At 55.0% G+C, this 70953-nt stretch overlaps 1 protein-coding gene across 3 annotated transcripts; it reads left to right on the forward strand.

The window, feature by feature from the left end:
• Positions 1-15833: 15833 nt before the first annotated feature.
• LOC119112395 (hippocampus abundant transcript 1 protein) lies at positions 15834-40135 on the forward strand. Of its 3 annotated transcripts, none has more exons than XM_037236574.1 (13): positions 15834-15905; positions 17602-17822; positions 26414-26509; positions 27388-27450; positions 30140-30267; positions 30613-30727; positions 32346-32564; positions 35558-35671; positions 36347-36507; positions 37114-37235; positions 37479-37654; positions 38444-38573; positions 39870-40132. In XM_037236574.1, the coding sequence occupies exons 2-13, from the start codon at positions 17745-17747 to the stop codon at positions 39959-39961; spliced, it is 1494 nt and encodes a 497-aa protein (XP_037092469.1). In that variant the 5' UTR covers positions 15834-15905; positions 17602-17744; the 3' UTR covers positions 39962-40132. The 3 variants fall into 3 exon arrangements, with proteins under 3 accessions (XP_037092469.1, XP_037092470.1, XP_037092471.1); XM_037236575.1 differs by lacking the exon at positions 15834-15905 and adding an exon at positions 16436-16594; XM_037236576.1 differs by lacking the exons at positions 15834-15905; positions 17602-17822 and adding an exon at positions 22610-22692 and having other exon boundaries at positions 39870-40135.
• The last annotated feature ends 30818 nt before the right edge of the window (positions 40136-70953 follow it).

The following is a 70953-nucleotide window of genomic DNA, read 5'->3' on the forward strand; positions in this document are numbered from 1 at the left end:
TATTGGATTCATCGTTCGATTTTGTACAAATTTTATAGCATCATGCTTTATCATGTCGGATCTCATCGTACCGCATCTTATCGCATCGTATTTTACAGTATCATATATATAGCCTGGTTCGTAATACCATGTTTCAAGTAAATTTTGTAGCATCGTCATTTGAAGCATTTTGTGTAACGTGTTGAAACGAGTGAGTAATGTAACGAACCAAAGCTAACAAACGTTGTAACGGCTCGAAGACCTGAAAAGCCACCTCGTAGAAGATTTTCGAGAAAAAAAACAAACAAATACCAACCTTGTTTATTACTCACTCTATCTATGTAGATTTTTAAAAATTCATCTACGTAAATAAAGGCATGGGATTGTCCTGTAATATCACATCATCATCCAGTTGTCACCTTGCATGATCACTGTGATGACCTGCAGATGGCTGCGACGATGCACGCATTTGTTACCGTGGCTCAGCTATTCCACCCGTCCGAAGAAATGAACGGAAGACGAATAAAATATCGATGACCGTCGGCGATCACAGCACGTGTGCTTTCCCACGTTTTACTTGAGTTACTCGGCGGTGCGGACTGGGCGATCGGTCAGTGGCATTTTGACGTCGCGAAAAAGGTATTTGTGAACCTTTAGCTGAGCCTGCTGTGTGAACGGAAGAGTGTGCAGAACGATTAATACTCCCCACCCCACCCCCACCCCACCTCCGTGAGGCACAACCCTTCCGTGGTGGTGGGATTGTGTGCTTTAACGATCCTGCGGGCGGTTGGGAAGGCTTGTGAAGCACCTCTCCGGCCAAAGGGGGGGAACCAGACCAAACGTACCCCCTGTAAGGGCTGTGACTCGTTCAGAGTAGGGATTAGCAACCCCACGGCCCTAGCTTTCCGGCCCTACCCGTGTTTCGCCGCGCCCTGCTAGTTCCGCAGGTAGCGAGGAAGGGATCCTGGCCACTGAGGGGCTGCCCTGCAGCACAGTCGGGCAGCCTGCCATCACGCGGCTTTTGTCCTAATTTTTGATCCTGCGGATGCCTCCTGAAGACTCCACACGAGGAGCACAGCTGGTCAGGCGTCGTATTTCCGCGGCACTGGCTCGGAGCCGTGCGGGTCATGCGACGGTCGTTGAGGGGGGAGGGGGGGGAGCAGCCGGGTGCAGTGTCTGCCTCCGAACACCTGTAGAAACCGTACCTTGACTTGTCACTAGGGTACCTGATTAGACCCTGCGAGTGGACAGGGGCTGCAGACAGACAGATACATCCTCCTCGAAAAGTTATTTTGATAAGACTTAAGGACAGTATGGTCAAGCTGAAGCATCATGTGTTAAATTGTAATAAAAAGCAACCACGTCCCCAAGGTAGCACGTTTCGCTCAGGTCAGCACGTAGCTATCAAAACAAAACAAAATGACTTCTGAAACAAAATAACGCTACATATTCCTCTAATTGGCACTGGGATTCATAGTGAGAGGGAGGTTATGAAGGTTCTGCATAACAAATGCAGTTGTAATAGGTTTTGTGAAATTTTGCTGCCTTATTACTCTGCCCGATGCATGTCGGCAGCAATTTGCAAATCGTCAAACTCAAAAAATTATACATACAAATTAGGCCGATCCCACCTTGTTCGCCATTCTCATCTTGTTCGCCTTCAGGAATCTTTACCTATTCAAGCGCTTGCCCTGACAAACATGGAGACGCTCCTCTCCGCTCATCTTTCGCAGTTCACGCTTTTTTAAGCACATTGTGGTACTCGTACGCTGCAGTCTCAACGCAATCGTATTATGGCCTCGCTCTCTGGTGCCTCCGAGGTTTTGGACTACGCTCCACCTGGTTCAATAACCCGGAATAATTAATGTGCTCGACCACAAAACATCAGCCCGCAGCCGACCGGGGAGTTGACTTCCCCCCCCCCATGGTTTTTCGAGCACATGCTAAAAAACGAGCGCTCACAGCTACACGAAATATTTAGTACGTCTTAATCCACCAATTTGGCATCCTTCGCGCCGGCTTGAAGATTTGACCTGCTAAGACAAGTGGCGTAGATTAGGTCAAAGAAGCCAACCTTCTACAACCCTTGTCCACGCAATTTTCTGAGGGTCATCTGTCATTTTCAAACTTGTAATATAAAACGATAGCAGCTACAGTTTTTATTGCTTAGATCTTTGGATATGCCAGGTCAGTGACCTGAAGGCTGATGAAGTTTTCCTATTTTTCGTAAATAATGCAAATTGGCACGTATTTTGTGTGGTTTCGGTGTTTGTGTATGACAAAAAAGTGCTACCTTACATGCACAACCACCATATGACCACAGAGCACATGGCCTCGGCCCAGATCATGACCAATCTCTATGGGTGCCTTCTGGAAAACACATGTTGGGCTCAAAATAGGCAATTTCATCAGGAAATTTTGTACACAGACTTCGAATACTCCACAGCAGGCCTTGGCTCCTGGCGATCTTGAATATCTGTACACTGTTTCTGACCACAGAAAAGCGTTTTTGTGGTCACATGGACCCGATTTGCTGTTCAGTTTTTAAGCTGGATAAACTGTAAATTTGGCATAGCTTGACGTCAGATAACCTCTAGGTCAGCCTAAAATTGTATTTTTGTGTCTGGAATACTGTTGTCTCACAGCAGCGCCTGATAGAATAAACTTAATCAGAAGCACAATGTAAAAAAGTATCGGTCTTGAAGGTTTGTGGTATACCAGTTTTGAACGATGACCTGATCTGGCTTGACCGATGTGTGGGAGCAGAAAAGGTTGGAATGGACTACCCACAGTCTTAACGCTTATCGCCGTGCCCTCAATATCCGTCTTAACGTGTTAACAGAGATTCTAACTGCATCTATCTGAACGACTGCTTTTGATCTAATGTGATCTCTGGTGACTTCACATTTGACCTAAGACAAAAAAATTTGGGGCGCATTCTTTATCATTTGAAGAGACCTTTAAAACGATGCTTTTGTTTTTCTCATATGACGTGTTTTATTGCCCCGACCGTAAACAACTTATGAGGCTAAAATAGTGCTTACGTTGGCAAACCTACCGCGACAAAAACAAACACAGTATTTCGTCGTGTCTTTTTCACACATGTAAATTCCCTTGTTTATTTCTGAATGGCCACAAAGCGTCTTATGAGCCAACTGCACAGCGACGCAGTGCAGGTTGGCAGCACTCAAAGAGTTAATCAAATAGTTCGACAGCTATGGTGTTGAGTGTAAATACACTGTAGAATTCAACACGATCAACCGAGGTTTGCTCAGTGCATTTGCGAGGAACCTTGTTCGCATAGATCAGACAGTAGTAATAGCCTTATTCTTCGGATAAAACCAGGAGAATGGAGATTTAGATAGGTTGATATTTCGGCAACATGCCTTTATCAAAACAATAGAGGTGAATACAATATATTCACTTATGTATATATCTATACACTACTGCATATATATATATATATATATATATACAGAAGTGAATATAAGATATTCACTTCTGCTATTGTTTCGACAAAGGCATGTTGCCGAAATACCATTCCAACTATATCTTCATTCTCCTGGTTTTTATTTATGGAATAAGGCTTATCCTACTGTCTTATCTTTCGAATGCTAGCCTTCAAATGCCCACTGCGACTGGAGAGTTTTCACCATTCCAAAAGCTGAAAGGAAGCCGTGCTCGTTAAACTGGCGGTGTCATCCCCCTATTTTTGCAGCAACCACTTGTCAACGCTGTTGCGATCTGTATGGATTTTCAGCAGGGGGGGGGGGGATGTGAGCGCATCGGCTACTGAGGCCATTTCGCGCTATGAACGCTATGAATCCGGGGTTTCAGTGATGCGTTTGATCGTTGCGGTGTTTCACGTTTTGTGCGTGCGCACTCCCTTTTCGGCAACAACGTGTTTACCCTAGAAACGTAAAAGATAAGCTCATAACATTTAGCCTGAACATTTTGATCGGACGGATTTTTGGAATCAGCGCCCACGCTAAGCAGTGCTTGTTGCATGAACCCTGAAACCACCCTCCCATCATGAGATTCCGGGTCAACAGCAGAATTGTACGGCGAAAGCTTAACGTGCCGTGTTCCTCGGCAATCTCCGTCCTACCATCTGACATCATCTGACCTTAAGCGCGGTCGCTGCCACCAGCAGCAGGCTATCCATGTTTGGGACCTCTTTTGCGGGTTACAGACTGACATATGACGCCTGAGCTGCATGAGGGGGCCGGACTTTTATAAAGCGGGCACGCTCGCACCGGCTCATGTGGGAGACTGTGTAATCTGGGACCTCCGACAGCGTCCCCGCGCGGCTGGCAGGGGGCCAGCCAGCGTCGGAGTCGTTAAGGAATGCAGAGGCGACATCCGCACACAGGCACTCGTTTCCGTGGCGCGGTTCAGCAGACCAGAAGTGGCCACCGCAATATGGCGCAGCCGACAGGATCCCTCGTCTTAGAGGCGGACGCCCCCGCCTCCTCCCTCTCCTTCTCCCACCTAATGGTCACGCTATGGGGTCAGGTCAGGGGCTCAGCGGAAGTCAGAAGGAGCGGCTAATAGCATGACAGAGAAGAGGACGAGAAGGCTGTGCTGCACATGACATAGCCCCGGGGGAGGCACTATCTACACATTCTGGACGTCCGTGGTTCACAATGCGGCAGGAGCCCCTCGTGACGATGGTACGTCCATGAGACGGCCAGAGAGGATGCCTTCTTCGGGTTAAGAGGAGACCCTTTCATGGCCAGCAGCAGGCAGTCGTCGCGACAGTGCGACACAGAGCAGATCCTTTTTGCGATGGAGAGGAGTTTCCCCAGTCAAATGGTGATCAGTAATGCAGGCGCGCTAGATGGCTTCGTAAAGCTGTCCGAGCGTTGGGATTGTACTGGTATAATAGAAACTCGGAAGACAAGGCTGTATAATGCGTTGGGGAAGCCCTTCAGCCGGAGACGCCTCCTAGCGATTGAGACCCCACAAATACTGGGCTGCCCACCTTCCACCTTCCAAGGTGTTCAAAGTGTCGCCCTTGCATTTGTCGCCGTTTAAGACCCCTCGTGAGTTCCCAGCGTGTACGAAACTGCGAAGGCGGCGCGTCGCGTCGCCGCCCCGGCAGCAGACTCACCCCCACTGCGAGTCGGACGGCTTGCGCAGGTCATAGGTGAAGTTCCACTTGCGCGCCGTCATCTCCAGCGCGTTAATGTCGATCGACGGCCGCGACACGAGGCGGCCGTCCGGCAGCTCGCCGACGTCGACGAACGGCACGAACGGCAGCGTGACGCACGTCAGCCGGTGGCCGCTGAAGTCGGCGAACTGGTCGAAGAAGAGCGGCGAGCTCAGCCGGAGGCCCTCGGCCGGCGTCCAGCGCCCGGCCTCGTACAGACGTGCCCCGCCGCCGTCGCAGTACAGACAGCGTACGTGCAGGCTCACGTCCTGGCCGGCGTCGCTGAACACGGCCACGTGGGGCCGGTCGCCGAGCGGCGCGAAGAGCGCGGCCGGCGGCGCAACGGCCGTCGTGTCGTGCAACAGGAAGTACTCGCGTCGGATGACTACCGTCTTCTGGCGCTCGATGGCGCGCAGCGAGTCGCCCAGTAGCGAGGAGATGTTGCCCCAGAACACGTGCACGAGACAGGACAGCCGCAGCACCTCAGCATAGTAGCTGGTGTCGGGCGGCGACACCCTCGGCAGCTCGCCGGAGACCAGTTCTGACACGAACTTGAAGTTCATGGCGCTGACTCGGTGCCGGTTGAGCTCCCGGATCGTTGGCGCCATGTCCACGTTGGAGAAGGTGAGCACGGAGCACTCGCCCGTGTGCTGTTGGATGACGTCCACCAGCGCCTGATGAGCGGCAGCGGGGCAGCGCGTGGGCAGGGCCAGCAGACACAACATGACGAGCATGGCGGCCGTGGCGCGCACCGAGGAAAGCCGCCGGCTACGGTCGCTCAACTGCAGAGAGGCTCCTCAAAGCAGACGGTCGCAGCTGAGGGCAGGTCTGCGACAGCCGTCCAGTGGACATTTGTCGACTCTTGTTAACAGTACAGCTGCTTAGACTGTACAGGTCTTCAGTCAAGTCGCAATAAACATCAGACTGTCTTTACCTGGTCATCGTAAAAGCTACAGCTTCCCCACAGCTCTTTCGTCGGACGGCTTCATTAGCCCGCGCCAGGAAAACGCTGTAAAGCACCTGTGTAGCACCGTCTGACGAGTTTTCATTCACTTTACCGCGGCTCTTATGCCGCAAAAATTATCTTCTGCTCACATCAGCGCTACTGAACCAAGTTTACGTGCCAGTATTTTCCACCAACTGCGCCGCCCGTCCGTGAAGACGATCCTTCGCGAGGGTACGCCACGTAGTAAGTGTTCACCGTGAAGTCCTTCAGGACGGCATAACCCGGATGAAGGTCTTCGCCGCGATGACTGTACTGCGGTCCGCTCTCGTCACTTCAACCGGCGGTGGCTCCTGATTGTGATCACTGCCGTAAGTGCAGCAGCGACCCCACGTGCCGGCCAGCGCGACTCGGCGTCTCCAACCTTCGCCTCCGCTGGTCGTCAGCTAGGGGCTGCTGTGGCGCCTCGGCACGGCCGCCCCCCTGGCACGGACGCCCTTTGCGGCTGACGCCGGCCGCCGGACTGGCTGCGGCGGCTGCCGGCTCCCCGTCGGAGCCTCAGGGCTGGGGGCGGCGCGCACGCGCTCCCCCCCACGCCCGCTACGCTCCGCGCCGGGCCAGGCGTGTGACCGGCGACGACGGTCCACGCTGCCGCAGGAGCTTGTTAGAGCTGATATCGGCGATTGTAAGCTGACAGACTCAGAAAAAAACCTTCGAAAGGGGTATGAGCTCCTGGAGCCTTTTTTGTCAGTGACAAACATAGTTTTCTTCAGAATTTGTGCCCAAGATTAGGTGTGTAGTTTCCTATTCTATTTGGGAGCGGAGGGAGTGCTCCAGCACTCCCAACCCTAAGACGAAAGTGGGCCAAATCCGAAGAGATATCCGTTTGGAGGTGCATTTGGGGGAGCTTCGTCATTTTCCATTACTTAGCCCCCTTGCTTTGTAAAATTTCGCCCCTGTCCAAGATCAACTGTTCGTTTCTAGTCTCAGAATGTAAACGTGGCCGCCAAAAGCTAAAAAAAAAACGGCCGAGGGTCCGCTGAGCTGATAAAATATTCCTGGGAAGACGGCAAGGTCATATTCACGTAGTGGGAACCGAGGGCTCGTACCCCTTATCAAATGGATTAAACATAATATCATCAATATGTGCATCATGGGCGTAGGAACGGGGACTCCGTTCACGGAGTCACCCTCAATTTCCAAGAATACTGAGTATTAACCATATGGCGGCGCATGGTAAAAAGTCTTCTTCAAAGTTGGTGTTAGCATCCGCTCTTTCAGAAGCGCTGCTCCGCTTCCAATGTACATGAATGAATGTTGATATAACCAAGCACTTAACTTCGTCACACATAATGCGACAAATCAACAACGTGTGGTGTTAACTCACGCCACGCAAGACATGTTGTACTCGTGCGGTGCGCTAAACTGGCCTTTCGATGACAAATATTTATTTGCGCCTACCTCTCTGAAAAATCGCACAAATGGGTCTTCAATGCCCGATAACTCGAAATACACAATGCAAGGGGTACAGGGCGGCAGCAGGTGAGGCGCTTAGACGACTTTATTGTCGCTCTCCTAAATGCCAACACGTGTAAATTGCCAATGTTCTGTCACGCATCATTGACGCTCTCGTGTTCTCCTATGTTCGTTATTGTGTTTAAGTTATGGGAGCGCGAACAGCACGACTTTTGTGACATCGCAGAAAGCGCTTAACTTCGTAGCTGGGGTGATCCCCGGACGACGTAAATTTCGTCATGTGTTTTATATCCCACGACGGCTTAACCGACTCAGCGCCCAAAATCTCATTAACTTCTTCGATATTTGAATTTTGTACAGAGTATTGGCAAACGGGGAGCCAGAGACTTTACGCTTTAAGCTCTCCTACAACCTGAAAACACCGAGCGCAGAACGCGTCAGTCTAGTCATTTCATATATCACTCTCGCCCTAAGAACAACACGGAAATCGAGCATATACCTATCGAAGTGCGCTTATGTACGCGGGTTTTACCAGCAACGACATTGTGGACTTGCCTTTTCTACTTTTAAGACCGTCGTTAAGGGACATTATTCAAAGTACCTGACACTTTTAACCGCTTTCATATGTCTACTCGTGAGGTGCTATGTTTGTCGCCTTGCGACTGTCGATGTACCTTTTAGTGAGGGCCCAAGAATAGCCCAATAATGTGGAAGGACCTCATAAAGTGCAATGCAATACAATACAATGCAGGCTCCAAACAAGCAAGGTTTAAGGGCCACGGGATAATCAAAGGGCCTACAAAGGTAGGAAGTCAGCCAAGAGCATTCCTAAATGGTGAAGATGCCCAAAACAATCAAGGGCCACATAACGATCCAACGACCCTCAGATGTTGAAAAACCAGTTGGTCAAGGTGTGCCATCTCCGGGGTGACGCCGGCCTGTACTGTACCCCAGCGCGCCTTGTATCGCCTGAGGGCGCCGTGGTGACCACCGACGGGGCGCCCGCCGCCCGCCGCCAGGGCAGGCTGAGCAGAGCCCTGGGTGTGGGCGGACCGAGCGTGGCGCTTCGGCGGTGCTGGCCGTCCATACTGTCATGCTGGAACTGCGGTCGTGGCCAGTGACCAAGACATCATCTGACGATGAACCCTGAGTCTGCCGTGAAGTCGCGATGCACTCGCCCGACCTGTTGCCATCGTACTGCGTGCTTTGAGTTAACCTAAAGAACCACGTCCACGTGGACAAGCCAGCGAACCTTCGAAAGCTCAACACGGACTTCAGACTTGTGATGGGATGCATCATCGTCGACAGGATCGCCAAGAAAGCTGATCACCTGCGGCAGGTTTGGCTGTTGCGCATCCTGGACGGCCAGGTGGCCATCTGGAGGCCATGTTTTAACTTGTAGTAGCTACTTGACAGATGCGGAAGCTCTGACTACCGCCGTCGCTGCTTGTATTTTGCCATTGAATTGGCAGTCGAATGCCACCATAGTCACGACCGTGCGATGAATACCATTGCTATTGTTGAAGAAAACGCTAGCCAACTTTATCAGGTTCATCCTGTACTTTAAGGTGTTGCCGTATAGTGTTCTCCATATTCCTGATCCACTAATGTGATCTCATTATATCAATACCCGCCAGCGTTTGCAGACTGTCCTTACAAACGGGAAGTTGCCATGGAGATTACACAACGCACGCACAGGGTACTGTTTGGTTCAAGATAAGCATGGTATTAACGATGGTATGTTTAGATGCCCAACGTATCAGCAGCTCAGAGAAATTTACTGCATTTCATTGGTACAGCGTTCCTTTTTGCTAATTTGAATCGGGAGGCCCCGAAGAGCGTGAAGGGGGCTCATGTTAGCATTGTCGGGGCTCGAGACCCCCGAGAGCGCCAAAGTGACGCCCCGGTACATAACACGTCGTGTCATGGCGCCAGTGCATGATGTACTGGCGCCATGGATGTGGCTGTGATGATGTCTAGTGTTGTGGGATCATCAATCTGGCCTTGACCTGGTCACGCCGACTGTACGGGATCGCCATAGCTGCTAAGTCGGAAACGGGATGACATCCTTCCCGCAGCCTCACCTTCATCCGTTCCCCGGCCGTAGCGTAGTTTGGGTGCTGGTGGTGCAGTGGCTAACGCGTCTGTGTTTACCACTGCGCGTCTGGGAAACCGGAGGTACGGGATGTGATTCCCCGGGGTGCCCGCTCTTCCTGCCAGGTTGGGACACAGGTGACGCCATATAACCTCAGCAGCTGGGTTCATCTTAAAGCCCCAATGCCGATGACGACGCCCGCAACGCATCACGTTCGTTGAACACACGAGTGTATGCTCTCGCGTCAGTGCGGGGCGACCGTGACTGCGCGGGCCGCCGGCACGACCTCAGGTAGGTCGCTGTCACTCCCCCATATCGGAAGTCCCCAGCTGATGACGGTGGGCGGCGGCATTGGCTGCTGGCAGTCTTGTCTGCAGACGGCGGTGATCGCCAGCCTCTGGGGTGGTGTACCGATCCGGCCGTCGGATGGTAGCTGCGGCCCGGCCGACGGCTTCGGCCGGCCGCGAGATGGCGCGTCACTCCTATCTGCAGATGGCAGCAGCTCTGCCAGTGGAGCTCACTAGCCGCCCTTGAACTGGGCCTTGTTCGCGGTGCCTGCGGTCGCCGCGGTAACACCAGAGCATGGCGTGGTAGCATAGTTTTGACATGATGTCATGCATTACGTCTTACCTCTAAAGTGGCAACGGTCGCTGAGAAGCAGCCACCGTGGCGGACCCGACACAATGCGGCGAGCTCGAGGCGATTCGAAGTCGGCTCTCTTGATGCTGATGTAACGTGGCCCATTACCTAACGTAGCGCATCGTGGCTCACACGCCCAGTTTGCTTGATTGGTGGAGAGCATTTGATTGCAGAATCCTCCTGGATGACGCAGAACCCGGGGACCATATCATTCAAAGACAGCGGCGAACGTAGCGTCCGCGGACACCAAGAACGGGGTGTTGGAAAGTCTGGCGGTAGCAGTTTGTAGATCCCGGTGGAGTGGCCCTGAAGTGCCCCCTCCCCCCCCCCTCGAGTGTGTGTCACGCTAGCCCCGTGTGAGAGTCTCGGCACTTGAGGGCCCTGAAAAGTCTGGTGGTAGAAGCGGTAGAAAGTGAACAGCAGATGTTGGTGGCTTGTGGCACTAGCTGGTCCTCAGTCCGGGCGTTGGGCAGCACGTGACGTTAGCGGGCAACGCTCGTCTGTCGATGTAGCCGACTAGTTTTGCGGCCGCGCTGGTTGGAAAGGTTTCAAGATGGTATTGAAGCCAGGAGCTTGACTCTGGACACAGTGGAACGAGATGATGTGACATTTTGCACGGAGCTTTTGCTTAATGCCTCGTTGTCTTGTACTTTCAGCTAATCTTCTTTGTCGCACCATCATAATGATTAAGCGCGGCCTACCTAGAAATGGGACGCACTAATAAGTGCCCTGATGAGGACCGACCGCCGTGCACAACAGACTGGGCGGACTTTAAATCCCCCGCCCCCGTTTAGCTTACGCTCCCGTTTTGCTCACCGTTGGGGCCCTGCCAGATGATTTACCAAGCTCTAGCGATGACGAAGATGACGTTCTAGAAGTGTCATGCTCAGCTGGACCGAGCCATGCTTCCCAAGGTCAAAATGACACACCCGCAAGCCCTTATGTGTTTCCCCGCGAAATCCTACCTGTGCCAAAAGTACACTCAAGGGAGGAGAGAGGCAAAGGACGAAAGAAAGGTAAAACATGTGTCTTGACTGGCACACCATACAAGGAGGAACTCGAGAAGAGACTCGAAGGAAAGGCAGGTAGACAGGGAGGAGAGAAAAATGACGACTGAAGTCAGTCTAAAAAAAAGGAGGGATGTAGAAACTCAGAAGCCGCAGCGCAAACAAAAGAAGCGTACGCCGCAAAAGCTTACCTTTGAGGAGTCCTCGGACGAAGAAGATGTAGCTTGTCTGTACTGCGGGTCCTTCTTCTCCATGTCCAAATCGAGCGAGTCTTGGTCGCGATGTGCTCTCTGCGATAAATGGGCGCACGATGCCTGTGCAGGGATTGATGAAGAGGACGAGTGCGTGTTCGTGTGCGAACTGTGCCGGGATGACTAAGCAGGCTGATGTCTTGTCTAGTTTCGCCATTGGTCGTACCTGTTGATGGATCCACTAGGCTGTCCTCTTCCGTGTTTTGCGTTCACAATGACTGAGGAGTGGATTGATGAGAAGAACGAGTGAGTGTTCCTGAGCGAAATTTGCTCGATGACTTGTGTGTTTGAGACTCGATCGTTGTCGTCTCATTGTGTAACCACCAGGCTGTGTTCCTCTAGTTCTGTGTCTAAGCCATGCACCAATGGCCGTCGCTTCATACCAAGCTGTAATACACATTTTCTGGTAGTAACAACTTTTATTTGTGGGATCATACTGAGGAAACGAGCATGGAGTGAGATGGTTCGAACAAAATATGAGAGCCCAAACTTAAGAAATGTAGAAATTGAATGTCCAGATAAATACCTACTCACCGAGCAATGCATGTGTTGATGCCTTTTCATTAAAAAATGATAACTTTGAACATATTTATTTCGCTTCTTCAATCTCATCACTTGTCCGTTTTGCCCCAAATACTGCTTCGTTTTGCCCCAAGCCGGGGGCAAAATGAGGGAAAAACGTTGCCTGATATTTAGAAGAATCACACTTTAACAGGAAGAGATATCGAACCAGCGCTTTTAAAAGAGAGAGACAATTGATCAGCCTTCAATATCCATCTGCTAAATACTTTTTGGACAGACTTATGAATTTTCCATTTTAAAAAACCGCTAAGATGCCCGTCTTGTCCCGCTTTCCACTACTATTTAACTATTAATCTGGTACAGCTAGCGCTGGCCGCATTGGCAAGAGTTGACTTTCAAGCGTTCTGCCCCTGAGTTGTCGGGCTTTCTGTATCATTGTCAATAACACACGTTCGAAACATGTTCTTACCGGAAATTTCTTGCAACTGGCTGGTACTCTCTCAAAAACAGTCATCCCGTGACAACGGTGTGAAAAGTTGTTTCGAGTATTGGATCACGTGACCTAATCTAGGGCAATGAATTGACCGGCAGTTAGGCTTTGAAGGGCTGGAAATATGTTAAAATGATGAGGAAAATGTAAGAAGAAATTTTGCTGCATGCAGCTTTTCATATTTCAAGCTACGCTGGAAAAACCTGAAAGGATAAGAAATGTTTCTCTCCCAGTTGGGTAACGGTTAGCAGTGCGTGCCTAGCTGCATGGCGGCAACAAATTAACACGACTTTCGTTTCAATTCTCTTACGTTATAATATTTCGCTCGATTAATCTAAAGAGGATCCGTGTCATCCATGTCTTCCCTGTCTTCAAGCTCCTCGAGGATTATTGCCCCTGGTCGCGCAGAAGCTACTGACCGCAGGGAGGCACCCAAGAGCGACGCCACCGGGGGACAAGGGTGAAGCCACTTGCCTGTGGTTTGCCTGGGGAAACATATATTTTAGTTTCTCCTTGAAATTTAAGGAGGCTCTGTCATACCGACGGTGGGCCGCAACTGACCGGGATATACATTGCGCATTCGAATGGCGGCGTTAAAAAGCGTGGCTTTGAATGGCGCAATTGAGTAAATCGCTTCATTTTTACAATGGCTCATTGAACTGCTTCTAGACCTATAGAAGCTATAAATTTTTTGAGATGTTGAGGACCTCGTGAACGTAGATTGTGGATAGAAATGAGCCAGACATTTGTGTAAATATGGCCAACCCGTTTTTGCCTGTAAATTTTCAGCATTCAGTCAGTCAGTTACGTTGCATTATCATGAAAACAATGCAACGCAGTTTTGAACATACACACTGCAAATCTTAGCAACAATAATTTCGACGCCCGGCTTTGCAGACTCCATAGGCTGCTGGGTGCCGTCCTCACGGCTAACAATAAGCAGTGGCCAACAGGGGGCAAACAAAAATCTGGTGGTGGAACCTGAAGATTAAAGGTAGAATTTCTATTTTTCGCGTGGCTGTAACTGTTAATCCAGCCAGGGGACAGCCTCAGAGCTGTAAATAAAGATACGCCGCGGTTTAATTTTTAAACGGTACGATTTATTTGGAAGACTTTCGGAAACATTACTTTTTGATGGTCGTTCTCGCGCGCAAGGTGCCTGCCGTCTGGTTTAACTTACAGTGGCCAATGCAACTAGGTTTTACGGAAACTGCAATCCTGGCTATGGCTGCTCTTCCTCCTGAGATCGCGAGCACGCAAGCTCAAAACTTTTTATGTAAGTTGGCTTGTTGATTCTGGCACATAAAGAACGTTTTCAGCCAAACATGGGTTGGCTTGTATTTTTTCGGAACTTATTTCGACCCACTCTTTTTAATACTAAGGAGATACTTACAGCCAAGTGACCCCCTTAAGTAGCACACTGAGTGTGTGGGGGGGGGGGCACATCATCGTTCGCGTCCATTTTGTCTCATCGCGGGTTACCTGCCGGACTACATTTTGGCGACACGTGAGCGGGGTCCCCTGGCCGACCCGGAGGCCCTTTGAAGGACACAGCTAATCACAGTGGTCCCTTCTCTGACGCGTGAGGCCTCGTGACTCGCTCAGTTGACCCTGGATCGACGCAGGAACCCACGTCTACGCAACATCCGCGCAACCGACGCAGATGGTTCGATAATTGGCGCATACTCTGTTTGGCTCAACGGGTCCATAACTGGAATTGGATTGAAGGGCCCAACGTTCCGTACTGGGCCCTGGCTGGCACAGGGCCATCGCATTGTCTCAATGCAAACTCTCGTGATAAGTTCTCGGGTTTCCTTTCATTGTCAGAGGGCCCCGACCAACGCAAGTGGTCCTCTGGCATTTGGGGAACCGACCCCCTCCCTGTTTAGCAAGTAGTCCCCCGGCCGACTCGGGGTCTCTTGTTGACACGGGATACTTTGTTAGGACTGTAGGCCCCTGACCGACACAGGAGCTCAGCATTGTTGCGGGGGCCCCGGCCAATGCGCATCGCGGGCACATATATGGGAAGGCAGGCGACACGAATAAGGAAGAACGGCACGGAGCCGACTGTTCGGTGTTGGTGTGCTCTGGCCGGAATAGAGGCCCCGCACTGTCCCGCAGGTCCACTGTCGATATAGAAGGGCCTTTGACTGACATTTTAGGTCACGACCCTACAAACAGGGCCATCAGCATTGTGACCTACGGTCAATCATTTAGGTTCTTCGGTACTATCAGCCCTCCAATTGGACTCTTGATCTTTGATCCCGAGGGGCCCTTCGGCCCCTTCTCGGGCATTCTCCAACAAAGCCAGTGACGAATCGTGGCTGCTTGCCAACACACGACCCCCTATTAAGCACCTGAGCCCTGGCCGACACAGGGGGCCGACCATTGTTTCAGGGGTCCAGACCAATTCAAATCGTGGACCCCGGCTTGCTCCTGCTTGGGAAATGGAAGTTGGACCCCAAGGCTCAAACTGACATGAAGCCAATAGTTCGGTGCTGGTGATCTCTGTCTCACTGTCTCAGGCCACGCTCGCATCACCTCAGGCGGTCCTCAAACGGTACAGACAGCCCTCTGACTGATGTTTCAAGTCACGGCCCCACGGGACGGATTTTTTATGTGACCTGCAGCTAGCCTTTCGTTTCACGGTACAGAGCCCTTCGGTTCTTATGCTCTCTAATCGGGCTCCTGCCTGTCGGTTTCGGCGCCCCACCCCGAGATCTTCTTTGAATCTCATTAAACACTGCCCTGAGTTGAATCTGGCCGCTTGCGAACACAGGACCCCTTTAGGCACTGTGGACTCCAGGCATACAGACTTCCCGACCATTGTAAATCGCTGACCATGGCTTTGTTCCTGCCTGAGAACTGGGGCCTCACGTCCATGCCGACACCTAGCTGGTTGTGCGGTACGGGTGTTGCTGCCCTACATGGAGGCGGCCCTTATCGACTCAGGGGCTTCCCATCGGCGCAAAAGGTCCTCAGGCTAGCATTAGGCCTGCCCTGCTGGCGGGGGCCCCCGAATACGACCCCGTCGGACCTTTTGGGCCCTTAATTGTCAGTCCCAAGGAGCCTGAAGGGTCCCTCGGGTACGTGCACCTGTACCCCTGTGCCTTATACCCGTTCCCACCCCTCCCCCCGCCTGGCTGCATCACTGGTCCGGGGTGCTCCAAAGTTGAGCTTTACTTCCATAAATCGCGCGGAATTTTGATTTACCTGTCCAGACTCTTCTGAGCTGCTGACTGTCCTGGCGCACTTTGTTGCATTTCGAGCATTTCAAGGAACGACGAGCAGCGCAAGCTGGCACAAGTGTTGTAGATTGCGTACTGCGTGTGGGCGTCGTGCGTGGGGCCGGTAAGCGGGGTGCGAGCCGCTAAGCCTTTTGGTATTATGTGTGGGCGGTGGTTCGGTCACGTGTTTTCCACTTTGTCGTGGACTAAAACATTACCTTTCTGTCCTTTAGCAAGGCAACTATGCCACGTAAAAGATGAAGTCCCTTGTCTGTGCCTGCTGTTTTCCACCATCTGTGTTTGTGTTGGTTACAGTGCTATTACCTAGCATAAAAGCGCTGTTGGATAGCACTTTTAAAAATAATCTGGTACAATTGGTGCGTAAGTGCCATGGAAATGTGAACTTTGGTGTTATAGCAGCTGCCAATGTGTGTTTTTCAGCTAAAACTAGGCCTTGCCCCATCCAGTTAAGATTACTTAGAAGGATGTATTACATGCCATGTTCATAGGCTTAACGTGTTTTCTGAAGCCAGAGCCTCATAGCTGCTGCCAGTTGTCATTGGAATTAGTCTTCAGGGTCATGGTTTTTTGATAGTGTGGTATTGAGCAGGATACCCAGACCTGGAAAGACTTATGTCCTTTCAGATATCTTTGTAGACATCTGGTCAAATGCTTAATTTAATCTTATGGCAACACTGCTCTTCCTGTGCCAGTGATGATGACAAGCAGCAATTCACTTTATCAAGAAAAGCCAGAATGAAGACCATGTCAGCAGTCAATTTTCTCTGACTTAGTTAACAATCATTTTTTGGTGTGGGTATTCACTTTGCTTCTGCGGTGAACACATTCTTTCCTGCCACATAATGATAAGTGCATATAGTGCCATCTTTACTTCCACATTGCAGTGTCATGATTTGCCATCACTGCTTTATTATAAATATGGAGCAGTTGATCCTTCCAGATCAGAGCAGATAATCCTTACCTTGTGATGTTTCTATGGTGATGGCTTACATGTAATTATGACTCATTTGCCCTGTCTGGAGCTCAGACAGAAAGCAAGTTCATAAAAGAGATAATATTTTCTCAATGATAGGGATGCTCATATGTTATTCAATGATAATTTAATCAATGTTGTAATTTGTATACAATAATAACAAGTATGTTGATCTGGGTCCTCAAATATATGCTGAACAAAACATTTGATCTCATGAAAAAGATGCCTAACCATGGTGTAACACCATGGTAGATAATAATGGCTTAATTCAACAAATTCAGGTTTGGCTAGATTTGATCTAGGTTTAGAATGGATGGAATGGAATGGATGGGAAGCTTGACATAACAGAAATCAGTCTTTAAGATAAATGAGCAAAGACAGCCACTGTGACATCCTAGAATGTTCACTAGATACATCTTAAAACCTCACTCCTTCCACATACTCTTCATTACTGATGATATCCTTACTTGGCCTATCACTGATGTCCACAACATGATGTCATGTCCATATAACCTGTATTTATTGCAGTTTGGCTTCCTGCCTAGTCTTCACAATCACATTGTGGTGCAAGCTTGCTCATTGCCATCTTTTCCAAACCTTTACAATGAATGAATTCCATGACTGACTTGTACTATTTACTGCCCTCAAGGTATGTTAGAATGGCAACATCCCCTCTGGTTATGGGTTTGGTGCCATGGAGCTTATTGCAGCATGTGCTTTGCATTCTGCTGTTGTGAAATAGAAAGTTCTCTTACTGCTCAGAATATGCCTTATATAATGATTTATGCTCTTGCACCACTTTGCTGATGTATTTTGTCATTTTCAGGTTTGCTGGCTGTTTACAACAAGAAGACATTATTTAAAATCATTATAACCAAGTAGCTGTGCCAGCATGCATTTTGTGTAGTCCTGATGTCAGGGCTGGTAGAAAACTGTTAGATATGCTCTTGAATTGATAACTTGAAAGCAATGCCTAGAATTGTAGGCAAAAGAGTTGTGGGGATGATCATTCGATCCCGCAAGTCTCTGACCAAGGAGGGCGTTCTGGTGAGTAAGCTCCTACAGTCCTTCCGGGCTAGTGTCATGGCATTGCATTGGTGACTAGTCATGGTGAAGCAAGAGTACAAGTTTGCTGAGTATGAGTTGGCATGCATTTGAAAACATGTTTGGTGGGAAGGAAAAAATGCTTGCAGTCCATGCATGGCCTGAGGCCAAAAGCTTGTTCACTTTGGCTGGTTTCAGATGTCAAAAATAGTAGTATTGTTTACATGCCTTCATTAAGTACTGCACATCTGGAAAACCAGAGGCATGGGGTTCGATTCTCAGCTGTGCCCACCCTTCCTGCCATATTGAGAAGCAGGCGCCGCCATATAGCCCGAGCAGCTGAGTGCGTCGTAAAGCCATAATGACGAACGAAAATAGAAGTATTGGCATGCATTTGAACAGATTTTCTTCACTTTCATTCCAGGGCATTGCATGTGGAATATATCCAACTGCTGGCACATGCATTGCCACAATAGCCTTATCACATTTTCAACAAACGCACAATCTCCAGGCAGACCACATCTCCTATGGCGTGATAGTAGCGTGGCGGTGCGTCGCGTGGCTCTGGAACCACCGCGGGGTAAGGTGGGCACAAGTTGTTCCAAAAGATGGAGGACCTGAGAAACGGCGCAAAACAAAATCACGAGTGGTCATTTGTGAACCATCATTTGGCGGCAGCGGCGTTGCCATGCACTGGCATGTGTATGCGAGCGACAGCTCGTGTGCCTATTTTGCTGGCACCTGTAACAGTCCTGCCGTTTGTAGACAATTGATGGTGGCCGACAGGATTCCTGAACTGGGTCACGGCTCGAGAAGCAACCGATCTGGGCCACGACAAATCTCTCTCTCTCTCTCTCTCTCTCTCTCTCTCTCTCTCTCTCTCTCTCTCTCTCTCTCTCTCTCTCTCTCTCTCTCTCTCTCTCTCTCTCTCTCTCTCTCTCTCTCTCTCTCTCTCTCTCTCTCTCTCTCTCTCTCTCTCTCTCTCTCTCTCTCTCTCTCTCTCTCTCTCTCTCTCTCTCTCTCTCTCTCTCTCTCTCTCTCTCTCTCTCTCTCTCTCTCTCTCTCTCTCTCTCTCTCTCTCTCTCTCTCTCGCTCTCGCTCTCGCTCTCGCTCTCGCTCTCGCTCTCGCTCTCGCTCTCGCTCTCGCTCTCGCTCTCGCTCTCGCTCTCGCTCTCGCTCTCGCTCTCGCTCTCGCTCTCGCTCTCGCTCTCGCTCTCTCTTGCACTGCCTCTGCCCCTGGTTCTGGCTCCGGCTCTGGCTTTTGCTCTGCCTCTGCCTCTGCCCCTCTCTGGTTCTGCCTATGCCTCTGGCCCTCTCTGGCTCTGCCTCTGCTTCTGCCTCTGCCCCTGTCTGGATCTCTGGCTTTCTCGCATGGCCTTGGCGACATGGAGATGGTTGTGTTAACTGGCTCGCACCTGTCTATCGTCCCTGCCTCGTGCCATTCCGTGCCCCCCCCCCCCCCCCCGACCGTTCTCCTCGGCCGGGCGCACCTGGGGCGTGCCGCGTGAACAGTGCGCGCCGCCGGCGGTGCGCGTGTTATCCCAGCTGATCGCCCGGCTGGTGGTGGTAGATGTTGACCCCACGCCGTCGGTCGCAGATGCCGGTGCGCTGCGGTGTGTGTGACCCATTTTGGGAGAGACGGACGCACCGGGACGCGGCGAGTTTCCTTTATCGTGCCCGCTGTCCGACGGTTATGATTAAGGTCAGACGAGTCCGTCTGCTGGTCCGCATCGGTAAGACTGGTGAACGGTATTTCCCATTATTCGTGACGTCGGGGATTCCGTTTGTAATATTTTTACCATGCGCTGACTGGTTGGTGATTTACGGGGCCGTCATTTCCATGTTTTGGCATCCCATCCAGTCGGCAACGGTGGCATTGAAGCGGGAGAGTTATAGACCATGCTGTCACGTGGAATGGGTGCATAGGAACACTGCTGTGTTCCCACTAAGTCGCAGAGGACCCAAGGTTGCAGCAAGGAACGGATTTCCTGCTGCTCCATCACCATTGACGGTCGTGCTGTCAAGCCACTCGACTTGTCCACATTATGTGAGATGGCGAAGCTCGCAGTTAGTGATGCCGCATGAATCACCCAAACACCGCTGTGTTGACTTTCTACACACTTCTGCCCCCAGCGTCGTGAGTGGTTGCCGTTGGTGTCGCATTTCGTACCTTCGCTTATTCGCGTACACGTGCACGTGTTCTTCACCTACACTCGTGGCGGTTGGCGTCGCGGTGGCCACAAAAGCGCGTTGGAGATCCGCGCCGGACCCACGCAGCCGTCAGCGGTGGGCGAGCTGGTCGGCGAGGGTCGGTCCGCGGCGCCCCGCGACCCGTGGCCTTCGGCTGAGTCCGGCCGCGGCCGATGCCCGCTGCCGGCGATCCCCACCGCGGCCGCCGCGCGTCGGCCCGGCGGGACCGGTCGGCCCGGCCGGATGTCGTCACGCCTGTGACGTCACCGAACGGGGACGGCCCGACCAGCGGGGAGAGAGCGCCGAGGGTGCCGTAGCTCTGTCTCATCGACCCGACGGGCGGAGAGAGGGGGTGGCGGGAGCTGGACAGGCGCTGACGCTGCCCGGGGTGATGAGGTGGCTATTTCGGGAGTTAGCTGGCTCATGCAACGGAATTGTCTCTATTTGGGAGTCGGGCATCCGATGGCTTACGGCCAGCTTATGTCATAATTAAAAGATAAGCCGTGGTTTTACCTTCGTATCGCTTAAATGGTTTGTGAGGTCAAATGGCCTGATGAGGAGGCTGCGTTAAAGAGGCACGGGCGCACAGACGGGCTGATGCTGCCAAATGCTTTCTATGTGTGGGGCAGCCATCATTTTAAGTTTTGGGCTATTTTTGAGGTTAGATTTGTTTTTAACTCATTTTGTCCAATGGTTTTGTTAATGCTTTCCATTTGTTTATGCTACAACACAAGCCTAGTTTCACGTTGACAGTGCTGAAATTGTATACAAATTTTGTAAACATGAACCTGGGATTTTTACCAAATTGAATGGATCAACGCAAACTGGCAATGTTGTAATGCATTGCTGCGTATATTCTTCTTCTTGGGAATATTAATGTTTGTGTGCGGCTGTTTTTATTCAGCTTTTCCGGCTTTCATAAACCAGAATTGTGTGACCGCTTTGCTGCTGGACGATATTATGCGCCAGATAGTGCGGAAGATTTGGGCCCAGCCACCGCGACTCGAACCCGGATCCAGAAATGTATGGTCGAAACTAAAAAGGTACATCAGAAGTATGTGACTGCTCGTAACTTCATGCCGACATTATTGCAGACAGCTCTTGCCAGCTTCACTGAAAACGTGTTTGTACAGTATCGCCGAGGCGGTAACGCGTGCGATGTGTCTCACCCGAATATAGATTGCCATCCAATCCCGTTTATCGCCTACTGCTTTTCATTGGTTGGGCGCCATGCGTTCGCCTCCACCGGTGACTTGATGCCGGAACTCAAAAGTTCATTGCGTGTCGGGACTACAGAGGCACATCAGGCCGTGTCCGGTTCCGGCAGGCGCAGGCCGGCGTCGGCGTGTCCATCGTTGCGTGGCTCCCCGCGCTGGCGACCCGTGCCCTCGATCCCAGATAGCAGTGAGGAACAGCTTCGTCACCGTCAGCTGTTCAGGCGGCTTCAGCGGGCGGTTTTCCCACTGCGTTTTTCTTCATGTCGTGCGTTCGTGTTTAACGACAGCAGGAGCTGCGTCGTGGTGTTGCGCTGTTTTGCTTCGCGTTGTTTATTGAAGGAAGCTATGACACATCGTAGCGATCAGAGCTGTTCAGGTTATTGCATTCTGGGGAAGGGGAGTTGTTGTTTCATTCAGATGTGCAGCCATGCAAGAATCGAGTTTGCGTGTTACTCCGGCCGTGCGAATGTTTTCCCACCTACACCGAACGTAGTCGCCTCACAGTCCGCACAGGCACGTGACGTGGGTTTTAATCCCAGCTCCATGAGGTGGACATTCCGATATCATTGGTTCCCTGCCGACTGCGGCGTCCGGCCATGGTGGCCTCTTGGTGGGTGGACTGGATCCTGCCAGCGCCGTCTGGTGGGTGGACTGGACCCTGCCAGCGCCGTCTGGTGGGTGGACTGGACCCTGCCAGCGCCGTCTGGTGGGTGGACTGGGCCCTGCCAGCGCCGTCTGGTGGGTGGACTGGACCCTGCCGGCGCCGTCTGGTGGGTGGACTGCGTCTTGCCAGCGCCGTCTGGTGGGTGGACTGCGTCCTGCCAGCGCCGTCTGTGTTGGCGGTGAGGCCTGCCATCCTGACGTCCGTCTGGGGCCTGCGCCGAGCCCGGCTGGCTGTGGCCGCCGTCAGCGACAGGCGATGAGAGCGCATCGGCCTGCAGATGGACACTCATTCGGGCCCGGGTCGGGTATTGACCTTGCGGCCGGCCAGCGCAGCAGCTGGCGGCGGCGGGCGGCGCGCGCCGGCCGCTGCATCGACCCCGATCGGCGGCCGCGCCGCCCGGCCGGACACTCGGTCGGCGCCGGCCATGGCGACGGCGGCCCTCGTGGGCCCGGAGCCGGTCGGCCGGCCCGCCGCGTCCGAGCGAGTGGCGGCGGCCGCGCCAGCGGCTGCCTGGCCGGGATCGGAGGTGGGCCGCCGCGAGCCGCCGGCCGCGCTGCCGCTGGCGCGCGGCCCGCCGCGGGCCACCTTTAGCGAGGATCTGTCGCCGTCCCCGTTGTCGCCGGCGCCTCCGCTGGCCGCGCTCGACGCTGACGACGGTCTGGAGGAGGTGACGCTGACGTCGCCCTCTCCGCCGCCGCTGTCGCTGGCGGCCGCGCGCCGCCGCCGCCGCCGCCGGCTGGCCGCCCTCTCCCTGGACCACTGCTGCCGCGGCTGGGAGACACTCTGCCGATGGTGGTTCGAGGTAAACCGGCCGGCGCCCTGCCGCCCTCCACCTCGGGAGCGGCCGCTCCTCTGGCGTGCGCTGGGAACCGCGCAGGAGCGTGACGTGCGAAGTGACGCACGGTCTGTGACTACGGCTGTGTACACTTCGCCTCAGCATGCTGAGAGCTTATCCCGTGCAACGCAGCCAGTGCTTGCGGACTGTTGCGGTACAGCACGCCTCGCGATACTCCTCTGAGCTGACAGCTCAGCTGAAACAGCCTCCCTGCTCAGGTGGCGAAGCGTGCCGCGGCCAGTATTCTGAACTATCCAGCTGTCGCGTTGCTATTCCTTTATCGTTTTTATCCGCTGCTAATCTGAACTTTTCTGGTGCTCTGTAATCGGGCAGTGTTGACTCATGGCTCAGCCACCTGCCATGGTCGCACAACGCCGGTTTCGTCAGCCACGTCGTAGCGGATCGGTGAAGTGTAGCCCTGTTTCGCTCCGGCCACTGACCCTGCGGAGATAACCCTGTTGATCTCTGCAGTGCCACGGAGCGTCTGTGCGTGTGTCGCCTCGTGGAGTCTCCCTTAATTTATCTATTTCCTCCCCCCCCCCTTCCGCCGCAAAGTTCCACCTTGTTTGTTTGGCCACCCGCATGGAGTCACCCTTTCTTGATCCGTTATCCCCCACAGTCTCCCATCTCTCATCTCGTCAGTCCCAGAGTCTTCTCCATTTGTTCGGTCCTCCTCGGCCAGTTTCCTTCCGTGTGTGCCGTCCGTGTCATGCGCGCCGGCGCGGTGCAGCCTTCCGCGACCGGCGCCGTCAGCCGGTCCGCTGCTCCCGGTCTGTGCTGCCCTCAGCTCCGGCCGTCCGTCCATGCGGGCCGCTAATGGCGTTTGGCTGTCGTGCCCACCGGAGTGCGGCCTGCCCTGAAACGGCGGGCCGGCATTAGGGTAATGGCGCCGCATTGGCAGCCGGCCCCGCCAGGAAGGAACCGTCGCTGGCGGCCGGACCCGAAACGCAGGGACCTTCCCGGGTGGTTGGACCCGAAGCGCAGGGACCGTCCCAGATGATCGGACGTGGAACCCAGAAATTGTCTTCGGTGAGCGGACCCATGACTCAGGAGCTGTCTCTAGCGTCCAGACCTGCGGCGCAGGCTCGGAGATTGTTGCTGTCTTCAGCCTCGTTCGTGGACCATGACAGAACTTTCTCGTCTATGGACAACTTCCAGCGTTCGGGCGTCTCACAGAAAAACAACTGGCAGTGCGGTGACACCCTTGGTCACGATCTGACCCTGCTGGTCGCACACAAGACAGGGGAATGGTCCCCGGTGACCGGAGCTGGCACGGCTTTGGTGGCCAAACGTGGGACAAAATCAGCCCGGCTGAAGAATCTCCGCGGAGAAAAGAGAAGAATCGTCGCTGACCTGGCCGGGACGGGCGAACCCTGGCGACCGGGTCTGGGACACAGCGACTGGTGACGGAGACCGGGACCAGGACAGCAGAGCTATCTGGCGACCGGGTCTGGGACACAGCGACTGGGGACGGAGACCGGGACCAAGACAGCAGAGCTATCTGGCGACCGGGTCTGGGACACAGCGACTGGTGACGGAGACCGGGACCAGGACAGCAGAGCTATCTGGCGACCGGGTCTGGGACACAGCGACTGGGGACGGAGACCGGGACCAGGACAGCAGAGCTATCTGGCGACCGGGTCTGGGACACAGCGACTGGTGACGGAGACCGGGACCAAGACAGCTGAGTTATCTGGCGGCCGGGTCTGGGACACAGCGACTGGTGACGGAGACCGGGACCAGGACATCAGAGTTATCTGGCGCCGGGTCTGGGACACAGCGACTGGTGACGGAGACCGGGACCAGGACAGCAGAGCTATCTGGCGACCGGGTCTGGGACACAGCGACTGGGTGACGGAACGAGACGGAAGACCGGGACCAAGACAGCTGAGTTATCTGGCGGCCGGGTCTGGGACACAGCGACTGGTGACGGAGACCGGGACCAGGACATCAGAGTTATCTGGCGGCCGGGTCTGGGACACAGCGACTGGTGACGGAGACCGGGACCAAGACAGCAGAGCTATCTGGCGACCGGGTCTGGGGACACAGCGACTGGTGACGGAGACCGGGACCAAGACAGCAGAGCTATCTGGCGACCGGGTATGCGGACACAGCGACTGGTGACGGAGACCGGGACCAGGACAGCAGAGTTATCTGGCGGCCGGGTCTGGGACACAGCGACTGGTGACGGAGACCGGGACCAGGACAGCAGAGCTATCTGGCGACCGGGTCTGGGACACAGCGACTGGTGACGGAGACCGGGACCAAGACAGCAGAGCTATCTGGCGACCGGGTATGGGACACAGCGACTGGTGACGGAGACCGGGACCAGGACAGCAGAGTTATCTGGCGGCCGGGTCTGGGACACAGCGACTGGTGACGGAGACCGGGACCAGGACAGCAGAGCTATCTGGCGACCGGGTATGGGACACAGCGACTGGTGACGGAGACCGGGACCAGGACAGCAGAGCTATCTGGCGACCGGGTCTGGGACACAGCGACTGGTGACGGAGACCGGGACCAGGACAGCAGAGCTATCTGGCGACCGGGCCGGTAACGCGGCAGCCGCCTGTGACGAGGGCTCCGGACGAGGGTGGAGGGTCTGCTGGCACCGGACCAGCACCAGCCGACCACCTCAGGCGCGCCGGGAGGGAGGAGCATCGGCCGTGACCCGCCTTGGGACGGCGAGACAGAGGACACAATGGGACGGCTCTGTGTCTGCTGTTGACGGCGTGCTCTGTCGCGGCAGCTGGCGTGCGGCAGCTCGAACACTTGGCATTCATGCTGGGGTCCATCGGAGAACGGAGCCGCCGTCTCCACTGGGGCGAAGCTGCCTGCTGTTGTGGTGCCGTTGCATCCCGTAGCGTCATCGCGTAGACTCGACCCCCTCAGCAAAATCCGGCGGTCTGTTTTGGCGGACTGGGTGGTGTGCATATTAACGTAGATGGGGCGACAGCGTTCCCCGGACTCAGGGAGTGATGCCAGCCGCGATGCTCCCATGTCCGAGCGCCGTTCGGGCCGCGGCCAGATCGACCGCTGTAAGCGAATCAGTAACCAGGGGCCGTTCCGGCAAACGGCAGCTATATTTGTGTCCCAGGTATCAATAACCGCGCCCGGGACCGAATAACTGTCAGAAGCGTATTGCGCTGGAAGGGCGTGGATTATTGGCCGTCGAACGGTGGGCGCTGCGGATGATTATGACTGCGTTATATCGGCACTTTCTGTCGTAATTATAACCCGTCTGCGAGTGACCGCGCCCGATCGCGCCGCTCCCACTGCTGGCGTATCTTGCATGGTATGTCGCTGGCGCTCATCACTGACGTGTTGCATCAGCCCGGCCGGAGTGCTGATTGACTCCTCGCTTTGTCGCCTGTGCGACCGACCACGGCCGTCGATGGCGGCGAAAGAAACTGTCCTTGCAATGCGAAGCATTCCGAACATGCCTACCACTGACACCCTCCACATAAGAGGCTGGTTGAGTTAATGGGCTGCCCACAGCTGGAGGCACCAATCAATATTTTGTAGATCCACGAATATCCTCAAATGTTCCGCGTGCGCATCCGTTCAGCACATCGTGAAATATGACGCTTGCATCACTTATGTTTGAGATTTGTTTGCAGTGATCACGTGTCTATTGTCCGTCCGCGCGTGTGCCGCCGGTCTCACACGTGTTCGCCTCGGCCGCCAGAGCTCGGGCATCGGGGAGCCGAGCGTCTACCATGCGCTGGTGGTCATCTTCCTCGAGTTCTTCGCCTGGGGTCTTCTGACCACACCGATGATCACGGTACGCCGCCGGTGTGGAGGAAGTCCTTGGGTGGCGGGCTGAGGAGGGGCTGCGGAAGCTGTCGGCCGGACAGGGACGGACCGGAAGGGTGGACTGGGACGGTGGGGTGAGGGCACCAAAGGTCGCGGGCTGGTCACGGACCTTTGGTCGTGGGACGTGTCAGTTCGTGATGGCAACCAGACAGTCGACTTGTGGGATAAGATTAGAAATGTTCCGCTTTCGCCAAAACTCGGGCTCCATAAACGATCGCGAGTTTGTCTCGCGGTGTGACTATAAATGGACGCGCCTGATAACGAAGGGAGTCATTACCGCTGGTTAGCATGCCACGTGTCGCGTAGGTTCGAAGCGCCCGTGGCATAGCTGGGCCGAATAGGACGCCCGGTGGGCGTGTTCTGTGCCACCCGGTGCTGGGCGGCGCGTGCCGTGACTGCTTGAGGTCGGTTTGGCGCGCCCGAGCCACCGGGATGGTGAGGCGCAGGACTCAGGGCCACACCGATCAGCTACGGCCCCAGAGTCTGGGCCACGCAGACCAGCTGCGGCCCTGGAGTCGATCGTGTGTTGATACCTCACGGAAACATCTGCACAGCTGTCTCGGCGTCTGGAATCACGTTAGCGTTGCGGTCTGCCCTCGCCAAAGTCGCGGTTACCTGTCTGCATTGATGATTTCTATGACAGCTGGGAAGGATGACGTAGCGACAAGCTTGTCTGGGCCACATAGTCGTTTATTGCACGAACGCAGACGTCACGTGTATGTGATTGCCTGGCACTGCGCCGGTGGTCCGCCCTGCACGCGCCGTACTCCGTGCCAGCGGCCGTCATGCACCGGTGGGGCGGCGCTCGCGTTTGGCACTGCTCTGACGGGTCGCCTCCTGTTCCAGGTGCTTAATGAAACATTTCCGAACCACACATTTCTCATGAATGGCCTTATTGTAGGAATAAAGGTGAGTCGATGTGCTTTTCCCCATTTTTCCCCTGGAGATAGATATCATGGGGGCACCCACTCGCACTAGCAAACGCTGAGGCGGCTGTTGTCCATGTCCTAGTGGCCTGGCTGCTACACTATGGCGTGTATCTTCAGGCGCAGCGTGCCGTTCCCTCATCGCTCAGTCCGGTGTGAGCGGGGCCTTGTGGCGTTGGCCCACGTGTCGTGCCCTCATCGTCCGGTCCGGTGTGAACTCTTGGCGTTGGCGCACGTGCCGTCTCCTCATCGCCCGGTCCGGTGTGAGCGGGGCCCCGCGGCGTTGGCGCACGTGTCGTCCCCTCATCGCCCGGTCCGGTGTGAGCGGGGGCTCTTGGCGTTGGCGCACGTGCCGTCTCCTCATCGCTCGGTCCGGTGTGAGCTGGGCCCCGTGGCGTTGGCGCACGTGCCGTCTCTTCTTCACCCGGTCCAGTGTGAGCGGGGCCCCGCGGCGCTCGCGCACGTGCCGTCCCTCATCGCCCTGTCCGGTATGTGAGGCGGGGCCCCCGCGGGCGTTGGCGCACGTGTCGTGCCCCTCATCCGCGCTTGCCGTTCGTGTGTTGAGCGGGGGCTCTCTTGGCGTTGGGCACGCCACGTGCGCCTTCCCTCATCGCCCTGTCCGGTGTGAGCGGGGCCCCGCGGTGTTGGCGCACGTGCCGTCCCTCATCGCCCTGTCCGGTGTGAGCGGGGCGCCGTGGCGTTGGCGCACGTGCCGTCCCTCATCGCCCGGTCCGGTGTGAGCGGGGCCCCGCGGCGTTGGCGCACGTGCCGTACCGACGAGGTGCAGTGGAATGATGAATGGCATTATGTCGTGACGCGCGCACCTGTTGATGCCCTACAGGGTGGCCCGTGTCAACTGCAAGCTGAAGGGCCCCTGCTGTGCCCGGCCGGCAGCCGATGTGCCGTCAGGGGGGGGGGGGGGGGGGCTGCTTGGTGCGTTCCGACTCCACCGGCTCGCCTCTTGCTCCGACGATTCGCACGCCTGCTACGCCGGCGCTGTTTTGGATTCCAAAATGTTGAAATTAAGCACACAAGCACAGCGCCATGACACGCCATGGCGATTTAGCTGGGTTTTAAATTTGATGTACCATCATTCGGATTTTTGTGCGGTGTGTGCTACGTATTTTCCCTGACCCCGCTACCACGCTTCACCGTGATCTTCATTTGTTTTGTATTGTTCTCTGATCATGGTCGTGCTCAGTGTACCGGCTCGTTTTGTCACGTGTGGCCCCCGACCTTGACCTGCATACGCCCCAGATCGGCCGGGATGTCCCCGTGACCCATTTGCGGTGTGCCAAACGAGGCCGTGTCGCCTGCGTGTGGCGCCGTTTCTGTCGGGCTGGGCGGCGGCCTCCCCCGCCGGCGGCAGTGGGCTCGTCCGTGCGTGCCCCGGGCGCCGTCCGCCGGGGCTCCGACACGCGCCGCAGGCCATCGATTGCGACTCTCCGCGGCCGCCGCCCAAGGCCGCCCCAGCGCCGCCGCCGCCGCTGCCGCCGCTGCCGGCCGGGCCGCGTGGGCCCGTGAATGCCGTGAGGTGACCGGCGGCCGGCTGCGCAGTGTCACGGCCTCGAGGCGCGACACCGCGCCGACTGCATGGCCGGGTGGTGTCGTGCGGTGGCGCCGGACGTGCAAACACGGGCACGTGGCGCGGCCGGGCGGAAGCTGCCGAGCGCGAGACAAGGGAGCCGGCTGGTCAGGAGGCACGGCGCCGCCGGCTGGACACGCGAGCGAGCTGCCGCAGGGCATGGGACACGCGCCGGGACGCGTTCCATTCGTTATGCTGGGCCTGGCCGGCGGAGGCGTTGGTGGCGGCGCCGGGACATGGCCTAACCGCAGGGCTTGCTGCTGCCCGCCCGTCCGCCGCCGCCGCCGGAGATGGATGACGTATGTTCCACAGATCGATCGCAGGTGGGCTGCTGCGTAATTTGGGGCCCGATTTGATGTCCGGGTGGCATGCGACATGTTCGCGGAAGCGGAGGCACCCTGCCATGCTGTCCGAACGAAGCGAAGTTTTCTACATTGTTCTCAGCTGTTTGATCGAGACGTGGGCCTTTTGGGGGTCGCCTGGTGTCCCTTCTGCGCCAGCTTGGGCTTCGAACATGCGGCCTGCGACGGCGTCTACGCATTTGTTTCTCTGCCCGTCACCGTGTCTGTTCATACAGCGGACGGAACCCTGGTGTACGTGCCGTTCTCGTGTGTCGGGTCGCGACCCTTGCTGGCGCGAGTGCGGTGTCCGGTCCCCGCCGCCCCCGCTTCTTTTGCGGGTCTTCTTGTGCCGCTGTTGGATCAGCTGCTGCTCCTTTGTCACGTCTCTCTGTGTCGTCGTTGTGGGTTGAGCTGTCGTTTCTTGTTTGCGTCTTCCCGCGTCGCCACTGCCGGGTCGGCCGTTGTTCCTTGGTTCGGCCTCCCCGTACCGCCCGGGCCTGGCATGTTGTTTACTCGCCACGCCTCCCTGTGCTACTGTTGCAGCGTCAGCTGTTCTTCCCTTGTCATGTCGGCTCCTGCCGCCATTGTGGGGCCAGCTGCTGCCTTTGTGTTTTGCTACTCCCTCCCCTCCCCCTGTGTTCCTGTTGGAGGGTCTGCTAACGTTCCTATCGCCAGGTCTCCCATACAGCCGCTGTTTGAGAGTCTGCCGTTGTCCCCTCACCGTGTCGCCCATGCGTCCGTTGCAGGGTCTGCTGTCGTTCCTATCGGCTCCGCTGCTAGGGGCGCTCAGCGACGTCTGGGGCCGCAAGGTGTTCCTGCTGGTCACGGTGTTCTTCACCTGCGCGCCCATTCCGCTGATGCGGCTCAACACATGGTCAGTGGGCTCAGCATCTCGCCGCCGGGCTCGCACACGGTCGTATATCTTTCGCCGAAGGTTATGTAGGTCTGCACAATCCGTAACTGGGCTCTGCAACTGAACACTTGCGGACTGACCTGTAGTCCTTTTATTCAAATTATCTGGAGCTGGGCTGCACTGTCGCGTCACCCGCAGGTGTGGCCGCTCTCCCTCAAATATCGTGGCTGCTCCATGAACCTGGCGCATTCTCAGTGTCGCCGTGGCCTTGCGTGCGCCGGCCGTTCGGGGTGTGACGGCACAGCGGGCGGCGCGCTGATGAGCCCCCCCCCCCCCCTGATCGTTGACCCGGTGCCTGTGTTGCAGGTGGTACTTCGCCACCATCAGTATATCTGGCGTGTTCGCCGTCACCTTCTCGGTGGTGTTCGCCTACGTGGCGGACGTGACGGAGGAGGCGGAGCGTTCGGCCGCCTACGGCCTGGTACGTTCGCCGCTGCTCGGGTGCCGCCGCCCCCGCCGCCGCCGCGTGGGCGTCGCCGCCCCCGCTGCCGCTGCTCGGGCGCCGTCGCTCGGGCGCCGCCGCCCCCGCCGCCGTTGCTCGGGCGCCGTCCGCCGATCGCTATGACAGACGCCCGCCTCTGGTGAACTGCTGTCGGGCGTGGACGCCTCGCTGGTGGCGCCGTCGCAGGCCCGAGCAGTAGTCGACTGTCCTCCAAGCCGCTATCGGTTGTGCTCCGCGGTCCCGTCCAGGCGCCACCGAGCGCGGGCCGCGCCGCGCTCGGGGTCTCGGGTCAATATGGGACGGCCGGCGAGCGCGGGCCTCTGCTGGGTCCCCCGTGACCACAGGTCGATGCCCGTCGGCCGGGGGCTCTCCGATCGGCCCAGTTTAGGGCGGTGATTCGACACTCGAGCGGCGCCGCGGTTACGAGGCGGGGCGGCGCGCCGGCCGCTCGAGCGGCCGTTAAACCGCGCCACGCCGAGCCTTTGGCGGCGGGCCGTTGATGAGCCGGCCGGCCGCCGTCCGGCTCTGCTGTCGTCGCCAGCTGCGCCCGCGCCTCGTGGCGTCCGGTGACTGGGTCAACACCGCTGTGGACTGACGGCGCCGTCGGCGGCAGCGGCCGCTCCGCCGCGGACCGAGCGGCGGACTACCCCCCGTCGCTGCGCGCCCGATTGGCGGGCGCCCTGGAGCGAGGCTCTGGTGACGACAGCTGACGACCGGCGCTCTCCGGCGCCGATGCGAGGCTCAGTGCCCTCTGAACGGCTGTCGGTGCGCTCCGCCGCCGTATCGACGGGGCGCCGGACTGTCGCTAACGGCGGTCGGCGACGCGTCGCTGTTGCTGCCCGCGATATCCCGGGGGTTGGTGGGGAGCCACGACCTGGCTCCCGCGGGGCCGGCGGAGCGCCGCTGACATCCGCCGTCGACGCCCGGCTCCCGGCGGACCGGACAGCGGGCTCGGCGGGCGGCGGGGCTGGCCAGCGCCGGTCGGTGGCTCCACGACCACCACCAGCCGGGCTGCGGGTTCGAAACGGCAAGCGGCTTTGGAAACGTTGCCGACTTCGATAGCCCGTACTGTTTTGATTCCAATGGTGTAACATCGGTCTGTGCTTAGTGTGCGATACCAGGAATGTGGCCTGTGTAAAATGTATGGAGGGCCCTGAGTTTTGTATCGGTACTGGCGTGTTACCGATTGAATGTAGCAGGCCGGCTGAGTGCCCGGATCCTGTTCGGTTGTTTAATGCATGGCAGCAGCCGCCGTGTTCCTGATTGCCGAACTCTTGAAAGATTACTCATCTGTGCTTTTTTCCACACAAGTTTGGTTCTAGCTTCGCGGAACCAGCAGTGCCGATCGCCATGCTTGGTGTTTCACCATACTTGGCTTTACATCATGTTTCGGAAATCGTGCACTGCTCCGAAGATTGCCAGCATTTATGCGGATACTGATTATTTCACGCGGATACATCTGTTGATTGCTTTCACCGTGTGCGCGTCTATTTCTGGTCGAGCGCGTTTGAAGTGAGGATCTGGCGCAGTGACCTCCCTATGTGTCGGCCGGCGGCCGGGTTCGCTGAATCTGACATCACGCTTCTCCGCCGGCCAGGTGTCCGCCACGTTCGCCGCCAGCCTGGTGACATCGCCGGCGCTGGGCGCCTACCTGGCGCAGGTGTACGACGAGAACATGGTGATCGCGCTGAGCACAGCCATCGCCGTGCTTGACGTGCTCTTCATACTGGTGGCCGTGCCGGAGTCGCTGCCCGAGAAGCTGCGCCCCAACAGCTGGGACAAAACTATCACCTGGGAGCAGGCGGACCCGTTCGCGGTGAGTGAGCTCGGCCGCACTGGTGTGAGTGTGCGGCGGCGGATGTTCCCCGCGGCGGGCGCGGGACTGTGGCCTTCAACGTGGATTGACTCGGATCACAGCTTCCTGGCGGGACCGTGTGTGTCGTCAGCTATCGATTCCTGGGAGGTGGGGCGTGAGCGGCGCGCGGCCGCGTAGGCCTGTCGCTGGCGGCGGTGCCGCTTGCGCGAGTTAGGCTCCGCTAAGCCGCTCTCGGCTGTCAGGCCCTGGCGACGCGTCTACCTCCCGCCGCTCCCGGCTGTCCGGTCTCGGCGCCGCGTCTACCTCCCGTCGCTCCCGGCTGTCAGGCTTCGGCCGGCGCCGCATCTACTTCCCGCCGCTCCCGGCTGTCTGACCTCGGCGCCGCGTCTACCTCCCGCCGCTCCCGACTGTCCGGCCTCGGCGCGGCGTCTACCTCCCGCCGCTCCCGGCTGTCCGGTCTCGGCGCGGCGTCTACATCCCGTCGCTCCCGGCTGTCAGACCTCTGCGCCGCGTCTACCTCCCGCCGCTCCCGGCTGTCCGGCCTCGGCGCTGCGTCTACCTCCCGCCGCTCCCGGCTGTCCGGCCTCGGCGCTGCGTCTACCTCCCGCCGCTCCCGGCTGTCCGGCCTCTGCGCCGCGTCTACCTCCCGCCGCTCCCGGCTGTCCGGCCTCGGCGCTGCGTCTACCTCCCGCCGCTCCCGGCTGTCCGGCCTCGGCGCTGCGTCTACCTCCCGCCGCTCCCGGCTGTCCGGTCTCGGCGCCGCGTCTACATCCCGTCGCTCCCGGCTGTCAGACCTCTGCGTCGCGTCTACCTCCCGCCGCTCCCGGCTGTCCGGCCTCGGCGCTGCGTCTACCTCCCGCCGCTCCCGGCTGTCAGACCTCTGCGTCGCGTCTACCTCTCGCCGCTCCCGGCTGTCCGGTCTCGGCGCCGCATCTACCGCGGGCCTCGTCTACCTCCCACCGCTCGTCTGGTGCGCCGGGTCTGCCGCGCTTCTCTGCTGGACAGCGGCCGGCGGCATCGGCGTCGGCGTCGGCGCTCCCGCGACACCCCGACGCACGGGAAATGAGTGGCTGGTATATCTGAAGCGGATGGTGACGCACACCCACTCAGCGGAGTAAGCGCCTCCCTGCGCCACAGTGGACGGCGCGCCACGCAGCCGCTCGCGACGCTGAGTCATGGCGCTTCCGGACGCCGGTAGCCGCGGGGACGTGGCGAGCGGACGACACGGAATGTGTAGCATGCCAGTTTGGGGTGCTGCGGTGCGTGTATGCTGATATGTGGATACGATTTTGCGCGTGCCTTGATGTCACGATGTCGTGCAGCGCGCTCGCCGAAACGTAGGAGGCGCCTCTCCTTGAAGCTGGAATGGGGCAGACTGGTCGACCGATTTCTGTCGAGTCTCCTGGGTTCGGTTAAGAGTATCAGTGGGTGACGCGCAGAAGGGTGATGTGGCATCACTGATGCGGGAAGGTGCGGAGTTGCCTGTTTGGTCCGCACATACCTCGCTCTCACTGCGGCACGCGTTGTTCCCGCAATTCGGTCATGTGCTCCCGTCTTTCTGGATCCGCCGTCCAGAACACTCCTCTTCTCCGTCGCCTACTTTGCGGACCAAGTCAGTCATGTGCCAGCTACGCTGTTCTCCCTAATGTACGTCCAGCGCCGCGGTCGGCCATGCCGTCTCTATATGGACGTCCGGTATCCGTCCCACTGGCCTTCGCGGTACTGCCACGCCATCGGTGGCACCACCTCGCCCGTCCCGCACGTCCGTCGCTCCACCTTGCTCCCGTCCATCACCGTGGCGTCTCCAGCCAGTGGGATCCACCGGCCGTCCCCATCGCCGTGCTGAGGTCTGTGCTGGTTGTTCAGTGGCGTCAGTGGCCCACCCTGCCGTCCGCCACACTCTACCGTGCTCTCCGTGTCGTCCGCACCCGCACCCTGGTGGACCGCGGTCCGGCGGGCTCCGCGCTCGGCGTCCACGGCGATGTCGCTGCGGCTGCTGCAGCTGCCAGCTGATGGATGTTGGGGTAGGGGGATGGGATGCTCACGACGCAGTAGTGTTCCGACACACGGTCGCTGGCGACGTGTCGCCTTTGACATGTTTGCTCGGCTGCCGTGCGTTTTTCGTCGTTGTGTGTTCCCATAATGTAACTTTTCTAGTGTTCAGCGCGCGCGACATCCGACCGCCTGTGCCCATTGAACCATTGAACTGATCGTGTGAGCACGGTACTCTTCGGGCGGCCGTGCAATTTGCGAACGGCATCCGCTGGGTTGCTCCAATATGGCGCCGCTCTCAGCCCGACAGGCGCGGCGCGGGCAGCGGAGCGTGGCCTCCCGGGGCGGTGCGTCACACTCGCACCATTATTGTCTCTGCCTGACGGGACCAGTAATTGTCAGCCGTCGCCGGCGCCGGCTGCCCTGTTCCCCCCTGAGTGGGTCAATCACTGTCTGCCGCTGTCCGTTGCGGGGTGCCCCGCATTGTGTCTCCGCGGGACGGGTAATATTGGTACTCTGGCCGCCGTCCAGTGCAGCGGCGATGCGTGGGGGGGGGGGGGGGGGGCGGCGCGGCCAGGACGGCGGCTGACGGGCTTCCGTGTATCCGACGCTGACAGGCCGCCCGCTGCCGAGCCGCGCGTTCCCCGCGTCGGCGAGAGACGGACGGCCGCCGGTCATGGCTCGCCTGGGCGTGACTGGCGCCGACTCGGTGGACGGCGCTGCGGTCCGTCTGGCGGGGGGGGGGGGGACTAGGTCTGTCTGTGGGGGCTGGGGTCCGCTGTTTGGGCTGCGGTCCGTCTGTGAGGCTGGGTCCGTTTGCGGGGCTGGGTCCGTCTGCGGGACTGGGATGTGTGTGTGTGGAGGAAGGGAGGTTTGGCGTTTGTCGGTGGAGCTGGGGTCCGCCTGATGGGGGTGGAGCCCGGCCGACAGTCTGCGGTGTCTTGCCCGGCCAGCGCTGCCGCTCCGGTCGCTCACGCCCAGCTGTGTCTGTGTGCCGGCAGGCTCTGAAGAAGATTGGCAAGGACCGCACAGTGCTGCTGCTCTGCCTGGCCGTGTTCCTCTCCTACCTGCCCGAGGCAGGACAGTACTCCTGCTTCTTCGTCTACCTCCGCCTGGTGAGTGGCCGGCCGTGGTGCCAGGCGCGTCCGGAGTGTACTGGTGCCCCGTGGAGCGCGAGCGGTGCCAACGGACCACACTGACCCTACGGCGGAGCCGTCTGGACGCTCGCCGCTGTCGGGGGAGGGGAGGGGGAGGGCGTAATTCGCCCACTGACTCCGCTTTCCGTGTCGCCGACCGTTTCGGTTAGCGCGCGGTGGAAGCCCCCGTTTCTGGCCGCCTTCTGACACCACGCGATGATCGTCTGGCCGTGTCGCCGAGCTTCGCACCAATGTGTGACGTCAGCCGCCGCCGGCGTTGCCTCGGTGACGTCACGCGGCGGCGGCGTGGGCCGGCTGCTGCGCGGCAGGCCCTGCTGGCGCTCGGCGACGGCGGCGGCCGGTGCCCCGACGAGCGGGCTGCTGGCCCTGCTGGCGCTCCGGTCTGTGCAGGGGGATGGTGTCACACCGGGAGTGCCGCGCCCTCGCGTGCTAACAAGGCCCGCTCAAACGCTGCTGTCCGATGGGAGAGCTGATTTATGATGTGTCGTTAGTGGGCCCCTGTCGCCCCGGCCGTCGCCAGGTGATTTAGCTGGGCCGTGTCACCCGGCCGGCCCCCAAGCGCCACCTATCGGCGATCGTGCACATGGAGTTGGGTGGGCTTGGCTTGACGTGGCGCCGCTGTTTGGTCGCCAGGTGATGAAGTTCAGTCAGGAGGCGGTGGCTATGTTCATCGCCACGGTCGGCATCCTGTCGGTGATCGCGCAGACGGCCGTGCTCAGCTTCCTGATGCGCACCATCGGCGCCAAGCATACCATCATGGTCGGCCTGGTGTTCGAGATGCTGGAGCTCATGTGGTGAGTGTGCGGACCCTCGGACGTCGAGCTCGGCCGACCGGGATTGGACTCGTGGCGGCTCCAGCGGTGACGGCTGCTGGTGGGCGGCCGGCTGACTGGGCTCGCCGGCGCCGGGGTCGTGTCGCGTGCTGGCCCCAGTGTCCCAGTGCCAACCGCAGAGTGTGTTCGGCTGCAGCGCGCAGGGTGTGCGGCCGGCGTCGGATGGGCGCAGATGTCATCTGCCTCCCCCACCCCCACCCCCACCTGTGACGCAGAGGCCCGGACGGCGGAGCGGCGCCGCCGGAAGCCGTCAGCGTGCCTGGCCTGCCCATCCACCGGCTTTTTCCTAGCGGTCCGCCTGCTAATGAGGTCCGCCATGAATAGACGCTCCTTCCGAATGCGAATGATTAAACGTGGCGGTTGAAAAAGCCCGCTGATGAGCATATTGGTCTGCTGCGCCGTCCAGACGGGCTGGGCCGCAAACGGGCGAGCCAGATCGGACCGGGGCGAACCGGATCGGGTCGGGCTGGGCCCCACGCGTCGTCGGCGTGAGGCCGGTACGGCTTCGGCTGGCGGACGTGATACGCCTCAGGGCCGCGTTGTTCACGTGTTGCCCGCGCGTTGCAGGTACGGCTTCGGATCGCAGACGTGGATGATGTGGGCGGCCGGAGCGCTGGCGGCCATGGCCAGCATATCGTACCCGGCCATCTCGGCCTTCGTGTCTATGCACGCTGACGCGGACAAGCAGGGTGAGTGTGGCCGGCCGAGGGCGCCGCGGCGTCGCGCGCCGGCCCAGTCCCGGCTCAGTGCTCCCAGCGCAAAGCCTGAGATCGCTCAGAGACGTGGCTGTTTAGGGGTGTCCAGTGGTTGGTGCGCACTGGTTGGTCGGCTCTGCCGCCGGCTACTCTCCGTCGGCTGCGTGGTCTCGGCGTCAGCAGCGCGCGGGCGGATTCCACCCAGCCGACTGAGGCGGTGCGCGCCCTCCGCCGCAGGCGTCGTCCAGGGCGTCATCACCGGCATGCGCGGACTCTGCAACGGACTCGGCCCGGCGCTGTACGGCTTCATCTTCTACCTGTTCCACGTGGACCTGGAGGACGAGGCCAAGCTGCAGGCGGGCGGCGAGGTTCGCGCCGCTAACGCAACCCGGCAGCACCCGGGCATGCCCGAGGTAGGCGGCGCCGGCCCGGTGCAGCGGCCGGCGCGCTGGAGATGGGCGGCGGCGTGGGAGACCGCGGGGTTCTGTTTGGTTTGCTGCTGTGAGGTGTGCTGTTTGAGCACGCGCTTGAAGTCACCGTGCGACGTACTTTGCCGCTGACCTTTAAGGTCGATTTCACAGTTGTCGAACGTGCTGGTCATGATTTGCAATACACACCCGCTGGCGAGATCTTTGCGTTCATTCGGAGTCATAGACAAGACAGTAGTGCTAGCCTTATTCCTCGGAGAATAACTAGGAGAATGGAGGTATAGTTGGGTTGATATTTCGCTAAAATGCCTTTATCTAAACAATAGCAGAAGTGACTTCTGCTATTTAGTGTATTCCGCAAGAGCAGACTTCTGCTATTGCGTCGATAAAGGCATGTTGCCGAGATATCAATCTAACTATATATCCATTATCCTGGTTTTTCTCCGAGGAAGAAGGCTATTACTACTGTCTTATCTATGTGAATGATGTTCCTCGCTAATGCACTAAACAACGTACTTAATTGATTTGAAGTCGTCACGATGTCACGAGGAACATGCGTTATAACCGCACCGCAGTGTGGTGTAGCGTTATATCCCAGCAGCGAAACGGTTCTGACACGTTCTAGCCCGCCCCTGACCCGCGAATCACGCGGGACCGGATCGGATGAGCGTGGCCTGGGCCAGGACCCGTGCGCTGTCCTCCGCCGTGGCTCATTCGGGCCCTGGCTGGAGGCGGTACGCGGGCGGGCCGGCGGTGACGGACGCGCCGTTTCAGCTGGTGCCGGGTCCGCCGTTCGTGTTCGGCGCGCTGTTGGTGATCTGCGCCCTGCTGGTGGCCGCCTTCATCCCCGAGGCGCCCACGGGCGGCGCCTCGTCGCTGCGCGGCGCCGTCCGCAAGTCCTCAGGTACGCCGGTCGCGGAGTGCTGACGGGTCTCCGGTACACCTGGACCCGGAACGGTAGCCCGGGCGGGCCGGCCGATTACCCGGTCTGACATTATCCAGCCGCACGCACGTGACCCCCCCCCCCCCCGAGCTGGCTGCCGGGCGGCGTGCAGGTACGGGAACAAAGCTCGGTCGATGCCCCCCGATGTGACGAGCAGACTAATGGAGCCGCATGATTATCCCACGTGTATCGGGTAGGCTGACGACGTCCGTGAGTTATTTGGCGCCCGTCCTGCGTCTGGCAGTTGAAGTCCCATTCGTTACTTAAGTGAGCTCTTGCGGCCTGGGGCATAGCTACCTGCCTCACCTCTGACGTTTCGTCCGACGCCCACTCCTTTCCTGGTTAGGGGACGCGGTAATTGCTCTAAGTTGTGTGCAGTAGCGTAGCAACGCCTAACAGCGACCATTGTGTGTTGACGGTCGTGAGGGCTCGATGAATTGGGGGCTCTCGATTTCAGGTTATTTGGATGGCGTGATTAGTGTCGGCGTTTTCCTTTACAAACAGCTTGCCAATGCTGATGGAAGTAATGATGGTCGGTCGTGCGGTTGTTGCGCTTGATTGGCTCCGTGCGCCAATCAGGGCGCTCGCCCCGCTGTTTTAGCGTGCCGGAAATGAGGCGCCCCGCGGTAAGGCGGCCGCGGTCTGCCCGTGTAGCCTCGCACGTGAACAAACCGGGACAGGCGTGGCGAAGTCCGTTGTCAGTGTGAGTGCGAGCGGGGAGATAACTTTGAAGTCCAGAAGGTGTAGCGGGCCAATTATTAATTTCAGTTAAATTTGGTCGGTGGGTATTGGAAGCAATCTGGAATTTTTGCTGGAATTCAAGCTGGAATCAAGCAAGCATTTTGGAAGCAAGCTGCCTGGTTACCCTGTTGTGCCAGTCTGGGCTGAAGCCGATACAAAAGACTACCGTTGGCCGCCTTCCTTATTTGGTCTTCCCGCTCAGTTTTAGGCGTGGCGCGCTTGCCTGAGTTCATAGGCGGGACGCCAGTGGTGTCATTTTTGCCTTGAAGAACGGAGAGCTAGTTTGACACGTTTAGAGTCACTGAATTCTCGGCCAGGGTGCCTGTGCGCTGTGTCTGTGCGCAGATCTGTGGACCTGGGCTGCCTGGTCAGCTGCCGTGACTGCCCCGGGGCTGGCTCCTGCCGCCGCTCCCTGCGCGTCGGGATGGTCGCGGCGTTGGTGCCCAGCCGCCCCGCGTTCCCAGCCGCTCGCGGTCTGTGGCGGCCCCACCCTGACGAGGCGCCTCCCTCCTGCAGGCAACTCCAACGAGCTGCACTACGAGTTCGGGCACAAGAAGAAGGACAGTCTGGACGGTGAGGCGGCGCAGCTCGAGGTGGAGACTTTGTAGCCGGCGCGGCCGCGGCGGCCACATTCCGCGCGCGTGGGCGCTTCCCTTGCGTGCGCCAGTGCTCGCGAGTGTGCGAGTCTGTGTGTGCGTGTGCGTGTGTCGCTGTGCGCCTGTGCACCCGCAGTGGGACCGCGGTCCGGACGGCGGACCGTCCGGCCAGCTGACGGCGCACAGCCCGGCGGCTGTGAGGCGGGCCGGGCCGCGCGCCGGTCCCCCCCCCCCCCCCCCGATCTGTGTTGTTGCTTGCAATCTCGTGAACGTTTATTTCACATGCGTTGTTTGGTGGGGACAGTGCTGTTTTTCATAAAAATAAAATGTGTCCAAACGTGTCGGCGTGTTTGGCTGTCGTACGACGGAGGCTGACTGGCAGTACCGGTCTGCCGGCCGGCGCTCGTTCTCCCGGGACACTGCAGGAGGGAGGCGCGTCTGCGGCTGGTGGGAGCGCCGTCTGCGCCTGTACTCCAGGGTTGCGTGCGCAGCCAGACCATGGACCTGATGGCATCGCGGTGATTGGTGGCGTCTCGGGGATTAGTTGCATAGTGCATCTGTTCAAAAGCATCACGCGAAAAAAGCAAACGACGAAAGTGTTTTAAGATCTTGGTAAGTTTTGCCCCGTAACATTCGCGCATTTCACAGCAGAGAATCTATGCTTCCTAGTTTGCGTACCCGTGGTGGAATGGACTTACACTAGTATGAGATAAAATATATTTCAATGGATGCACTGCTTCTTCGGAAACATGTGTTGCAAACCGTCAGCCACAACGCAAAGATGCACGTGCCAGGCCTTCCTTCGCCCATTCGCCCATCCACATGCTTGTACGTGTTTGCCTCCGCTTCATGCGATACTTCTTTCAAAGGCGTCCTCCTGGATGGCTGTCACCATTGTCATAAGGAAACAGCTGTGGCATTCCCCGTGCTCGCCGCGGTCTATTCATAAGCTCGACGTATCCCTCGAGAACAGGAAGCCCCTGCCGGCTAGACACCGCCCCAGTCCCGCCATACGAGCGTGCCGCGGGACTGGGACCGTCCCGTCATTGGGAGCCTCTGCGAGAGGAGAGGATCGGCTGGTCGGCTGAGCAGGTGTACTGGTCAGGCTGGATGTTGCCGCACTCTGGAACGGTCCTCGGGTCAGGCACACTGACAGCGCCGTGTCTCTGATCGTGCCACTCGTTTCCTGTTCGACACCTGTTTGAAGTGTTGAGCAGTTTTCTGTTTGCACCGTGTTGTTTCTCGTTTGCCATTTGTGCTTTAGTTTTCGAAAGATTTAATCCGACCTATTCGAACGGATCCATTTCTGGGGCCGGAGCTCACGTTTCGCTTGTAATGCAGCTGTAGCGTTACACGACACACTCACGCTTGTTGAGTGAACCCTGACCCCTACCATCCGATCGTTAACTACCAGGTTAACGGCAGACTGGTGGCAAAAGTTTAACGTATAGCGATGCTCAGCACGGTTCGTTCTGCTCTCTGACGTCACCTGACCTTTATCACAGCGCTGCCACCGGCTACACGTCTTGCCTGTCAAACACAAATATCGAGTGTCTGAAGCGTCTGGAGCCCACCTCGCCGCGGCTAGGTGGATTGAGGTGCAAATGCTCTGACCAACTGTGTTATTGGGACGAGCATTCCATCGCAATAGATTTTGTCTGACGCCTTTTACGCGAGCTGTTTCCGTTTGACCGGGTGCGTACTCGGTTAAGCATGCTTTGCCCATTGCACAAAGCACGTAAGAAGGCGTGGTCTCGTCAATACGCACGTATGCTCGAGTCGCACGAGTGATTGGCACCGATGGACTCGCCTTTTTCACCGGCTAACTTGTCAGTTTGATTCGCTGAAGCTTTTGGTGCCGATCAATACAGTTGTCAACACATTGACATTGTCAACAATCTTTGAAACCTGAAGTCAAACGATTGAAAATTCCGTTAGTTTTTCCTGGACCAAAGACATTTGGACGTCACCTGTCGGCGTTGACATTTTTTCCAGCTGCTAAATCTTACAACAATCAACAACACCACCGAAGTGTCTCCCCTATTTCTTGGTGCCGAGTCGACTCGCCAAATGATACATATGTCAGACACGATTCCGCACGAAATTGCTATGTTCTACAGTGGCTCGAAGTCGGCGCCAGTTAAAATTCCCTGCCTGCTGAGACGGGCGGCTCCATCATTTACAGGCGATCTATGGCAGGTCCAATATCTTGCCTCGATTGATATGCAGGAGTGCCGCCAATGTCGGCAGCACTGGACCAGGGCAGCGTCACCACTACCGGCAGCACTGAACTGGGGCAGTGTCGTCACTGCCAGCAGCACTGAACCGGGGCAGTGTCGCCACCACCGACAGCGCTGAACCGGGGCAGTGTCGCCACTACTGGCAGCACTGAACCCGGGCAGTGTCGCCACCACCGGCAGCACTGAACCAGGACAGTGTCGCCACTACCGGCAGCACTGCACCGGGGCAGTGCCGCCACTACCGGCGGCACTGAACCGGGGCAGTGTCGCCGCTGCCAGCAGCACTGAACACCGGCGGTATCGGCACTGCCGGAGGCAATGGACCGGGGCAGTGTCGCCACTGTAGATGTTGCATCGGACCGAGGTTTTGTCACTTTCCGCCCTGACCTCTGTGAGACCGTGACGTAAACTGGGAACTACCGAGCGTTCAGGCTTTTGAGGACAGGAAACAATTCATGGCATATCGGCAAAGGGTGGGGAGAATTAGTGCGGCTTACATCATGTCCGGCATGTCGTCATGGTCGACATGGCATGGCCGTCATGGCATGGTCGTCAGCCACAACGTGTCGTCACGCGGTCGCGGGACACAGTAAGAAACCGTCTTTCGTGTCAGATGCATCAACTAGCAGTCACGATGTGCCACGTGCACCAGTTGTCCGTCAACACTTGTGTGGCAGGCGCATCTGCTGTTTGTTGCGGTTTCTCGCGTAAGATGTCGGCTGTCTACCGGGGGGTGTCGGGCACATCTGTTGTCTCATAGTTTGTGATGTACGCCTGTTGTCGGTCGCAATTGTTAGATAGTGCACCCAACCGTATTGGTTGAAACGAAAACATTCAGTAAATTACCCCAATTTCGGGGCCGGACGTCAAACAGGCAAAAATGGCGCACACACGGAAATGTGTTATCGGTGAAAGCCGGATAAGTGTTGGATTTCTGGTGAAGCCGAAATCTGTCCCGAAGAAAACCGAGGCGAACGGGCTGTCATTGCTCGGTTCACCGTGTCTGTCGTTTGCACTTTGCTGTGACGTTTCGGGATATCATAATCGTGTAGGGTGGCTCAGAAAAAAGTTGACCATGTTTTCCTCATCAGTAGAAAGTGTATTTGTCGCACAAGCATGGCCATAGTGGCAATCGACTGCCAAGTCAATGACGAAACACGATCAGCGACAGTGGAAGCCGTCAGTGATTCCAGACTCGTGTGGGGTGGCTCAGAAAAAAGTTGACCATGTTTTCCTCATCAGTAGAAAGTGTATTTGTTGCACAAGCATGGCCATAGTGGCATTCGACTGCCAAGTCAATGACAAAACACGACCAGCGACAGTGGAAGCCGTCAGTGATTCCAGACTCAGCAAAGCGGGAGATTACAGAGGGTGTCCTATATGGGCCCCAGGCGGTCCAGGATGCGCGGGGGCTGCACCTGCCGTAGGTGGTCGATAATCTAGTCCGTCCTGTCGGCGCAGATGACTTCTATCTCCAGCCTAAAGGAAGCCGTGAGCTCCGTGCAGCCTCGCTGTCTCGCCCACGTGTAAGCGGTCCTTCAGGTAGCCCAGTGTCATACAGGGTGACTGGTCGGGCTGGTGAGGAGCCCACAGAACGGCAGTCTTCAGGCTGATGTGCCTGCAATTGAAATGTTCCTCCAACAAGACCAGTAAAGCCCATGCCGTGTGCGGTGTCGCCCCGTCCTTCTGGAGCCAGTCCCCATCCCAATCGATTCCGTGAAGTCTCGCAAGGACCGCACAGAATCGTATCGGAGTGGTACCCTTGTCACGCCTCCAGGTGGCGTTGACGGAGTACTCGCTCTCGCCTTCGAAAAAGCACCTGCATGCGGTGCGGTTTCCCTGATGTTAGCTCACTGATGACTAATATTGTTTTTTAGTATGTTCGGCCATTGAAGTGGCGCTCGGATGTCGCCACAGTCGTTACTTTGCATCTATGGCTGAGGGCAAATGCTATATCCCCCCAAGTTGTGAGGACGTCTCCGCTATCATCTTGCTAGCGACGGAGCCCAGATACTTAATGGAAAAATAAGTCTTATTTTGCTAATAAGAGTCTATTAAGTATCCAATGGACTACCAATGGTATATATTAGCCTCTCAGCCGCGTCGCTAGAACCACTTCATGTTCAAGACCACATGGAAACGGATTCCGTCTCCATTGAAATCGGTCCTGGAATCGAGTCACATCTTTAATCAACATCGGAGTCGACTAAGAATTGTGCTCCGCTGCCCGAAGTCGAGTTGAAATCAGTTATATGTCAACAGCGAGTCGCTTTTGGAATCCAGCAATTTAGTAGTGGAATCAAGCACGACTCTGGTGATAGAAAATGAATTCCTAACTTAAGTGGATAGATAAACTAAAACAAAATGCGGTTGTCTGCATTAGTCCGGATGGCTGGCATGACATCAAGACAGACAAGATGGGGCGTACTCGGCCCATGGATGCGGCCCACGATCAGCCCACGTGAGCAGCCTCTTCAAAAACGTTCTAAAACATTATGCCGCGCATTTTCTGCGAGCTGGACAGGGGGGTACACTTCATTCCTTCACGACAGGTGTACCCTAGATTCTATCGCTAAATGCTCAGACTCGGCTATGGAAGGTTACTTAGTGGAGTATTTATGACCCTATTTGTAACTCTATGAACAGACGCCAAATGACGCAAACAATATGATAGCAAATTATGTTTCTTAAATAACAGGCACTGGTATCGGTATTACGCAAGTAATAATTGTTTATACTATGGTCCCCGCACCCTGTATGTATGGTTGCCTATCCGTCTATCTATTCGTCATCTTTTTCCCCTGGTACGCTAGCAAAAATGACTTGGTCCTCGGGTGTACCTAATTTACCGACTTTGGAGCATACTTCAATTGGCCGCTCCTTTGGGCTCGCTGTACGTTAAACATGAACCGATTGCGGGCTGTACTGACATACATTAGACCTGGAGAACACAAATAGGGGCTTTCAAACGAGATACTAAGCATAAGGGTAAGGTTGTAAGTCACAGGAAGATAAGTCACAACGGCAAGGTGGATAAGAATCACCGAGGCTTCACTTTATAAAATATTCGGCTATCACTTCAATACACCTACTGCTTCATATCTTCAAGTGCACCACAAAACCTTCTGCTCTCACCCCTGCCTGCTCCACACAATAATCCCGTCAGCAGAAGTGTTCACGAAACATTGCAGTACCGTGAGCGATGGTTTGGTGTAAGCACTTTCGCAACGCAACGAGCAAAATTATACCGTAAACTATCGGTCTCAGAGACTACTCGTTCATCCACTCATCAATAGCATGGTGCGGCACGAGCAGCGGTGGGGTCCTAAGCGTGCGCCGAGTCGCCGCGAAACTCTGAACATGCAGTCCATAGTCCCCGCCACCAGCTTCAGTTGGCCATACTTGGTAATTACCGTCCATCACCTGCAAGGGCGATGGCATCCGCCGGTTTGATGGCAGATACTGCAAAATGAATAGGTGTTTGATGATGGAGTACCAGTTCGGCAAAGAAAGCGTCTCTCCTCGTATTAGCTTATTCGTGCCGTTGGCTTGCCGCCCGATGTAAGGGGTCTTGGTCTCGCAGCCAATCGCAAGCACGCTCCCGCTGTCCCCACAAGGCCACGCCCTCCCTGGCAACGCTGCCCGCGGCGAACAAACCGACCGGCCAGTCGGCCGCGTCAAACGCTGCTCACATGTCTGCTCGGGTGGACATGTCTGCCGCCCTGCCGTTGCTAGCCGTCGCCATGTTGGTCGGTGTCTGGTCGCTGCCGGAGAAGTTCCATCGCGCGGCCGAGCCGAGCTCCGGCGGGACGCTGCTCTCCGTGCCGGCCGTCTCGCCGCTGCTCTGTGCACTCCGCTGCTCGCTCGACCGCATGCCCAGCTGTGGAGGCTTCGCATTTGGCGGCGGCGCGTGTCGCCTCGTCGAGAATGTGACCGCTGCTAAGCCGGATGGCCCAGCCCAGGTCGACTTCGTGCGCCAGCCGGCGTTGGTGGCGCCATGCTGGGCCACCTGGCACCTCTACCGGGACGGGTGCTACCTGCGCGGCAACCAGCCGACCGGCGATCGCGGCACCTGGGCCGAGTCGCGCGCCATCTGCCGCGCTCAAGGCTCCGACCTGGCCACGCTCATCGACCGCCAGCTGACCGTCTACCTGAACTACCACCGCTCTCGACCAAGCTTCGCGGAAGCGCTCGGAGCGTACTTGCGAAACGATGTCATCACCAACATCGATGGAACGGCACCCACTGACCTGCCCGTGATCATGAAATGGGAGGACAACGGCACCGTAGCCGTGCGCTTCAACCGGACCAAAGAAGGGTTAACGTCCCATAGCCATGGCAAAAACTACTATGGTTTCGTATGTCGGTCACCGGCGCGCTGCCAGCACCGGCAGCCTTGCCCAGCTGGCTGGCTCAGCCTGGACCGGCATTGCTACTCGCTCCACCTCATTAACGCCGCCTGGGAAGAGGCCGTGCAGCAGTGCCGCCATCTGGCCGGCGCCCAGCTGGCGGTGCCCGCTGACAACGGCACGGCGGCTATCCTGACCGCGCACTTCCCCGCGAGGCAGCCGCTGCTGCTGGGAGCACGGCGTCTAGGGAACGGGGACGGATGGATAGACGTCCACGGCGTCTCGATACAGCTCGACTGGGCCGCTAACGCGACGGGCGCCGGCGCCGACGGCTGCCTGGCACTCGACTCGGGCCTGGCCGTGGCCGCCGCGTGCTTGGATCCGTTACCGTTCCTCTGCCAGGCGCCGGTCCAGATCTGCTAGGAGAAGAACGGTCCGCACCACACCGCTGTTGTCATTCATGTCGGCGCTCTCAAGACAGGGCCGGCGTGCTAACGACTGCACCGATGCGACGTGCGTGGCTGTCCAGCCAGGCCCACCGGGCTCGTTCTAGCGCATCGGCATGGATTTGGACCCAGTGTGGATGTGGATGGAATATGTAAGTGGATGGGTACGAGCGTGGACGTATGTGGACGTGAACGTCGAACGGACATAGAAGAAGTGTAACGTGCACGGGGGTGTGGACGTGGACTGGTTACGAACATGGGAAGAGTGTGGACGCGGACGGGGTGTGGGCGTACATGCAGTTTGGACGTAGGCAAGATGTAGGCGTGGATGACGCATGTACGTAGACGGTGTGTGTGTACATATACGGTGTGTGGACACAGGGTATGGACGTGGACGGTGTGTGGACACAGACAGGGTGTGGAGGTGGACGGTGTGCGGACGAAGACGGTGTGTGGGCACAGGACAGGGCGTGGACTTGGACGGTGTGTGGACAGACAGGGTGTGGACGTGGACGTGGACGACTCGGGTAACTAGTCCGCTTGTTCATAACATCAGATGTAGAGATCACTGTCGAAGATGTATGACCACTGCGTAAATTCTGTCGTCGTTGACGACTTCTATCTCCAGCCATGAGGCAGCCCTGAGCTCAGTGCAGGCTCGCTGTCCCGTCCACGTGTAAGCAGTCCTTGAGGTAGGCCAGCATCATGGAGTACAGACGTGCGTTCCAGTGAAATGTTCCTCCAACAAGTCCAGTGAAGCCCGTGCCGTGTGCGGTGTCACCCCATCCTGCTGGATCCAGTCCTCATCCCAATCAACCCCGTGAAGTTGCCTCAGGACCGCCCAGAGCCGTATGAGGGTCATGCTCCCAGGTGGTGTCGACGGAGTGCTCGTTCCCGCCTTCGAAAAACACCCGTGTGGTACTTCTTTATCATAGCTCACCTATCAGTGAGCTAGCATCGATTTCCCCCATTTCTGATGTCCCCCACTCACTGATAACCGCAATTGTTTTTGAGCATGTTTTGCCATCGAGATATTATTCGAATGTCACCGCAGTCGTTACTTCCATCAATCGCTAAGGGCAAATGCTAAATCCCTGAAGTTGTGAGGACGTCTCCTCTATCATCTTGCTAATGACGGAGCCCAGATAGTTATTAGAAAATAAGCTGTATTATGTTAATAAGAGTCCAATGAGTGTCCAATAGACTACCAATGGTATATATTAGCCTCTCAGCCCCGTCGCTAGAACCACTTCATGTTCAAGAAAACATGGAAGCGGATTCCGTCTCCATTGAAATCAGTCCTGGAATCGAGTCACATCTTTCATCAACATCGGAGTCGACTAAGAATTGTGCTGCGTTGCTCAAAGTCGAGTCGAAATCGGTTGTTTCAACAGCGAGTCGCTTTTGGAATCCAGCAATTGAGTAGTGGAATTAAGCACGACTCTGGTGATAGAAAATGAATTCCGTACTTAAGTGGATAGATAAACTAGAACAAAATGCGGGTGTTTGCATTAGTCCGGATAGCTGGCATGACATCAAGGCAGACAAGATGGGGCGTACTCGGCCCATGGATGCGGCCCACGATCAGCCCACGTGAGCAGCCTCTTCAAAAACGTTCCAAAACCCCATGCCGAGCATTTTCTGCAAACTGGACAGGGGTGGGTACACTTTACTCCTTCACGATAGGTATACCCTATATTCTATCGCTAAATGCTCAGACTAAGCTATGGAAGCTGGTTGGTGGAGTTGTGATATGCCCTCGCGTTGTGTTTTACGTTATAATTAACTTAAATGTTTCATAAATGAACTCGTCATGTTCTAAAATAACTTAACTTCTTTTGCCATCAAAACACGACAAATTCTTTACTTCATCTCTCCAAGACTGCTTTTTTTCCATCTCAAAAATACACCATCACGCGGGATCAACACCATTCGTGCCGTGCTTCATCGTCCTTAACATCTCCCCCCGACCCTGAATGACCCCTCTCGTCATTCGGAACATCACTACTACATCACCCATGGGAACATCACTGCTCCATTTCCATGCGGATGATTTTGGTGACTGGCCTCTTGAATAGTCCCTTTGACGTTCTTACATCAACCACTCTGACCAGGCCATCTGGTCCTGGATACGTCTTCTCGACCCGCGCCATCGGCCAGGTTTCCCGCGGCACGTTGGGATCAATTAGCAGGACCACTTCTCCTTCTCGCAGGCTCCTTCTGACTTCAGTCCATTTCTGTCGCGCTTGCAGAGTCGGCAGGTATTCACGTACCCAGCGACGCCAGAACTCTGTGCTAAGCTGCTGCAACCGTCTCCAGCGCTGTCGGAGGCTGCAACCATCTGTGCTCGCTAAAGGTGTCATCTCAACTCTTGATGGACCCGTGATGAAGTCTCCCGGTGTCAGCGGCGGCACGTCGCTTGAATCAGACGAGACGGCTGTCAGTGGGCGGGTGTTGAGCAGTCCTTCAGCTCTGAAGAACGCTGTGTTCAGCTCCTCATCGGTGAGATCCGCTCATTCCAGTATTCACCAGCGCCTTCTTGGCCACCTTAACCAACGCTTCACACACACTCCATTGAAATGGGGTGCGCCAGGAGGATTGAAGATCCACTTCGTCCGGTATTTCGAGAGCTCCCTTTGAATCGTATCGCTGTTGAGCTCCTGAAATTCTCTCTTCGGTCTTTTAGCGGCCATCACAAAGTTTCTCCCGTTGTCGGATCTGATCTCGGCTGGTCGACCTCGGCGCGAGATGAAGCGCATCAGAGCGCAGATGAAGCTGGCGGCGTCCAGCGAGTAGGCCATCTCCAGATGCGCAGCCTTGGTTTGTAGGCAGACAAAAATGCATGGGTAGCGTTTTTGTCGCGTTTTCCCTCGTCCCTGCTTTGTCCAGAATGGTCCGGCGTGGTCAACAGCACATCTGTCGAAGGCCCGGAGAGACGGACACACCCGTGCATCTATCATCGGCGCCATTTCTTGTGTTTCTGGCTTCTTCTGTAACTTCTGACACGTAACGCACCTGCGGACGCAAGACTTTACCACCTCTCCCGCTGCAGGAATCCAAAACTTTGTTCTCAGCTTAGCTAAGGTGTGCTCTAGGCCCAGTCTATGTTCAGCTTCTCCATGGACACGCTGGATAGCCAGCCCGCTAATGGCGTGCTTTTTCGGCAGAAGCATCAAGTGTTTGATTTCAAAACTCAGCTCTGATCGCTGCAGTCGGCCGCCGACTCGGATGGTCCCACCTTCATCCAAGAATGAGCTCAGCTGTTTCACAGTACTCTGGCGGCATGTTCTCTGCGGTCGTACGCCCGACATCTTTACTTGTTAAAGCCGCTTTATTTCATCTCGGAACGCATCCTTCTGTGCTTGTTGTACTCAGAACTTATCAGCTTCTTTTAGTTCCCCTGGGTTCAGTTCTCTGTCCGGTGGAGAGGTGCCCTTTTGAGAGATCTTCTCGCGTAGAACTCTGATGAATCTCTGCGCACAGGCTGTAACTCTCAACAGCCTTGTCCAGCTTGAGAAATTTGCCGGGTTTGTCCGCCAGCTGGGACGAGACGTAGCTCGTACAGCAAACACTTTCTTCTGCTGGTCCTTCCTGATCTCAGACTGGTCGGACTCTTCTGTGGTGAATTCTTTCTTCCGTGGCCATCTGCTTTCGTCTCTCAGCAGAAACTTCGCTCCATGCCACCACAGCTGACTCTCCGAAATATCCTTTAAAGCCAAGCCCCTGGTGGGTGCGTCTGCCGGGTTGTCCGACCATGGCACGTGGTGCCACTGCTCGGGTGTTGTCAGCTCACGAATCTCCGATACGCTGTGAGCGACAAACGGCTGAAAACGGCGGACTTCACTTCGAATCCAGCGTAGCACGTCCATCGAGTCAGACCAAAATTGCACGTCTTCAGTTTTCTTTCCCATTGCTGTGCACAGTGTCTTCACAAGTCTTAATCCCAGCAGTGCGCCCATCAGCTCCAGTCTTGGGATTGTCTGCTTCTTCGCTCGCGGCGCCACCCTCACGCGTGCCAGCGCGAGCTGAGAGGGTCGTTCGCAGCCACTTTCGGACCCGACGTAGATGGCCGCGCCATATGCTTATTCTGAAGCGTCACAGAACACGTGAATCTCCTGAAGGGTGACTTGTGAGAAGGGATGAATGCAGCGCGGCACTGAGAGACTGCTGAGCTGCTGCAGGCCGGCAAACCACTCAGACCACTTCAGCTGCTGGTCGCCCGGCAGTATGTCATCCCAGGCTACTCCACTGATCCGTGTCTGCTGAAACAGCATCTTCGCTCGAATGGTGAGTGGCACGAACAGACCTAGGGTTTCGAAGACAGAGGCCATCTCCTTCAGACATGTCCTTTTGGTCAAGTTTTCAGGCGGGATTCCTCGTTTTGACGTGTCTATGGAGAGATGGTCTTCATCTGCTGTCCAAACTACTCCAAGAGTCTTCGTCGGCACTGAGCCCTGATCTTCAAGGAAGTGACGCGAGCTGATAGCTCTATCCTCGACGGGGATCACTTTTAGCACTTTCACATTGTTTGACATCCACTTCTTAATATTCATCCCTCCATCTTGGAGAATACTTCTGACCCGCTTCCTAGCTTTGATGACCTGTTCTGTCCTGAGCGATTGAATGCCGTCATCCTTGTACAAGTGCTTCAGCAGCACATCCGAACTCAGTGGATACTTTTCTGCATGTTTTCGAGAGTTTTCTTTCAGCACGAACTGTGCGACGAATGGAGCGGCTGCGTTACCAAACAGCCAGCGGTTTGCTTCGTATGCTGTGGGCTCCTCGCCCTTCATATTTCGCCACAGCACTCAGTGGAATTTTCTGTCACCTGACGCGAGCTCAACTTGTAAAAACATCTCGCAGACGTCACCGATTAGCGCGATGCGGTGCAGCCGAGAGCCGAGCAGGTCTCGACGAGATCGGTGTACAGAGACGGCCCAGGGAGAACTTGCAAAATTCAGGCTCACTCCTCGATACTTCGTGGCTGCATCGTACACGATCCGGATTTTTGTTGACGCCTTCTCCTCTCGGATGACTGGAAAATGTGGCAGGAACCACTCCTTCTCGCCGATGTTTGTCCTTTCGGAGACGGGCACTTTTGACATGTAGCCCTTCTTCGCATACTCTTCAAGAATTTCACCGTACTTGGCGACAGCTCGCCACCGAGTCGCTTCCAAGATTGCTCCAACCGCACAAGACGCTGCATTGCGACGCTGTAGCTGCTCATCAGCTGTGGATCTCCGTTTCTCCACGGGACCGCCGCCTGGTACCGATGACCGTTGTACGAGAGTGACTCCGATACCTTTTTTCAGCGCCCCCTGCTCTTTACGTGACATGAGGCTCTCTTCTGACCCTCTGATCTGAATGACCTCTAAATCGGTCATTGACCTAATCGCTTTTATTTCCTCTTGACACGTTTTTCTTGCGATGTGAGTCCTCGATGTTTTTGACACGTGAGTCATGTTCTTCCTCATCTTCAGGTCAGAGGATTTAGATCCGACGTGTTTCTCTTCGATAGAGCCAAATGCTGTCCAGCCCAGGGGAGTCAAAATTGCCACTGGGTTAGAGGCAGCGCCTTTCGCGGTGCTAAGCGGCGCAAATAGCTGAGTTGTCTCCGCGCACAGACCGATGAGGATATCGACACTGCTGTTCTTCATATTTGGGAATGGTACGGTCTTTATTTGCCGCCACCGCTTCTTCACTGCGTTCCAGTTAGTACGCACTGATGCACCATTGAGACTTTGTATCACGTGAACATTCACTGACGCTTCGTAGCTGCTCTGGAGACTTGACAACTTCACGATGCCCGTCTTCATGGTGGCATCTTCTGTGCCGCTGACAGTACCCAGCGGTAGCACTTGCTCTTCTCCATCGAATTCTAGCTCACTCGCGGCAGCCTTCGTCACGAATGAGGCATCTGAACAAGGACCAAGCAGCACATTAAGCGCAACCGAATGACGTCCATATTGTGCCACTACAGGCGCAGTCTGGAAGGCTATTTTCCACGCGCCACTTTTGGTTCTGAGGTCGATGTGACGTAGCTTGTGCTGGGATTATTCAAGTTTCTCGGTGCGCCGCTGGAATTGATCCCACTATTTTCCCTTGCTTGTCGAAATGGATAAAACTCTTTTACTTCAGCGACATTTTGCCATTGCGCAGACTGGTCTTCACTCGGCATACGATGCGGCTGCTGGTGGCGCTCCTGCTGCTGCGCGTGCAGCAGAGTGTGATGGCTTCCGCCACATCCACCAGCCGCACATCTTGGGAATGACCTGCACGTGACGCCACGGTGTTTCCCGGTGAGGCATCTGAAACAGATCCTTTCTGATTTACAAAATCCGCATCATGTCGATATATCCCAGCTTTGGAGCTCCGCGCAGTCACGCAGCAGGTGACGCGCTTGACACACATAGCAGCTTGGTTGCGTCAGATTTGCATCACGTGAATTGCTGATCTTATTCGCGACATACGCTCTTCTTCCTCTGTTTTTCTGTCTCATTGCTTCTGGTTCGTCTTCCGATTTGGTCATCTCGTTCGCCCTTTTTTCACGCCGAGATTCTTCAGCTAGCCACTCAGCGAAGGTTTCGAAGCTGTCTTCACGGCCTGTTGTTTCTAACCATCTTTGATAGTTTTTGATACATGAATGGTGAAGTTGTTCGACCACCAGAATGTAAGAAGCCGACGCATCACACAGGTCGATAACCGAACCAATCTGCTTCAATGAGGTGGTAAGACAGGCCACGCGATCGGCGAACTGTTCCAGGCGTTTCGAGTCTCCTTCAGCGATGTTCGAAAAGTGTCGGATTTCGTTGAGTTCGTGATGAATTCGTCTCGTTTTTCCACCATACTTTTTTCAGCTGTTCTCTAGCCTGTCTCGGATGGTCTGTAGCCTTCTACGACCTTCAGTGCTTCACCGGCTAAGCTGTTTTTCAGGCATAAAATTTTTAACTTCGGGTCCATCTCAGTGTCTCCAATGAATGCGTCGAAAACAGCCTCCCAATCTTCGAATTTTTGCTGCATTTCTTTCGAACACTGGCAGCTCCGGTTGTTTTATTCCTTTCACTGTACAGACACTTTCATTTCTCGCCTTCTCTGTGGCATTATTGTCCTGTTTCTTTGATACCATCACCATCAGGTTGTCACAGGCGTCGGTAAATTGATATGTTTCTTCTATAAATATCGCAGCTTCTTGACCAGACTGTAAGACGTCACAAATGTTTTCACTAACTTCCTTAATAGTCTTCAGTTGGTCCTTAAGCTGTTGGCACTTGTGTTCAGTGCAACTAGCTCCTTCATCTTCAGAAAGGAGTTCTTCGATCTCTTTCTTTAGCTTAACAGCCCAAGCTTTGTACGTATTCCGTCTTCTTTTTAGCTTCGGTTCGTTCATCCTCGATCAGGGTCCCACGTACCAGATGTTGTGATATGTCCTCGCGTTGTGAGTTACGTTATAATTAACTTGAGTACTTAATAAATGAACTCGTCATGCTCTAAAATAACTTACTGCTCTTACTATTAAAACACGATCAATTCTTTACATCTTTCCAAGGCTGCTTTATGCCCTTCTTTTAAAAAAATACACCGTCGCGCGGGCAACGCTCGTGCACAACAAACAACAGATCCTCCTTAGCAACAGTGGTTATAAACCCTGGTGCACCTCTATGAACAGACGACAAATGAGGCAAACAAAATGATAGCAACTTATATTTTTTAAATAATCAACACCGACATCGGTATCACGCATGTAATACTTGCTCGTACTTTAGTCCTCGTGCCCTGTCTGCATGCCTGTGTGCCCATCTGTCGGTTCTTCATCTTTTTCCCTTGGTACGCCGGCAAAAATTACTTGGTCCTCGGGCGTACCTAATTTACCGACTTTGGAGCATACTTGAAAAGGCCGCTTCTATGGGCACGCTGCGCGCTAAAAATGAACTGATTATTGGGCTTTACTCACGGACATCAGACCTGGAGAGCACGAATAAGGGCTGTCAAAAGAGATAGAAACAGAAGAGTAATGCTGTAGGTCACAGGAGGGTAATCGCTTCAATACACCTTCTGCTTCATATATTCAAGTACTTCACAAAACCTTTTGCCAGCGCCCGTGCCTGCTCCACGCAATAATCCCCGCCAACAGCATTGCATTGCAGTGCCGTCAGCAATTGCTTGGTATAAGCACTTTCGCAATGCAACGAGCGAAATTACACCGCATGCTATTGGTCTCAAGACTACTCATTCATGCACTCATTAATAGCATGGCACGACATGAGCAGCGGAAGCCAAAGCGAATGGTCGGGGTCGTGCTGTCAGGGCTTTTGGTAACGCTGCCTTTGGTCCTAAGTGGGCGTCGAGTCGCCGCGAAACCCTGAGCATGCAATCCACAGAGCCCGCCTTCAGCTCCAATCGGCTATGATTGGTAATTACCGTCCGTGACTGTACAAGGGCGGCGGCCTCCCCGGGGTTGATGGCAGCTACTGCGAAATGAATAGGTGTCTGATGATGGAGCATCAGCTCGGCAAAGAAAGCATCCCTCCTCGCATTAGCTTCTTTATGCCGGTGGTTTGTCGCCCGATGTGAGGGTCTTGGTCTCGCAGTCACTCGCATGCACGACCCCGCTGTCCCCACAAGGTCACACCCTCGCTGGCAATGCTGCCCGCTGCGAACAAACCGGCCGGCCGGCCGGCCGCGTCAAACGCTGCTCACACGTCTGCTCGGGTGGACATGTCTGCCGCCGTGCCGCTGCTGGCCGTCGCCATGTTGGTCGGCGTCTGGTCGGTGCCGGAGAAGTTCCATCGCGCGGCCGAGCCGAGCTCCGGCGGGACGCTGCTCTCCGTGCCGGCCGTCTCACCGCTGCTCTGTGCACTCCGCTGCTCGCTCGACCGCTCGCCCAGCTGTGGAGGCTTCGCATTTGGCGGCGGCGCGTGTCGCCTCGTTGAGAATGTGACCGCTGCTAAGCCGGGTGACTCAGCTCAGGTCGACTTCGTGCGCCAGCCGGCGTTGGTGGCGCCATGCTGGGCCACCTGGCACCTCTACCGGGACGAGTGCTACCTGCGCGGCCACCACCCGGCCGGCGATCGCGGCACCTGGACCGAGTCGCGCGCCATCTGCCGCGCCCAAGGCTCCGACCTGACTACGCTCACCGACCGCCAGCAGACCGTCTACCTGAACTACCACCGCTCTCGACCAGACACCACGGAAGAGCTCGGAGCGTACTTGCGAAACGGTGTCATCACCAACATTGATGGAACGACACCCACTGACCTGCCCGTGATCAAGAAATGGGAGGACAACGTAGCCGTGCGCTTCAACCGGGCCAAAGAAGGCTTAACGTCCCATAGTCATAGCAAAAACTACTATGGCTTCGTATGTCGGTCACCGGCGCGCTGCCAGCACCGGCAGCCCTGCCCGGCCGGCTGGCTGAGCTTGGACCGGCACTGCTACTCGCTCCACCTCACGAACGCCGCCTGGGAGGCAGGCCGAGCAGCAGTGCCGCCATCTGGCCGGCGCCCAGCTGGCGGTGCCCGCTGACAACGGCACGGCGGCTATCCTGACCGCGCACTTCCCCGCGAGGCAGCCGCTGCTGCTGGGAGCACGGCGTCTAGGGAACGGGGACGGATGGGTCGACGTCCACGGCGTCCCGGTGCAGCTCGACTGGGCCGCCAACGCGACGGCCGCTGGCGCCGACGGCTGCCTGGCGCTCGACTCGGGTCTGGCCGTGGCCGCCGCGTGCTTGGATCCGTTACCGTTCCTCTGCCAGGCGCCGGTCCAGCCCTGCTAGGAGAAGAACGGTCCGCACCACACCGCTGTTGTCATTCACGTCGGCGCTCTCAAGACAAGGTCGGCGTGCTAACCACTGCGCAGATGTGACGTGCGTGGCTGTCCAGTCAGGCCCACCGGGCTCGTCCTAGCGCATCGGCATGGATGTGGATCGAGTGTGGATGTGGACGGAATATGTAAGTGGTTTGGTACGGATAAGGTGTGGACGTGGACGGTGTGCGAGCAGACAGTGAGTGGGCGTGGACGTGGACGGGTAACTAGTCCGCTCGCTTACAACGTCACATGTAGAATCACTGTCGAAGATGTATGACCACTACGTTAATTCTGTCGTCGAAGACGACTTACATCTCTAGTCTTAAGGCAGCCTTGAGCTCTGTGCAGGCTCGCTGTCCCGTCCACGCGTATGCGGTCCTTGAGGTAGGCCAGCATCATGGAGTACAGGGGTGACTGGTTGGGCAAGTGAGGAGCCCACAGAACGGCAGTCTTCAGGCTGGCATGCGCTCCAGTGAAATGTTCCTCCAACAAGCCTAGTGGGGCCCGTGTCGCGTGCGGTGTCACCCCGTCCTGCTGGAGCCAGTCCTCATCCCAATGGATCCCGTGAATTGTCGCAAGGACTACCCAGCACCGCATCAGAGCGGTACCGATGACACGCTCCGAGGTGGTATTGACAGTCCCCATCCCAATCAATCCCGTGAAGTGTCGCAAGGGCTACCCAGCACCGCATCAGAGCAGTACCGATGACACGCTCCGAGGTGGTATTGACAGTCCTCATCCCAATCGATCCCGTGAAGTGTCGCAAGGACTACCCAGCACCGCATCACGGCGGTACCGATGACATGCTCCGAGGTGGTATTGGTCGATTACTCGTTCTCGCCTTTGAAAAACAAGTGTGTGCGGTGCGATTTCCTGCATGTTTGGTAACTGACAGCTATCATTGTTCGATAGCATGCTTTGCCATCGAAAAACAGTTATGTGAGGTGCGATTTGCTGGATGCTTGCCAACAGCTATTATTGTTCGATAATATGCTTTGTCATCGATAGCATGTTTTGCCTTCGAAAAGCAGCTGTATGGAGAGCGATTTGCTGTATGTTTGGTAGCTGATAGCTATCATATTTCGATAACATGCTTTGCCCTCAAATTGGCCTTCAGATACCACCACAGTCTTCATTATGCGAAAAATATATCTGGTACTACTGAGGAAAGCGTTTGTTAATTTTATCTGGGTCACCCTATCTGGGAGTGCAGAATGCTGATCACTTGGTATTTGCCTGGTATATATTAATAAACTTTTCTCAATGCATCTGTGGCAGGCGAAATGTTCGAGAAAACGAGATTTTTAGGGCGTTAGCATCTAACACTACGGGCAAATGACAAATTCCACGAAAGTTTTGAGGACGTGTCCCTTAAGGTATTACCAGCGATGGATCCAAAATTGCTATCAGCACAATAAGTTATATTCACATCTGTATCCAGCATTCATGTCCGAGCAGCGTCCTGTTAAAGACCACATAGCAATCGATTTCGCCTGCATTGAAATCGATCCTGGAATCACATCACGTCTTTAGTCAATATCGCGGTCGACTAAAAATTATGCTACGCTGCTCGAAGTCGATACGAAATCAGCTCCATGTCAGCAGCAAGTCGGCATTGGTATCCAACATTTTGCTGGTGGAATCAAGCACAGGGACGGGTCCAGGATTTCGTCAAGGGGGGGGGGGGAGGCGAACATTGTAGGGTCGCCACGAAGCTTAGGCCCCCCACAAAAAATCACCGAAGTCCGGCCACCAAATATTAAGATTCTTTGTGTGCTATTTTTTTACGGACACCCGTCTTACAATGCGCATCCCCAGAAAACTGTACGTGCTACGCATACGTATACTTAGATCCTATTCGTTTTCTCCAGATCAAAGTAACTCCTGTCAATTTAAGGCTAGGTTTTCGGGAAAAATAGCACAAAAAACGAAGCTGGCTGCTGACTACCCTTAAAATTCAGCACGAACTTGATTCCAAACATACAGCTAGCCTGCTGGTCGATGTGACCAGCTGATGGTTGATGACTAGTGCAGAGTTTTGGCTTTACCCGTTATGAAGGAATATAAAATATCATGGCACTGAAATGCATCAAATAAGATGGATTAAAATGTGACGCACGAGCATAAAAGGTATAACAAATTAAATAACCAACCGAGATATCACATATGACGTCAGATGTTCGGCAAGTGCGCGTAAAAAATTTATCGGCGATATCCGACTGCCGCTCTAAAGCCAAGGCACCAAGACCAACAGCGACGAAACTTGTGCGATCAAAGGTGCCGGCAGCCCTAACAAAGAGGCTTATGTCAGTTAGTATGGGGTCATCAAAGCAAACGAGAAGAACGCAAGGCCAACGTGATAGGCCCCTGAACGGTCGTAAAGCTTCTGGACATCGTAATGAGTTTGTCCGCTTACGGGCCTCATTTCGATTGTGACTGTTCTTGGTCGTCTAGAGGCTCAAAGAAGTCCAATTTTGTTGCGCTTTGTGTTTGAAAGCTGCGTCCGTTTGTCTAGCCATGGGCCCCTTTAGAGCCTGTGGCTCCCCATGGGGCACAATGTGCGAGCACAGTTCGGTGTCCCCACTCTTCCGAGTTCGCCATTGGCCCGAGCAGACTGGTAGATGGTGCCTCGACAAGTACAAAAGGTCATTCATTCAAATAAGAAGCACCCAAAACACAATGTGGAGGGCCCAGGAATGATCGAGTATGCCCGAGCAGGTGAACAGAAGGGGAGCGGCCCTAACAAAAGCGTAGGACGCTCCATTCCACCAATAAATACCGACGACATAATGAGGTGCGCCCCACACGATCCAGTATACCCCAGCAGGATAACAGATAGGGACCCCGACACAGACAGGGCGTGGACTTGGACGGTTTGTGGACAGACAGGGTGTGGACGTGGACGTGGACGGCTCGGGTAACTAGTCCGCTTGTTCATAACATCAGATGTAGAGATCACTGTCGAGGATGTGTGACCACTGTGTTAATTCTGTCATGGAAGACGACTTCTATCTACAGCCTTAAGGCAGCCTTGAGCTCTGTGCAGGCCCGCTGTCCCGTCCACGTGTAAGCGGTTCTTGAGGTAGGCCGGCATCGTGGAGTGCAGGGGTGACAGGTTGGGCAAGTGAGGAGCCCACAGAACGGCAGTATTCAGGTTGATATGCGTTCCAGTCAAATGTTCCTCCAACAAGTCCAGTGAAGCCTGCGCCGCGTGCGGTGTCACCCCATCCTGCTGGACCCAGTCCTCATCCCAATCAGTCCCGTGAAGTCGCTTCAGGATCGCCCAGAGCCGTATCAGGGTCATGCTCCTACGTGGTGCTGACAGAGTGCTAGCTCACGCCTTCGAAAAGCACCTGTGTGGTACTTTTTCATCATACCACACCTATCAGTGAGCTAGCATCGATTTCCTCACGCAAGCCCAATGATAACTACAATTGTTTTTTGGCATGTTGTGCCATTGAGACGCCATTCGAATGTCACCACATTCGTTAGTTTGCATCTATCGCTAAGGGCAAATGCTAAATCCCCCGAAGTTGTGAGGACGTGTCCGCTATCATCTTGCTAGCGACGGAGCCCAGATATTTAATAGGAAAATAAGTTGTATTGTGTATTGTTGGTAGGAGTCTAACAAGTGCCCAATAGGCTACCAATGGTATATATTACCTCTCAGCCCCGTCGTTATAACCCCTTCATGTTCAAGACAACATGGAACCGATTCCGTCGTCATTGAAATCGGTCCTGGAATCGAGTCACATCTTTAATCAACATCGGAGTCGACTAAGAATTGTGCTCCGCTGCTCGAAGTCGAGTTGAAATCAGTTATATGTCAACAGCGAGTCGCTATTGGAATCCAGCAATTTAGTGGTGGAATCAAGCACGACTCTGGTGAGCGAAAATGAGTTCCTAACTTAAGTGGATAGATAAACTAAAACAAAATGTGGGTGTCTGCATTATTCCGGATGACTGGCATGGCATCAAGACAGACAAGATGGGGCGTATTCGGTCCATGGATGCGGCCCACGATCAGCCCACGTGAGCAGCCTCTTCAAAAACGTTCCAAAACATCATGCCACGCATTTTCTGCGAGCTGGACAGAGGGGTACACTTTATTCCTGCACGACAGGTGTACCCTAGATTCTATCGCTAAATGCTCATACTCGGCTATGGAAGGTTGGTTAGTGGAGCATTTATGAAACTATTGGTCGCACACACTCTATGAACAGACGCCAAATGAAGCAAACAATATGATAACAAAGTTTGTTTTTAAATAACAGGCATTGGCATCGGTATCACGCAGGTAGTAATTGTTCATACTATAGTCCTCGCGCCCTGTATGTATGATTGTCTCGCCATCTGTTACCTACCGATCTTGGAGCGTACTTGAATGGGCCGCTCCTATGGGCTCGCTGTTCGCTTAACATGAACCGATTGCGGGCTGTATTGACATACATTAGACCTGGAGAACACAAATCGGGGCTTTCAAAAGAGATATAAGCATAAGAGTAAGGTTGTAAGTCACAGAAGGATAAGTCACAACGGCAAGGTGGATAAGAATCAATGAGGTTTCACGTTCTAAAATCTTCGGCTGTCACTTGAAGGCATCTTCTGCTTCGTATCTTCAAGTACCTCACAAAACCTTCTGCTCTCGCCCCTGCCTGCCCCCCCTCCCCCCGGAATAATCTCCGTCAACAGAAGTGATCATGAAACATTGCAGTGCCGTCAGCGATTGTTTGGTGCAAGCACTTTCGCGATGCAACGAGCGAAATTATACCGTAAGCTATCGGTCTCAGAGACTACTCGTTCATTCACTCATCAATAGCATGGTGCGACGTGAGCAGCCGTGGTCAAACAAATGGCCGTGGTCGTGCTGCCAAGCCTTTTGGTTGCGCTGCCTTTGGTCCTAAGCGTGCGCCGAGTCGCCGCGAAACCCTGAGCATGCAAGCCATATTCCCCACCACAAGTTCCAGTCGGCTATGATTAGTAATTACCGTCCATGACCTGCAAGGGCAATGGCATTCGTCGGGTTGATGGCAGATACTGCAAAATGAATAGGTGTTTGATGATTGAGCACCAGTTCGGCAAAGAAAGCGTCCCTCCTCGCTTTAGTTTATTCGTGCCGTTGGCTTGCCGCCAGATGTGAGCGGTCTTGGTCTCGCAGCCAATCGCAAGCACGCTTCCGCTGTCGCTACAAGGCCACGCCTTCCCTGGAAGGCGTGGCCTTGTGGCCGGTCGGTTTGTTCGCTGCTCGCGGCGAACAAACCGACCGGCCGGCCGGCCGCGTCAAACGCTGCTCACACGTCTGCTCGGGTGGACATGTCTGCCGCCGTGCCGCTGCTGGCCGTCGCCATGTTGGTCGGCGTCTGGTCGGTGCCGGAGAAGTTCCATCGCGCGGCAGAGCCGAGCTCCGGTGTGACGCTGCTCTCCGTGCCGGCCGTCTCGCCGCTGCTCTGTGCACTCCGTTGCTCGCTCGACCGCACGCCCAGCTGTGGAGGCTTCGCATTCGGCGGCGGCGCGTGTCGCCTCGTCAAGAATGTGACCGCTGCTAAGCCGGATGACCCAGCCCAGGTCGACTTCGTGCGCCAGCCGGCGTTGGTGGCGCCATGCTGGGCCACCTGGCACCTCTATCGGGATGGGTGCTACCTGCGCGGCAACCAGCCGGCCGGCGGCCGCGGCACCTGGACCGAGTCGCGCGCCATCTGCCGCGCTCAAGGCTCCGACCTGACCACGCTCACCGACCGCCAGCAGACCGTCTACCTGAACTACCACCGCTCTCGACCAAGCTTCGCGGAAGCGCTCGGAGCGTACTTGCGAAACGATGTCATCACCAACATCGATGGAACGGCACCCACTAACCCGCCTGCACTCAACACACGTGTGGGTAACGGCACCATAGCCTTGCGCTTCCGTCGGTTCAAAGGACCCCTGTCGTCGCAGCCATTGACACACTTGTACCTTGGTTTTGTGTGTCGGTCACAGGCGCGCTGCCAGTACCGGCAGCCCTGCCCGGCCGGCTGGCTGAGCTTGGACCGGCACTGCTACTCGCTCCACCTCACGAACGCCGCCTGGGAGCAGGCCGAGCAGCAGTGCCGCCATCTGGCCGGCGCCCAGCTGGCGGTGCCCGCTGACAACGGCACGGCGGCTATCCTGACCGCGCACTTCCCCGCGAGGCAGCCGCTGCTGCTGGGAGCACGGCGTCTAGGGAACGGGGACGGATGGGTCGACGTCCACGGCGTCTCGATACAGCTCGACTGGGCCGCTAACGCGACGGGCGCCGGCGCCGACGGCTGCCTGGCACTCGACTCGGGCCTGGCCGTGGCCGCCGCGTGCTTGGATCCGTTACCGTTCCTCTGCCAGGCGCCGGTCCAGATCTGCTAGGAGAAGAACGGTCCGCACCACACCGCTGTTGTCATTCATGTCGGCGCTCTCAAGACAAGGTCGGCGTGCTAACCACTGCGCAGATGTGACGTGCGTGGCTGTCCAGTCAGGCCCACCGGCCTCGTCCCAGCGCATCGGCATGGATGTGGATCGAGTGTGGATGGGGACGGAAAATGGAAGTGGATAGACACAAACGTGGATGTGTGTGGACGTGAACGTCGTACGGACGTAGAAGTAGTGTAACGTGTACGGGGGTGGGGACGTGGGCGGCAACAAACCTGGGAAGGATGTGGACGCGGGCGGGGTGTGGACGTCAACGGGATGCCAACGCGTACGGGTGGATGGAATGCGGACGTGGTTGTGGTGTGGACGTAGACGGAGTTTAGACGTAGGCAACATGAGAGCGTGGATGATGCGTGCGCGTAGACTGGGTGTGGATGTGGATGGTGTGTGGACGTGGAAGGCGTGTGGACACAGACAGGGTGTGGATGTGGACGGTGTGTGGACGTGGACGGCGTGTGGACTCAGACAAGTTGTGGCTGTGGACGGTGTGTGGACGCAGAGAGGGTGTGGACGTGGACGTTGTGTTGACGCAGGCAGGGTGTGGACGTGGACGTGGATACCTCGAGCGACTAGTCCGCTCGTTTATCACATTATATGTAGAGATCACTGTCGACTACGTGTGACCACTGTGCTAATTTCGTCGTCGAAAACTACTTGTATCTCCAGTCTAAGACAATCTAAAGGCTTCACGTGCGCTCCATAGAGGCTCGTTGCCTCGTCCACGTGTTCGCGGTCCTTGAGGCGGCCCAGTTCTTTTTTCAGAAGTTCAGAGGGTGACTGTTCGGGCGAGCGAGGAGTCTACAGAACGGCAGTCTTCAGGCTAACGTTCGTTCCAGTGAAATGTTCCTCCGACAAGTCCAGTGAAGCCCGTGTCGTGTGCGGTGTCGCCCCGTCCTGCTGGAGCCAGTCTTCATCCCAATCAATCCCGTGAAGTGTCGCAAGGACTACCCAGGACCGCATCAGAGACGTACCGATGGCCTGCTCCGAGGTGGTATTGACAGTCCTCATCCCAATCGATCCCGTGAAGTGTCGCAAGGACTACCCAGAACCGCATCAGAGAGGTACCGATGACATGCCCCGAGGTGGTATTGGCGGATCACTCGTTCTCGCCTTTGAAAAAAAGTGTGTGCGGTACGATTGCCTGGATGTTTGATAACTGACAGCTTTCATTGTTCGACAACATGCTTTGCCATCGAAAAACAACTATGTGGGGTGCGATTTGCTGGATGTTTGCCAACAGCTATCATCGTTCGATAATATGCTTTGTCATCGATAGCATGTTTTGCCGTCAAAAAACAGCTGTATGGAGAGAGCTTTGCTGGATGTTTGGTAGCTGATAGCTATCATTTTTCGATAACATGCTTTGCCATCAAATTAGCATTAGGATACCACCACAGTCTTGATTATGCGAAAAATATATTTGGCACTGCTGAGGAAAGCGTTTGTTAATTTTATCTGGGTCACCCTATCTGGGAGTGCAGAATACTGATCACTTGGTATTTGCCTGGTATATATTAAACTTTTCTCAATGCATCCGTCCCGGGCGAAACGTCTGGGACGGATGCATTGATATACGTCATATGCAACGTCATATGTGATAGCTCACTCCAGTACTCAAGACTCAGTGTAGATAACCCCCGAATGAGCAAAAGCGCCAGAGCAGATTATCAGAAGGGGCCCGACAAGAGCGTAGGGCGCTCCATTCAAATTTAAAGTACTCAAGACCCAATGAACAGACTCCCCGAACGATCGAGTGTGCCAGAGCACGTTATCAAATGGGGCCCCGACCAGACCGTAGGGCCCTCTATTTAAATGAGAAGATTGCAAAACCTAGTGTGGAGGGCCCCCGAAAGGTTGAGTGTACCCAAGCAGGCTATCGGATGGCCCCGACAGGAGTGTAATGCCCTACATTCAGATACCGAAACCCAATGTGCATGGCCCCTAAACCATCCCGCTCACCCGAGCAGGTGAACAGATAGGGGGCCGACAAGTGCATAAGGCCCTCCATTGAAAAAGGAAATACCCAAGACCCAATTCATTTTTTTTCCCCAATTCGGACGGCCCTGAACGACCGAGTGAGCCCAAGTAGGTCAACAGACAGGTCTCAGACGAGGGCGTAGGGGCCCAAGCAAGTGTCAGAACATTGGAAGGGCCCTGGACCAATAAAGACCGTGGGCCCGTCACTTTCGCTTGCGACTGTTATTGGCCGTCTGGAAACCCAAAGACATCCAATATTCTTGCGTTCTGTGGAAAAAACTGCGTCTCTTCGGCCGACTATGGGCCCCTCGGAGCCCCCAAGGAGCCCATGACCCCGTGCTCCCCCCCCCCCCCTCTCTGGATCCGCTCCGATCAAGCAAGAGTCTGGTGAAAGAAACTTAAGTCATTACTTAGGTGGGTAGGCAGGTAAAAGCAAAATGCAGGTGTGTGCATTAGTTCGGATGGCTGGCATGGCATCAACGAAAAAAGATCGGGCGATCTCGGCGCATGGCTGGCTCGTGATCGGCCCGCGTGAGAAGCCTCTTCAAAGGCGTCCCAATCTCCATATGCCATGCACCTTTAACGAGCTGAACAGGATGGCATACACCACTTATTCACGATTAGGTGCCTCTGGATTCTAGCGCTGAATTTTCAGTCAGGCATAACAAGTTCTGTGTGAAGTGGTTGTAAAGCCAGTTGCTGATCCAAAGATAGACGCTAAATAAAGCAAAACAAAGTAAACCACTGAAAAGCATTCATCTGTAGAATCAGGTTTTGAAATTGGCACACCTGACTCAACATACTCTGGAGATGAGCATAAAAACGGATGGGAGAAAAAGCTCGCACGAAGAACGTTCCCAGGATAAATTCCTTTATCGTGATTCGGACACAGAAACGTCTAACATCTATCAACTCAGATGTATAGCACACCAAAGGTAGAGAGCCAGGAGCATAGCAAGGCAGATTTCCTTAAACACATGCTGTCAGCACAGGCTAACATCGTGAGCAATGTTGTAGTATTGATGCCTGAACGACAAAAGCACAGTCACGAACGAACGAACGCGCCCGGTGTGTATGTTTGCCTATCCATCTGTCTGTTCATCATCTGTTTCCCCCGGTATGTTAGCAAAAATTACTGGACCCTCGGGCGTACCTAATTTACCGACTTTGGAGCATAACTGAATAGGCCACTTATATGGGCTCCCTGCTTGCTAAACATGAAGTGATTATTAGGCTGTACTCACAGACATGAGACCTGGAGATATAGGCGTAGGGACGTTTCAAAAAGTGGGGGGGGGGGGGCAAACTCAGGGCGTACATCAAAAACTTTTTCTGGCAAGCAAGCCCGATGACCGGGGGTGGGGGAGGGGGGGCTACAGTTGGAGGTTGTTATCGCTCTTTATTCAAATTTAACGGGTACTATTCTAGATATGCATCTAAAGCTGCTTCTCACTGGCGTACACTCTTGCCTATCCGACTCATCTATGTCATTTGGCAAATAAAGCTATCCGGCTTCCCAAGATTATTCGTTCATTTCAACGTTGTCTTTCCTGGGGAGCCGAAATTCCACGAGCGGGTAGGTATTTTGGGTCAATGAGGAGCCATTTGTCTCCACAGGGTAGATGCCAAAATATGGCCTGAGCATAGGCTGGGGATAATTTTGAAAGTATATCGATGGTTCACAGTACAACAAATTTTGCATGCGCGTTCATTTCGCTGGCTGCTTTTCAAGAGATAAGACTTTTTGTTGGCGGCCACTGTCCTGGCCCGGTTGTCTCCGAATGACTGACCGCGAAGTGACGGTATGGCTGCTTTGTCGCACATTTTTGGAACAGCAATGGTACTAATTGGGATGTAAAACATGTGTTGGACACCTGCAACAGCACCTTTTCCGAATTATCTTTCCTTACACCACACCACCCTAGAAAAATGCTGCCCGACAGCCGCCTACTTAAGTTATGAATTGTCTCAACGGACATTTAATTGACCGTCTTTCAACGTAGATGATTTGATTTGCTTTTGTGTGTAGGCAGGGGATAGCCAGAGCCTTGCTACGAGGAACACAGGGTTGAAAAAGTCCCTTTTATGGTGATGCCCCGCACAAAAAATTGTTCCCGGATATAGTTTATTTGTTAACAAGGGTTACGGTTTTCTTCGTTTCATTGTTATTTTTATGTTGAAACCAGAACAGAAACCAGAAGCTACCGTGAAATCTATTATGTTTACATTTTTAACACGCACCCGGCCGGCCGGCCAGATACCCTTCGCTCGGGTGGGGGTCAATTTGGCCCCCTGAGATCTCGGGGACTAAGAGAGCTAGAGCCACTTAGTTCACAGAGTTGGTTGACTTGTAAGTGAACTCACTAAGGTCGCTTTTTGAGGTTCCTAGGTCATGACTTTCGGGTCAAATAAGGTCACACAAGGTCAAATTCCAGGTTGGTCTCCAAAGTGCCCCCAGAACCCAGTCAGCTCTTTCTAAGCAAAAGATCTCATGTTCAGTCAAGGTCAGTGACCTTTTTTGGCCTTTTGAAGGTCTTGGTGACCAAAATCATACAAGACTGCTCTGAGTTTTGCATTTGAATAAGTGAGAAACGTTACGCTAGGTAGTATGTTTCTAAAAAAGTCCTGACCTCGGTCATCTCAGGTCAATGACCTTTTCTGACGTCTTAAAAGTCCATGGAAGATGGCTAATGCGGTTCCTGCTATCAGTAAGTCGAAATAAGCACTAGAAACTATCCCGTACAGCAAGCCCTAGAGTAATAAAACAGGTTAGTTTTGACCTTGATCTGACCTTTATACCTGGCCTTAGGTCAACGAAATTTGCTCATTCAATATCTGTGTTGCCTAAGAAAGTATCTCAGAGATGTATGGCTTCGTCTAATGCTCCATTGTTGCATCAGATTGAACGATTCCCTGACTTTGACCTGTCAGAGGTCAGCGACCTTAAAAAGAACATCTACATTTTTATGCCAAACGATCCGCTATGCAATTGTCTCTGGGAGCTAGAATCGCTTTAGAACTAGGGTGGGAGTGAAAAATTACACCGCAAAAAGACCGTGCACGAGCGAAAAAATCGATTCACAAAAGATGGAACTTACGAGCTCGTGACTGATGTTCCAGCAAACAAAGACATGTTTTTCAAGTTGGCATGGACGTAATATTAGTAACCTGACAAAATCATTTCGTTGTTTGCATCTTAGGCCATGAAAGTGAAACAGAATACATTAACACGCGCTCGGGTGTGGGGGCAAATTGATTTTTGATTTGGGCAAATTGGGGGCAAAACGGGCAAACTGACCCCCCCCCCCCCCCGAGGGTTTTCCCGAATGATTTCTGAAAGGCGCTGCATAGCCGCGCCAAATTTTGCAGAGCTGTAGACAATTGCATAGCGGATTTTTTGACGGACAGTTTTTACATGTACCTTGCAAGGTCGCTGACCTATGACAGGTCAAAGTCAGCCTATGATTTCGGCGAAGGCAATTCCTAGGGAATCGCTCAATCTGATACAACAACGGAGTGTTTGACGGAGACATACATATCTGAGATGCTTTCTTAGGCACCACAAATTTTGAATGAGCAAATTATGTTGACCTAAGGTCAGGTATGATGGTCAGACCAAGGGCAAAACCAACTTGATTTATCACTCTAGGGCTCGCTGTATGGGATAGTTTCTGGTGCTCATTTCGAATTTATTGGCAACAGGAACCGCATTATGCATCTTCGATTTACCCCTTAGAGGTCAGAACAGGCCACTGACCTAAGATGACCCGGGTCGAACGTTTTGTTTTAGGAACATACTGCCTAGCGTAATCATTGTCGCTTATTCAAATGCCAAAAGCACAACAGTCTTGTATCATTTTGGTCACCATGACCTTCAAAGGGTCAAACAAGGTCAATGACCTCAAATGGGCTTGTGACCTTTTGCTTAGAGACAGTTGCCTAGGTTCTGGGGGCGCTTTGGAGACCAATCGGGAAATTGACCTTGTTTAACCTTATTCGACCTGAAGGTCATGACCTAGGAAGATGAAACCTAACCTAAGTGATTTCACGTATAGGCTAGGACACCCTGTAAATTTGATGTCTCTAGCTTTCTTAGTTCCCGAGATATCAGAGAGGGGAGGTCAAATTGACCCCCTCCCCACCTGAGCGAAGTGTATCTAGCCGGCCAACCGGGCGCGTGTTAAAGCATGGTAGTTTCATGACAGTGTTGACATGACATGACATGACAGTACAGCATAACGAATTATTAACACCAATAATTTGATGCTGCACTTTCAATTCCCTTCCACAGCACTTCTAAAACAAAACAAAGCAAAGGAATTCAAGAACAAAATAACAACACAAAATTCAACAAGCATGAAACTCTCAAACAAACAAAAAACCTTGGACTCCTACACATCAGCCCATCGCCAAGTCAAACACACATACTTCTGGCTTCTGTTAAGATGGGGTCTGGGAAAACAAACGTTTTGTCACTGTTTCTTACAAAATAGCAATGCTTATTCCATGAAAGTAGCCTATGCCTGACCTAAACAGGCCTTGCATCATCCCATCCTGCATAACCTGTTTGTATCACAGCAGCAGTTGTGAGTTACTATTCTTGCACAATTCCTATTGCCACTTGCCATGCACTTGACCAACTTAACCTAACTTAGAGTAGCCCATATGATAAACATCATCTCAACTCACCTATCTGTTGACAGCAGCACTTGTGGTAAAAACATTATATTTAAGGCTAGTTTTTGGCTGGTTTCAACTTGCATTTTTATTCAGTTCATTTGTGTATGCTTGTTGACATCAGACCACGTTGACAACACACAAATCAAAACACTTTAAATCACTTTGAACAACTTATTTTGATTGTCATGGCTAACCCATGTCAGGGGGAATAATGGGCATACTCCAAAAACAATCTCTCTTCTCCAAAAATAATACAACTTTTAGATGACCATGCCAGTATTGTTGCCTGCCTTTTCAGCTGCACCAAATGCATGTTTGGGCTTGTTTATTCATTTGGGCTTGTTTATTCATATCTAATGACAAAGTTTGATATGTCGGCTTCACATTTTGAATGGGGTGGTCTATTTGTTACATATCAATATTTAACTCACATTATAAGTGGTATGCAGCTTAGAGTATTACTGTGTTAAAAATATAGCGCATATATAAAGGTAGTCATTTGCCAGTCAGCAAACCATGACATCTACAGAAAACATCTGGTTAAAGCAGTCATGAGGAACCACTTTAAGAAACTTGGGGAAAATAACCAAGAATGTGGAGAAAAATAAGCCCATTGCAGGCCTTGTGGCATCATAATCTGTCTTAAGGCAACACTCGATGTATTTAAACAGGAAATGGCTAACTCTGGTTACCAATCATGTGTTGAAAGCAGGTGAGGCAAGCAACTACTTGGTCCACAGGAGACTTACTGGCTTCTTCCTGCTCTCCTCAAAACAAAAATTCAGTACATTTTGCGTGGTCTGCTGGCAGACAGGGTCATCCGACTCACCGTCAAATATAAATATCAACGATGCCCAGCAACCTTCGAGATAAAAATGCGAAACAAGTACGAGATGTGCATGATAAACATCTCCGGAGGGCAGAATTTCGCCATCAAACACTTTGTATTAGCTGCGTCAGGTCTGTCCCAAGGCTCTTTATGGCAGCATCATAATAGCCTTGCCAGGTAGCCTGGCGAGTCAAACACTCGAAAGGCTTGGAATTATCATTATTGAGCCCGGCCATGAACC

The sequence above is a fragment of the Pollicipes pollicipes genome, unplaced genomic scaffold, assembly GCF_011947565.3.
Source record: "Pollicipes pollicipes isolate AB1234 unplaced genomic scaffold, Ppol_2.1 Scaffold_7261;HRSCAF=8764_pilon_pilon_pilon, whole genome shotgun sequence".
Lineage (NCBI taxonomy): Eukaryota > Metazoa > Arthropoda > Thecostraca > Pollicipedomorpha > Pollicipedidae > Pollicipes > Pollicipes pollicipes.

Excerpts from the sequence above, each read along its gene's own strand:
- LOC119112395 (XM_037236574.1), top strand. The coding sequence starts at position 17,745 with ATGCCTAGAATTGTAGGCAAAAGAGTTGTGGGGATGATCATTCGATCC. Across the intron at positions 27,451-30,139 it reads GCCTTATTGTAGGAATAAAG|GGTCTGCTGTCGTTCCTATC; the intron begins GTGAGTCGATGT and ends CGTCCGTTGCAG. Across the intron at positions 38,574-39,869 it reads CGCCGTCCGCAAGTCCTCAG|GCAACTCCAACGAGCTGCAC; the intron begins GTACGCCGGTCG and ends TCCCTCCTGCAG.